At 45.2% G+C, this 72,089-nt stretch overlaps 1 protein-coding gene across 2 annotated transcripts; it reads right to left on the bottom strand.

Moving 5' to 3' along the window:
- Positions 1-13,934: 13,934 nt before the first annotated feature.
- On the bottom strand, positions 13,935-60,576 carry SLC29A3 (solute carrier family 29 member 3). 2 transcript variants are annotated; one of them, XM_066600482.1, is made up of 6 exons: positions 60,483-60,576; positions 57,428-57,714; positions 49,557-49,639; positions 42,688-42,914; positions 20,247-20,409; positions 13,935-15,301 (listed from the first exon to the last, which is right to left on the bottom strand). In XM_066600482.1, coding segments are annotated over exons 1-6 (1,395 nt in total). In that variant the 5' UTR covers positions 60,484-60,576; the 3' UTR covers positions 13,935-14,667. The 2 variants fall into 2 exon arrangements, with proteins under 2 accessions (XP_066456579.1, XP_066456578.1); XM_066600481.1 differs by lacking the exon at positions 60,483-60,576 and adding an exon at positions 58,845-59,097.
- Positions 60,577-72,089: the final 11,513 nt, after the last annotated feature.

Below are 72,089 nucleotides of genomic sequence, written 5' to 3'. Positions count from 1 at the left end.
ACGGTGCGGTAAATACAAAAAAAAAGGTGTACTGTGCATGACTGCCTGTGCGAGTACGGAGTTAATTGCAGTACATTGTGCAGCCGTACACAGGGCCAGGACTGGGCTCACAGCTGGGATCTGCTGCGGGCCTCCACAAGCGGATTCCACATATGGCCGTGTGAGTCTGGCATTATTCAGATCGCTACCTGTAAGAAGCCCCAGGAACGCTCGCCTTCCTGCAGTTCCAGGACAGCTTGTTGAGCGCCTTCTGTGTGAGACCGCCGCACCTCAGCAAGCATATGAAGCCTCACAGAGCGCCACTTTTTACACCCCATCCATGCCACTGGGGTCAAGAAATACCCCCCCAAAAAAGTATGAGATTTTTTTCTGCATAAGTGAGCAATGGGGCCTGGAATTTATTCAGTTGTACTCTGAAATCCAACGGGTGTTCCCTCCATTATAGGCCTAGCCATTAGAGATGAGCGAGCATGCTCAGTAAGGTCAGTTACTCGAGCGAGCCTCGCTCATCTCAAGTAACTCTCTTCTTGTCCAAGTGTGCTCGGGAGGGCAGCGGGGGAGAGCGGGGGAGAGCGGTTATAATCAAAACGCGTTCTCCATCTACCATGATTTGTAAGCACATTCTTCAATAAAAGCAGGAAAAAATACTCTGCGTGCTTTAAGTGACCTTTCAATTGCAGATCTCTGGGCTCAACGCACATTGAAGAGAGAGCAACTCTTGGAGAGATTGTTCCCGAGGTAGCAGCCCCCTCGTTAGACCCCTTGCAAAAAATGCATCTGTGTAAAATCCTGGATAGATTCAACACTAAGTTCCTATCCTCCCGTCCACTCACAGAGCTTTAGCGTACTATAGTAGCACAATGTAGCACCAGTAGGAAGATTGCACTCCTCAAAAGAAAATTTATTATACCACAAGTCGACACCAAACTGATTTTCATTATATCCTGTGAAAAGGAGCTCGGTGTTGAGTCGTCGGATGAGGGGGTTGTGTCTATTCTAAGCAGCTCACATGGCCATTCTAAATGCATTAGGTTACAAGAAAACCGCCACAAGCTGCTGACAGGATGGTACAAGTCACCCGAGTGGCTTTTCGCTCATAATCTATCTAAATCTAATCTTTGCTGGCGGTGCAATGAACAAGTTGGCTCTTTAACACCTATATGGTGGTCCTGCTCAGTTTTAAAAGCAGATAGAAAAAACCATATGCGACATAAATGGAAGCTCTTTCAGACTTACCCCTGAAAATGTGATTCTTTCCAAACCCTCCATTGACTATAAACCTCCCAGGGGCAATCTCACCACACATTTAATTATGGCAGCTAAGTCTTTAATTCCATTCCTATGGCGTCAACCCATAGCTCCCTGTTTCAACCAATGGCTAGCAAAAGTCAATGAAATTCGCAGGTTTGAGGAACTGTCAAGTTGGGCTAATAGATGCCATAACACATTTGAATCTATCTATCTGCCATGGAAGCTACGTTTTTAATCTCTTAAACTATTAAAACAGCTGAGGAAAATACTTGTGCTATGTTTTGGGGGGGCCTATGACTGTTGAAAATCTTATTGCTCTCACGTTTACTTTGGTAGCTGATACTCCTAGCTAAAGCATGAGTCTTAGCCGTTGGGCTATGGGCCTACCTTATTTGGTCTCTCCGTTTCCAACCTCTAGCCTATTTGGTTAAGCCAGAAGTATCACTGCATTCTATATAATGCAACTCTCACTGTCCTTTACCCCCCCCCACTCCGCCCCACATATCCCTCCTTACAAACTCTCCCCCTTTTACCTATACCTCCTCAACACCTGTTAGGGCTCATGTCCACGGGCAAAATATGATTTAAGATCCGCAGCGGATCTCCCGCATGCGGATCCGCATCCCATAGGGATGCATTGACCACCCGCGGGTAGATAAATACCCGCGGATCGTCAATAAAAGGGATTTTAAAAAAAATGGAGCATGGAAAAATCTGGACCATGCTCCATTTTCGTGCGGGTCTCCCGCGGGGACGGCTCCCGCGGGCTTCTATTGAAGCCTATGGAAGCCGTCCGGATCCGCGGGAGACCTAAAATAGGAATTTAAAGTATTTACCATCCGTAGCGGACCGGGAAGGTCTCCTCTTCCTCACGGCCGCATCTTCCTTGCTTCGGCTCGGCGGATGTGCCCGGCGCATGCGCGCGGCACGTCGACGACGTGCCGGCGACGTGCCGCCGGCGTGAGGAATTCATCCGCCGGCCGAAAAAAAAGATCCGGCCGTGAGGAACAGCTGACCTTCCCCGCCCGCGCCGGATAGGTAAATGCTTTTAAATTGCTATTTTCGGCGCTCATGTCCGCGGGGCAGGAGGGACCCGCTGCAGATTCTCCATTGAGAATCTGCAGCGGATCTGATTTTCCCCGTGGACATGAGGCCTTATTCTTTTTTTTTTCTTTCATCTAATCTTTAATTGCATTTATTGTATATTTATGTAATAAAAATGTTGAAAGTAGAATTCCATCTGCATAGCAGCAGTGCAGTGATCGCAATGCTACATAACAACATGTACATTTGTGTTTTTCGCTGTATTGTACTTGCAATCGATTTCAATAAAAAAAGAATTTACAAAAAAAAATACTCTGCATGCGTGCACATTCCCGTAATTTCATTTACAAGTTGTCCTGTAAGTAGATTGGGGCTACAATGGGTATGTTTCTGAACATGGGACAAATTAATACGTGTCTTCATTCATATGTGTGCTGTACGGTTTTTAAATTGACACAATTTGCAAAAAAAATGAAAATCGTAATTTATTTCCTTCTGCTTTGCTGAGATTCATTCAAAAAATGTGATGTCAAAATATTCAGTACACCCTAGATGAATTTGCTAAGGGGACTAGTTTTCAAAATGTGGTCACTTGTGGGGGTTCTCTATAGTTGTGGCTGCTCAAGGGCTCTACTATTGTGCAATGGGGTCTAAAACGCCTTCAAGCAAAATTTCTGTTCTGAAAGCCACCAGCTGCTCCATTCAGTTTGGGCCCTGTTGTGCTTAGAGACACAACATTAGGGCCACAATGGGTATGTTTCTGAACACAGGACAAACAGGGGTATCCATTTTGGGGTGAATGTCTTCATTCATAGGTGTGCTGTACAAAAAATGTTTTTTAAAATTACACAATTGGCAAAAAAACAAAAATTGTAATTTTTTCCTTCTGCTTTGCTTAGATTCATTCAAAAACTGTGGGGTCAAAATACACAGTACACGCCTAGATTAATTTGTTAACGGGTCTAGTTTTCAAAATGGGGTCACATTTGTGGGGGTTCTCTATCGTTTGGCCGCTTAAGGGCTCTACAAGTGTGCTATGGGGCCTAAAACACCTTCAAACAAAATTTCTGTTTTGAAAGCCACTGGCTGCTCCTTTCATTTTGTGCCCCGTTGTGCATACAGACATGATATTAGGGCCACAATGGGTATGTTTCTGAACACAGAACAAACAGGGGTATCCATTTTGGGGTGTAAATCCTCATTTTCAGGTGTATTATAAAAAAAAACTGACTTGGTCACTAAGGGGTAAAAAAAAAAAAACACCGTGAGGGTGATCAATGAGTGGAACAGGTTGCCATGGGAGGTGATGAGTTCTCCCTCAATGAAAGTCTTCAAACAGAGGCTGTCTCGGATAATTTATTGATCCTGCACTGACCAGGGGGTTGGACCAGATGACCCGCAGGTCCCTTCCAACTCTATCATTCTATGTTTGCTATTCTTGCTGTCCAAAGGTATTTGTAGCAGCACAAAACCTAAAAAAGTTACTAATTTGTTTCCAATGCTTATTTTTTTCTAAAGTTTCATTATGTCACATGCATTTGCAAATAAGGAAGATGGAACAATACCTCTGCAGAGCCACCTATTGGATGGCAGCATTGCTGTAAATCAATGTATGACTCTTTAACAAGTCTGTAAAACAATGTTTGGGAATAGGAAACCAAGCCCAGAATACCATACACAGCTATTTCGGGGTGTTTGCCCCTCATCAGTGTGCGGTAGGTTTCTGGCTTGGCTGGTGAGAGGCCTGTGATGTGGGTCAAGAGGGCTGCAGTCTCTCTCCTTAAGGAAAGCACCCAAAAAGTGTATGGAGACACGTAGGGGGTGAGTGGGTCGGGGGGGATCTACTCTCCCCAAGGAGAGCACCCAGAAGGCGTGTGAGAAGACACCTGAAATCATTGCTTTAAAGACTTGTTAAAGAGTCATACATTAATTTGAAGGAATGATGCCATCCAATAGGTGGCGCTGCAGAGGTATTGTTCCATCTTCCTCATCTGCATAAATTACCCAGAGGAGCATGCATGGCCTAAGAAGTCTCCTCATTTGCCTTTCAGGTGTCTTCTCACACCCCTTCTGGGTGCTCTCCTTGGTGAGAGATAATGCCCCCCCCCCCACCCCCCCCCCCCCCGAACCACTCACCCACTAGGTTTATCCCCACATTCCTAATGTGAACACACATGGCAGCTAATTCTGAACAGTCTTCTGCAAAGTTAGGTAGCTTTAAATAATTTACTGTCTTTTTATCTTGTCTTTAGTCTATACAGGTAATAGTAGATTAATGATAGAGAGGAGAGTGCTCTGCAGACATTCCTGTACTTGAGGTGTTCTCTCCATAACATGTTACCTAGCATGTGATGTCATCACGAAAAGACTATATATAAGGTATGCTGGATAGCTATTACCACTATATATGTGATTACTAGAGATTTTGTGGTAGTCACAATCAACATGACATGAAGGTCATAACAAGAAGTAGGAGAAAAATAGCTGCTGCAGTGCAGACAATACAATCCCCCACATCCATAAACACTCATTGTGGAAAAAAATGAAGCACCTAGGAGTTGATGGAAGCAAATAACACTTTCTATGTGCCACTGCAATAAAGGAGAATTTATAGCAGAAAATTGACACCCTTGAAGGGAGGTTCTAGTACCCTGTTGTACCACCTCTACCTTGGATACAAGATGTGATATGGGCAGGCATGGAGGCTCTAGTACCCTGTTGTACTGCCTCTAGCTTGGATACAAGATGTGATACGGCAGGCATGGAGGCTCTAGTACCCTGTTGTACTGCCTCTAGCTTGGATACAAGATGTTGATACTGGTGGGCATGGAGGCTCTAGTACCCTGTTGTACCACCTCTAGCTTGGATACAAGATATGATACGGGCATGCATGTAGGCTCTAGTACCCTGTCGGGCAGCCTCTAGCTTGGATGCAAGATGTGATACGGGTGGGTGTGGAGGCATATAGGTTCCATATAGTACCTTGCAGGATATCGCTCCATATTCGGTGTAACTGAACCTCTTGATCGTGCAAACTCATAGGCTGTCAAAATTGGCATCTCAGATGATCCCATATGCGTTCTATTGGCGATAAATCTGGCAATCAGGCAGGCCATGGTAGTGTGACAATGTTGTGGAGGCTTTCCTGTGATACCCTTGTCTGTGCAGCCGAGCATTATCCTGCTGGAAAATGTCTCTTGGAGTCTCCATGAGAGACGAAACATGCGGCTGCAAAATGTCCTGAACACATCACTGAGCTATCATTGTTCCTCATGCCATTCCTAGGGGTGACCGACTGTTGTATGTGATGGCCCTCCGAGACCATCGCACGAGCAGTGGAGGCAGGATGCGGCTCCAAAGCAAAGGCAGGATTGCGTAGCTCACCCCGAGGTCTCCACGGGTACACGGCCGTCATCAGTGCCCAAAGCAAACCTGGATTCATCACTAAAGACAACCTGGTTCCACTCCATAGCAATCCAGTTTAGTTGTTCACGACAACACTGCATATGGAGGCACTGGCAGTACACATCATGGACACCGTGAGACCAAATGTCCTTTGCCAAGCTCCTGGAAATGATGGCAATAGATACAGGGCCTGTAACGATGGTGCCACCGGTCTCTGGCTGGTGGACAATGAAAGAGTTAGAGCTGCTTGTACTTTGCCAGTAGAGAGGACGGTCTAATCATCTGAAGTCAGTTGAGGGTGTTTCCTTACAATATAGAGTATAATGTCTAACCCTTGTACACTGCGTTATAGATCATCAGATAGTGTAAGTGGCTGTATTCAGCCATAGTCTTCTCGAAGCATACTTAATCTGCTGCCGATTTTGGTACAAATATTAAATGTGGATTTGACTCTATACATTACAATGAGGCCGCTTTCACAGAGCCAACAAAATCACGCAATTTTCTTGTGATGTGACAGTGCTACAAGTCGAATGTATGTAAAGCTCATGGTTTTCAATGGGTTACTTCACATTAGCAATGTTTTCACTAATGCTATAAAAAATTGTAGTATGCTGTATACTGACGCGATTTGGGATGTTTTGTAGGCTATGTTTTCCTGTGGAGCTTCCTTGGTAATCGCATTGCATCTCAAAAAGTAGCGATTTTTAGGAGATGAGATTCCCTACCCCTAAAATAAGCCCTAGCTGCATTCCTAGAAAAAAAAGTAATGCTTACCTAGCAGGTGCAGTCCGGGCCCTCCTGTTGATCTCCGAGCTTTGTCGGGTATCGTGCAGTCCTCGTTTGCTCACAGATTACTTGCTGGTTGCGGGATTCAAAAATTTTGCTTCCAGGAAGCGATAGCTCTGATTGGCTGAGTAGCGCTGGATGAACCAATCAATGCAGCGCTCGATGAACAAATGTGAGGTCTGAGATTGGTTCACCCAGCTCTGTATTGATTAACTGTCACAAGTTTGAAGTACCAATCAATGCCGCGGCTCAGCCAATTCATAAATCCCGCCTTTACAATGTGATTGGTTCATCCAGCTCTGCATTGATTGGCTGAGTAGAGTTTGAAGAACCAATCACAGCCCTTTCATAAGTTCATCAAGGCCTGCATCAATTGGCTGAGAGGCGTTGGATGAACCAATCAGAGCCATCGCATCCAGGAGACAAAATTTTTGAATCCCGCAACTAGGAAGTTATCCTCTGTGAGCGAACGAGGATTGCAGGACACCCAGCGGAGCTCCAGAGAGCAGCTGGAGTATCCGGACCAAGCCTTCTGGGAAAGTATTCACTCCCCCCCCCCCCATGGAATTTCGATAGGGCTTAACTTTCACACAATAAAATCACCCGATTTAATCGCTGGCAGAAAAAGTAATGCTCAATTTTTCGCAAGAAAAATGCATAGCTGACGCTGCAAAATCGCAGGAACACAGCTGCGATTTTGCTGCAATTGGGTGGCGCTGATAGGTTGTCATCTGTGTGAAAGTGGCCTGAGGAAAATGCCTTGTGCAAATCTTCAAGAATTTCACATGCTGAGGCTTTATTTCCACGAGCGCATATACAACGCGTTTTCGCACCTGGGCGTATATTCACTACCCATATGAAGCATAGGTTCGCAATGCATTCATTCACATGGGCGATTATACGGCACGTAAATATGCCGCCAGGATGAAAAAAAGAACATATACGCGGCTGGCGCGTATAAGCTCAGCCAAAAGATAGTTCTGGAACTGTGTTTTGGCCAATATACGCCGGCGGTTCCTATAGACTCCTATGGGAGCAGGGTAAGAGAAGCGAGGGGAGGCATTTTTCCAGCGTCCAACACTGGGAAAGGCTTAAAGGTGCCTCTATAAGTACTGGAAGGGATCCTGAGGATTTGGGCAGAGTGAAGGTCTTCCGGGGTGTGGCGTATATCTCTGCTAAAAACTATGCTCGCGGTCGTGTGAATGGACAAGAAAACGCTGGTCATGATCACGGAAAAACGCCCATTCAGGCGCTTATAAGGAGCAGACATGAAAACGTAAAAATGCCATCGCTGGGAAAGAGCTCTCAGGATTAGAAAATCAGCAGCATTCTCTTTTTTACCTTATTTTTCCATTATATGGAAATTATCTTTTTTTCTTTGACCAGTAAAATTCTGCAGCGTGTGAAATCGCCCCAATAGTCATAGGGAGAGCATGTATTAAATGTTATCAACAGAACATTACTTGGTCCTAAAACACCATGTGCCCTTAATTCATTAAGCAATGAATCCTCTATGGAAGCTACTCAGCAGGTGAAGAGCCACCTTTATTAATTAAATCTGTGCAGTGTTAACTGTTCTAAACTTGCATTCCAGATGCCCAAGTTTCTCTTAAGGTCAGCAGAAGACTAGGTCATCCTTCTGCTGTGGCAGCAGTTCTAGTTAGTGATCTCTATGTTCCGTACTTATCTAAACTGTTTTTGAATCGTTTTAATGCTGCCAGAGTGTCTGCTACATCTCACCGCAGCCTATTTCACAATCCAATTACCTTCTGTCTAAAGTAATACTTTATCTGACCCAACCAAGCTGAAGAGAACTTGCTACTCTTCAACACACATTGCAGCAATGAGCAGTGAAATTAAATTCTGGGGTCCAGCATTTTGATGCATCTGCTGCTCACCTTGGTCCGAATACAAAAAAAAAGGGAAAGTCTTGCTCTGTGTGATGTATTTTAGGAACACTACAGTTTTTGACTTGACTTACCTCCTGTGAACAGATCTATGGAGACCTGTAAATATTTTCAGACCGTCCACTATGCATTTTTATTGCAGTAGGTTGTAACACTGGACCATAACCTCGACACAATAATAGTATTTATAGATCAGATGTTCAAACATGAGGAGTTTCCTGCAAACATATTCCTTTACATCAGTTTTTTCTGGCAGAATTAACTGAATGCCTGATGTGCAGTGATACATGGGTCTCTAATCAGTCATTTACATGGAGCCCCAAGATGAAAGCAGCCAGTAAAAGCCATACTGCAACGCATATTACTACAAAAACAAATATGACCGAGTGGTTCAAGTTACAAAATAAGAAGCAGAAACTTTTAGCAAGGCCATAAGCTTTGTATTACTTCTATTGTATAGACGAAAAACCGAAACATGATACAATAGATTATATCAATGGAAAAAGTTGATCAACATGGTCTCGCAGAGAAAAAAATAAACTCGAGGGCAGCTTAGAAAATGAGAACTGAACTCTAATTGGCATAGGCAGAAAGTTCCACTTTTTATTAGGAAATGTTGACTCAGCCAATATTTTTGTATCTTGACGCCACCGGAAGCTAGGCGTGTGACAGGGCTTGATGAGGAACACCCCGTCACACCCCTAGTTTCTGAATGGCTCAAGAGCTGAAGGTCCTGCTACTATGCTTTTCTTCCAGAAGCGGACGGCGCTCAGCTCCAGCGCTGTAACTGCAGGTACCTGCCTGTCCTCCCCCTGGCGCTCTGCCCTCCTGCTGCCGTCTGTAACCGCTGCCTATGAGTGACAGTCCCCCGCCACACTTGGCTCCCAGGTGTGCTATAGCTGTGTGCGGTGGAGTCATGTCAGCAACTGTCCTGCGCCACTGTGCTCTCCCCACAGTCACAGCCTGCAGTCTGGGGTCGGTGGCTGTGACTGCCTCTCTCCCCATGCTGCCGCCGGCGATTTCTCCCTTACATGTGTTGGGAGGCGCGCTTGTCAGCCGCCACTGGCAGGAAAAAATGCTTCACGATGGTCTGCCCTCCCTGCTGCCGACCCCGCTCTGCGAGTAAACACTGAGGGGGTGCCGCATTCTGTGGCATCGCCGGCGGGGAGTGCGTTTGCAGCGGCGAATGCGAAAATAGAGCCGGGGCCGCTGACTCAATTTCAAAGAAATTCTGCAGTATGCTGTATGCTACTGGGCTGTCAGGACCTGCAGCCCATCCAATCACGTACAGGGGGCGTCACCCCCCCCTGTCAATCTTGACTCCACCAGGACTTCCAGGTGGCGTCAAGATACAATAATACCAACTCAGCCTTCCATCCTACCATGGTCGGTAAAATGAGTATTCAGTTTGCTAGGGGGGAGGGTGAAAGGGTAAAAGATGACTGGGGAAGGCAATGGCAACACCAGCAAACGTGTGACGTCAACCTAAGAGTCAGTCATGACTCGGTGCTTGCACCATGGGACTTTACCTTACCTTTTTGTGGTATCACACCATATAGGAAAGGGCAGTGTGTGGCGTGAATAGGTTTCTATTGATACATTCAGCGATTGTGCAAGAAATATCCTGGCTCATACGCCAAGTGTGAATGCAAAATGAACACAGCTATAATGACTCAACAGAAGTACAGTAGTCGTCTAGAACTGCTAAGTGACAACTTGTATCTGATATTTTCCTCTGGACAAGTGCTCCACTATTTATCTACCCAAGAAAAGCTGCTCGCCATGAGTCCAGCCCCTCGAACAGCTGCTCATTAGCTGGTATTGCTTGGGAATGCCATGTCTGGCCATGCTCTTCACAGTCGCTGAAGGGAAACTATAGTATTACATGGTGGCAAATCAAATGGCCATGTAATGCATGGATAGCTGTGTCTGCCAGAGTGGGAACCACTTTAGCCGACTGACATCAATCTGGGTCATAAAAGTCTGCGCTGCGCTGTTCCTATGCCATTTTTCCTGCAAGTGTAGAGAAAAAAAATATGATTCTTGGCAACAGGACACATCCCTACACTCACTGAGCAGTGTTAGACTGTAGATGCACACCATAATAATGGGAATAGCAGTAGCCAGTTATAAACCTATTAATACACTTTCAGGAGCAACAACAGAGGAACGACACAAGAAAGTTCTAATAAAAGAGGTTACAGAATTGTTATATCATGGGGAATACATGTATTTATTTAGACATATAAGGGGAGCAGACAGACCCCATTTAATCACCAATGACTTATCAAAAAGCATTTTACCCTCTCTGTACTCTTGAAAACATGTAAGCTTAACCCTTTCCAATTCAATTTCCCTGCCCCCCACACGCTCCTCAGCTCTTATTTTTGGGTGGGAAAGTGCGTTGTGGATTCCTTGGAATTACTCAACAGAAACACATAAAAACAACCCATCCTGATAATTTTATTAGCAATTTTTTAAAAATAAAACGTGAGTTCTGAGTGTTTTACATTGGGAAGATCATTTGTAATAACCCTGTATATGCATGTATATTGATATTACATACATTTATATAATACTCCATTTCTAATTTCTCTAAGGATATCTATCTATCTCTGCAGTACAGGTCTATACAGAGGCATCCTATAACTGCATACAATGTGTATAGCATGTGTTTCTAACATTATGCAGGACAGCGCTCCGATATCCGAATCCTCTTCTGCATATATATATTACAGTATGCAGAGAGCAGCGACATCAGACCTCTCCTGCATACTGTAATATACATGTGCAGAAGAGGACTCCGATATCGAAGCTCTGTCCTGAAGTGTTAGAAACATGTGTCAGACCTCGCCCGACATGGGAGCCATACAGGAAAATCTCAATGTCCGACACTGGATTGGAATGGCCTAAAGGGGCCCATTCCTTTCAAACAACGCATGGTCATCTAATAGTCTTCATGTGTCTCATCATTCTTGTAATATACTTCATTAAAAGTTTAGATGTTTTACCACTGTAAATCAAGTTTGAAGTGGCTGCAAATGTTAACTAACCATTTGCTTAGAATGTCTCTAAATGTCTAAATCATGCTGGGAATGCAGATATTGCCTCCCTGCTGATTAGCCATAGACAGAGCAATGAAGCATGAGAAACGAGGGAAAGGAAATACAGGACAGTGAACTGCTGGCAAAATGGTAGGCTTACAACACTACTCCTGTCTAAAAGTGTATCGCAAACAGCAGAAAAATGAAGACCACCTGAAAATCAGAACTTAACCACACGAAACAGGGTGCACACAGTGGCAAATGAGAGGGGAAGGAGAACCGGTTACATTTTAGAGAACTTGTTGAAAACTCAGGTACTCTTTAAATATATTAACATTTTATTAACGTATTCATGTGAAATACACTTGATCAAAAACGGCAGAATATATATCATCAGCCATTGGTAACATGCTTATTCACGTCTACACTTTTAATTTTCTGTATAGCTGTTCAACCTGAGGAGAAGGCAAACAGAAAACAATGGTTCCATTTGGGTTCCCATTGATTTCAATAGGAGCTGAAGTGCTTCAGTTCAGCTCAGTTTGATTTCTGCTTTTCAAATGGATATAATAGCGCAGATTGCTATGCTACTGTTTCCATTAAAAGCGGAAATCAAACTGAAAGGAGACTTCCATTTTTAGTTTTTTTCTTTTAAATCGTAGTCAATGGGTGACCGAACTACGTGGAAAGGTTTCTGTTTAGTTCAGTTTATCAGTTTTTGTTATCCGTTATTAAGTGACCATGAGCAAGTGGTTAGAAAGACTAAAGGAATACAATACGGATTCATTAAAAAACAGATGTAAATGAAACAAAACGGAAAGAAACACAGAAGTGGTCCTTTTTTGACAGCGGTCTACCAGATCCATTAAAAATAAAGAAAACAAAACTATGGTTTCTAGTTTGATTCAGTTTGCTATAATTTCATTTCTTTTTAAATGAATCAGTTAAGAATGGAAAACAAAAAGCTGCAGTGATGGAGCCTTTTACGGGGAGCGGACATTTCATTATGCAATCTAAATCTCATCTTGATGAGCTCCAAATCTACAATAAATATAGTGTAACCCTAATTCAGAGATCTGTTTCCAGCAGATCTGCTAACACCACATCCAGTGATGTCACTGTAGAACGTCCAAAAACATGACTATACTGAAGTAGCATCAGTACTAATAGTAGTAACGATAACACTTATCCCAAATACCCATTGTGGCAAACCCCCGACTATATTTACCGTTCCGTGTAGGCACATATTAATGGAGTAACACTATACTTACATAAACAGATTTTCCACCTGAAGCAGTATAAATATGAACAGTAAGAACGATGCAGTAGAACAGTTGTAGAAAATTGTAAAGACTATGCTACCCTGTTTAAGGTTAGTCCACATGGCACAGAAAATATAGGCACCACAAAAGAGTACAGCCGACTCATGAAGCGGTATTCCAATCTGGGACTTATGGCATACCCATGGGATACACAATAAAAAGTCCAATAGATTCGTACATAATCCCCTTTTGGATTCACATGTATCGCTAGTTCTAGCCCCCACCAAGCCCGGCTCAGCTGAATACAGTGGCTGGGAATGGTTGGGATTTACAGAAAAAGCCGAGTGGGCGTCACAACAACATTTCCATAACTCCCATAAATGTCAATAATAGTTATGCAAACCATGGAGAACAGCAAGCTACATTGCTTCAATAACTCAGGAGCTGCTGAAACAACAAAGTTCCATAAGTCCCAGTTAAGTCATGGAGGTTTGGGGTTTGAATGGAGCTGTCTTTTACAGCTGACACGCTCACAACAGCCAAGATCAGGGTTCACACGGATCGTGGCGGATAACCCTTTAAATGCCCCCCCAACCCCATTTCTGTGACGATATCACAGGGTGCTGTTCAGTTGCCTTGGCAGTCAGGCACCTTCTCAGGGCTGTCCTTGCAGATTACCTATGAAGTCATGCCTGTGGTATGGCTTAATAGACTGCCTGTCAGATTGCGGTATAATGTAGTACTATGTAATACCATTATACTGTATGAGTAATCAAGTGATCACTAGTTCAAAGTCCCCTATGGAGACTAAGAAAAAACATTAAAAGCCTTTTTTGCATATTTATAATTAAAAAAAGCAAAAAACAAAAAGAAAAAATAAACATTTTGTATTGTTGAGTCTGTTAAATCCGATCTATCAATGTAACACACTATTTATTCCATACGGTTACCTAATCAACAAAAAAAATACATGGAATAGTCGTGCTTTTGTGGTCACCTGTCTCCAAAAAAAAAAAAAAAAATCGTATGTACCCCACAATGGTACCAATAGAAACTATGGGACACCCCATGAAAAATGAGCCCTTGCACAAGTATATCAAAGGAAAAATAAAAATGCTTTGGCTGCCAGAAGATGGCAGCAAAAAACTAATATTTTTCTTTTAAAAAGTAATACTGCAAAAAAAAAAAAAAAAATTTATATATATATATATATAAATATAAAACTTAGCATCATCACACTGACCCATCGAATAAAGTGGTCATGGCATTTTTGCTGCAGTGTGTACACTGCAGAAGCAAGACCTCCCCCTCCAAAGATGGCAGAATTGTGTTTTTTTCCCATTTCACTTCACTGAATTTTTTAAAACGTTTTTCAGTACATTATACAGTACATTAAATAGTACCATTAAAAAAATACAACTCGTCCCACAAACAAGCCCTCAGACAGCGACGTTGATGGATAAATAAGAGTTAGGATTTTTGAAAGTGGAAAGGGAAAAAAAAAATAAATTGAAAAAGAAAAAAAAATAGGCCGTGTCCTTAAGGGGTTAAACAGAGCAGCATAGTCTGAGGGAAGATCTGCTTCAAAAGGAAAAATGGCAATAATCTGGTTTCATGCATACAAGTACAGGACTTGGGTAAAACAAACAACTGAACACATGAATCAATATAAAAATTTTTTTAAAAGTTAGTTCATTTTCTAAGGAAACCGCCATTTATGGTGCATCCCGAAGTCTCTGGAGAAAATTTGTTGCTAATGTTAAAAAAAAATTCTGGTCCAAGTTAAGGCTTATTCACACGTTAGTAGTATTCATCAGTATCAGCCAAAACCAGGAGTGGGTCCAAAATCCCCCCAAAAATGCAAATCTTCCCATTCTACCTTCTCTCCGTACGTTCCAGCCCTGGTTTTGGCTTACAAAAACATGATGAATAATCCTGCCATGTGAATAAGCCCTTAGTGCTACATCAAATTAAGTGAACGAGCGAGGAGAAAGCCGCTCCTATTGCTAACCCCAACCCTAGGAAGAACGACATGACTATTGCAGTGCCCTCGCTCAACTCCTTGGGGACCACCTTGGGACCGTACACCATGGAGAGTGTCCCCAAGTAACCATTGCTAAGTCCCATCAGAGTGATGAAGATGATGGGATAGACATCGCTCTGGAAGATGACCAGGTAGATGTGTTTTCTGGGCTGGTAGTTGCAGAACATAAATAGGGGGATAAATAATGTCCGGAGGAAAACCAAGGTGGGCAGGATTTTGCTGTTCGGCCCGGGGCTCTGTATCCACGTTGTGATCTGCCGGCCACTCCAGTCAGCAAAGTTATACACCAGGAAACAGGTGATGGGAGTGAAGAACTTATTGGTCCATACGCTACCGGAAGACTTGTCTACAGACTCGATGCTGGCAGCGATGGTCGGGAAGATGATGATGCTAATGAAAAATGTGTAAAACAAGCAGGCGGCCAGCACTTTGACTCGCTTCAGGATAGGAAGTATTGGCGGAGAGTTGGTCTTTGATGAAGAAGTGTCCACTTTCTCCTCAGAACCTTCATCATCGGAAGAGTCTGGTCTTGCTTCAATTAAATTCAAGTAGTAGCTTAAGAGAAACACAAAAGGGTTAATCGCATACTGTATGTATAAACCGATAAAAGTAGAAACAGATCGCTCATTGCAGCACATTTAGCTGCTAAAACCACAGTTCGCTTGCAAGAGCTTGCCTATGTGAAAATTGCGCAGATTTGCAGTAAAACCACATGTTGGTGCAATTTTTGGCCCCATCGTGACCGCCAGGTGTGAACTCGACCTTCACTGTTGAACATTGCATGTAAGGAGTCTATGACATTGCATGATTAGCGTTTACTAGGGCCGAGCCACTAATTGTTATATGGTAGACTACTGCAGCGAGACACCGAGTGTGAACCTGCCGAAAACTGCAGAAGGTAACGAGACTGAATTCCCAGACGTCTGACACGGCACATTCTCCCAAGAGAAGTAGTGCAGCGCCACCTGCTGACAACAAACAGGAGTACAGCGGGTCTCTTCCTGTTCTCCACAGAAAAGCTACAGATTTTTAACAGAAGGCTGGAGGATAAATAATACCCTATGGCTCACACGGACGTATTTGCGCACGCAATATTTAGAACCCATTGATTTCAATGGGTTCCCTCTCATGTGCGCATTTCGTGTGCACATCTACAGCCGTGAAAAAAAAAAAAAAAAGATAGAGCATGCTCTATCTTTTTTCCAATGGAGTGCGCAAATGTGTGTGGAATATGTAGAGATGCGAGAAACACTACATAATTCAGCTGGAAAACAACATCTGGAAATAATAAGCCATACAATCGAGAAGTTTGTTTGCTGTACGGAAATGAACATGTCCTGTGGGTGGAAAAAGTACAGAAAAACATGCTGATACGTGCAGAAAAGAGCCTTATTTATGCTAAGGCATGCGTAATTGTGTGTACGCCAGTGTGAAGCCAGCCTTAATGAATCTGTTTAAAGCGTTTCCTCTGAGGGCTCAATCACACGGATGGAAAAATAATAAAACTAAAACAATGCGGTTGCATAAGTGTTCACACCCTCTTATATTGGGGATGTGGTTGTGTTCAGAATCAGCCAATCACATTTATACTCATGATAACTAGTAGTCAGCACTCCACTGCCAGTATTTACAGGGATTCTGATTTCCCCCATATAAAGTTCGGCTCTTCTAGGAGGATTTTCCTGGCATTTTCTTAGTTGATCCATAAAAATCTTACAGCAAATCAAAGGGATCTGATTGTTGGAAGGTATCAGTCAGGAGAAGAGGGCCAAAACAATACAGTAAAGACGGTCATCAAGAAGGGGATTAATGGCCCAACAGTGACATTACCAAGAACTGGACGTCCCTCAAAAATTGAGGAAAAACTAGAACATTGGTCTGGAAGCTGTCAGGAGGCCAACAGCAACATTAAAAGAGCTGCAGGAGTTTCTGGTAAGTACTGGTTGTGTAGAGCATGTGACAATCATCTCCTGTATTCTTCATATGTCTGGGCTGTGAAATGGGAAGGGGGGTGGGGGGGGGGGGGAAGCCTGTTCTAACAATAATAAAAACATCCAAGGTGGCTATGTTTTACTAAAACCTCCATCAAGTCTGCCAGAAGTCTCTGGGAGAACGTGTTATGTCTGATGAGGCTGAGGTTCAAGCTGTTGGCACTAATTCCTAAAGGTATGTTCGGCACAAAAGGACACACTGTGCATCACCAGAAGATGATCAGACCAGCAGTGAAGATGGTGGAGGAAGCATTATGTGGGGGGGATGTTCTGATGCTGGAACTGGAGCTTTAGTCAAGGGGAGGGAATTATGAACCATTTCAAAAATCAGTCCCTTTTGGCACACAACCTTCCTCGACTAAAAAGCTAAAGAGGAATTTCAACTTTCAGCACAACGACCCAAAGCATACTGCCAAATCGCTAAGAGAACGGCTTCACCAGAAGATCATCAGAGTTTTGCAATGGTTCAGCCCTGAATCACACTGCAGACCTGTGGGCTGACCTGAAGAGGGCGCTACACACAAGATGCCCTCACAATCTGACAGATTTGGAGCACTTTTGCAAGGAAGAGTGGGCAAAGCTTGCCAAGTCAAGATGTGCCATGATAGTCACCGACCCCAAAACACTGAATGCTGTCAGAGAATCAAAGCATACATTAACAAAGTATTAGTTTTAGGGTGTGCATATTTATGCAACCACATTATTCAGATTTTTTTCCCACCCTAACAGATTTCAGTTTGCTTTCCAATGGAATTGCATAGATAGCGGGTCTCGGAGGTGGGAATACATCTGAAATGATTCATCTTGGTTGGATTTTTTAACATGACAAAAACCCAACATTTTAACGGGGTGTGCAGACTTTTTATATCCACCGTATACTAAATGATGACAGCAAACTATTCTGAAAAGAAGGTTTTGCACTTCTTTCTGTTTTAGTTGTGTAATGGGACCAGACACAAGACAGTTGTTCTTTTTGCTGAAGTTGTACTTAAGTTTCCTATTAGTGCCAACAGCAGTAAGAAAGCTGCAGCAGATGCTACTTATTGAGGAAGAACCCTTAGTCATCTGCCCATTAGGACGCTCATGTGTTCTTGTCTGACAATTACACTTCTCTTTTGGTTTCTGAGGCATGATCTAACTGTGTCATAAGTGATCTGAGGGCGAAACTCTCAAGTTTCATTCTGTGGTTTCTTTATTTGATGATCACTCTAAATGCAGCACTGCAGTCAAATGGCTAAATATCATAAGGCAAAAAAGATGAATTACAAGGGGATTCCGCATCGTATTTAGTTCATTTAGTATCAAATAAGGAACTGTGCAATCCCCTTGTATCCAAGTCTACAATGCTGCTTCTTATCCGTTGTAGTAGGAGACACAATGTATGTCACTGGTATGTGTCCAGTGCACCGTATGGCGCCAGCCAGGTGATCCGCACATACCTGAACGCCAACATGCAGTTGGACATACGAAGCCATATACGCTGAATGGCCAAGCTGTTTGCCCTAAAAGAAGGAAAACTGGATTCTACCTAATGTTTTTTATTTACTCTCCTCTAGATCAATATTGTGGGATAGGAAACCAACAGCAAAAAAAGTGCACAAAAATGCTGTAATAAAATATTTTATTGTAAATCACATTAAACAAAACAATATCTTAAAAAGATGAGTCACCATAGGAAAAACACGGAGTCACAGGGGAAGAATCCCAAGGCAAATACATTAATATTACCCACAGAATGTCAAAGTGCAAACTAATAAACATATAGAAAAAAATATATAGATGCGTTTACACGAAGGGAGAAATACACCACTCCATTGTCTGGGGTCCTGCACAGCATGGCGAAGGCCCCAATGTATGTTTTGGCGTACATGCCTTCGTCTGGGGGATTTATATATAACCCGCTCATGACTCGGGCCTCTGTGACAGATGGGTCAGTGACATATAAATCATGTGACCCCACATATGGTCAGAGACGTCACCTGAAGCTCCAAGACACTGAACAGGGAGAGCGGGTTTCTGTGACTTGAGACGTGTCTTATATTACGCCTCGGGCCCAGTATGTATTAGTGATTGTAGTGGCGTTTCTGCCATTTCATTGGTTGGGGTTTATATAAATTAACGAGGTTAACGCCATGCCCCCACTATCAGACAAAGGTAAATACGCCAAAAGGCAAGTGTGTGCAGGACCCCAGACAATTGAGAGAAGTCTTTCTCCCCTATATTTTTGCCCATACCTTTATACTATTTTATTCTTTATTAGTTTGCGCTGTGCCTGACATGCTGTGGGTAATACTGATCTACGTGTCTTGGGATTCTTCCCCCGTGGCTCTGTGTTTTTCCTATGGCGACTCATCTTTTTAAGATACTATATGTTTTAATATGTTTACAATAAAATAGTTTTAATAGGATAGATTTGTGGACTTATTTTGTTGCTGGTTTACGATATTTGTGCGGCCAATTACACTGGATTGATACTTTTACTGTATTGTTACCATATTCTTGATATGGAGGTTCAGTGTCCCACTACATTTTCTAGAGTTCTTATTTATTGTGGGGATAATAGGCTGCAATGGATGGACATTATATGTCTTTTTCCAGTCTTAGGCCTCATGCACATGGCAGGTCCAGATTCCAGCTGCGGAATCCTACATGGAATCCAGCCCTGACCGCGGCGGGTAACTCTGCATACCTGTGTGTGCAGGCGGCTGTCTTTGCAGACGTCCGCGCAGACCTATCTTCCTTCCAGCTTCTCCGTACTGCGGATGGTCCACACGGCTCACCGTCGGATATGTGCAGTACAAATTTTTCTTTTTTTAAACTCCTGCTTTTCTCCGGCCCGCGGGTAGGCCAGCTTTCATTGACTTGGAAGCCGTCCACACGGGAACCACACGAAGATGGAGAATGCTGCAATTTTTCATCCACAAACGGAAACTGCAATTGGTTACCGCTCATGTGCACAAAGAATCATTTTTGCATAGCATGCTATGGAGGGTTATTGCTGTGGACCCCGGAGGCGGACGCCCACTCTGGATTCCGCAGCATAAATCTGCCCGTGTGCATGCGGCCTTTAGTACCAGGTTACTCTATAACACTGCCTCCTTAGCTGTGTCTGACCAATCACCACCAACCTGCAGGGACTACATGGCTCTGCGGCTTTCTACCTGCGCCACATATAACCAACTCTACTTGTGCCAAGCAGTCCACAGGTGAGGAAGACTTTATATGTTGAGAGAAGGAGCTTATTCAGATTCCTGTAAAGTGTTTCAGCAGCTTCCGCGGCGCTTTCGGACAGAGAACTATATTTTTTTGGTTTTTATTTTTCTTTGATGTGTACATTTTTCTTCTCCTTACTTTCACAACTCATTTTCCAAAATCAGAGTTCCAATAGATGTGGCCTTCGCTGTAGGTAACCCTTAGTTACAGTACGGTAATCAGTATCTGGAGTCAATATAACCCTTTAATTTCCCTACATCCTACATTCTGGATACAGCACAGCACTGAAGTCTTACCTGGCATACTCCATCCTGGGAAGGATTAGATACACACCAATGCATAGAAGAAGGAAGATATCAGCAGTAAGGAAATAAGCAAGTGCACTATCTGTAACGTTGGATGCTATGGACAGGTCCAAAATTGCTGCCAAAGCACTGACGGTGCCCCCCATCGCCTGACCTGAAAATAAAGGAATACAGATGAAGCATTTGTACTCTGTAGAGCGACACATGCAGGGTGTAATCAGCTGGTCATAGTAGAAAAGTATAAATTACTGTGCTTACAAGAGTAGCTTCCCTGTCTTCATCTAAATACATGCCCTAAAGATTGTCATGTGACCGTTGATTGTCAAAATTGAATTGGAGACGCGTATAAAGTTTCGAATCTTCCTCGCAATCCCCTGGGGGGGGGGCTGAGCTGTAAATGCCATCTTTTAAACAAAGTTTAACTATTGTAATCCTGTTTGGCTTTAAGAACACAAACACGTCATTAGTGGAAGCTGTCCATTCGTAGAAGAATTGCTTAGTGAGGGAAGGTTCTCTTCTTGGCCCCATCACTGAGAAGATCTTACTATTCTGTAACTTAACCTTACTCATGTATATTGGCTGGTTTTCTGTGGATGGATCAGTTCTGATGAGAATTTTATATCTATATCTATCCATCTATCTATCTATCTATCTATCTATCTATAGTATGTTGAGCAGAAAAAAAAAAAAGATATATATCCATCCAGTTCAGCTTATTTTCCCCCAAAGAGTTGATCAAGGGGAAGGCGAGAAAGACAAAACACCTAATGAGGTCGAAGCCAATTTTCCTCATTTAAGGGGAACCAAATTAATTCCAGACTTCAATCTGGCAATCAGAATAATCCCCAGATTAACAACTCTTCTGAAGTAATAGAACATTTAATATTGTAACACTCAAGAAATGCGTCCAGGCCCTCTTATACTCTTATCGAGTTTCCCCATCACCACATCCTCAGGCAGAGAGTTCCATAGTTTCACTACTCTTACAGCAAAGAACCCCCTTCTATGTCAGAAACCTTCCTCTAGACAAAGAGGATGCCCCCTTGTGACAGTCACAAATACTATAAGGTGTGAGATAGTGATGGGGAGAGTACTGGAAGATTGCTGTTTCTCCCAGAATGCTGTCCTTTATGTATTAGGCCCAAAAAGTATATCACATATAGGAAAAGCTGGATGGGATAAAAAGAATCCAGGAACCATGCTGTCCTAAAAAGAACCATCTGCTTAGGACTTCTAGCAAGTCTGTTCCCTTCTAGAGCCACACAGTGCACTGGGGGGCTGAAAGACAGAACCCCCACTCCTCTCTGGAAAAGAAGAGACCACATGGGGTATTTTAGCGTACTGTATTGAGGTCTGGTCTGGACGGGTGGCTGGTAGGAAGCCACCTGTATTGTCAGGGTGACAAGTGTTCATTTAGTGCTGGACAAGCAGGATTTTATTTTCTGTATGAGCCGCAATGTAAATAGATGTTTTCGTCAGTTTTAATGGACAACAATAAGGCCCTGTAGGAACTGTATCCTGGTGTGAAAGTATTGAATTGTACTTTACGCAGTAGTGTCACTGAATTTCAATTGAAAATGTGAAAGTATTGAATTATATTGCATGCAGTGGTGTTTTGTGCTTAGCAAGAACTGTGTACACAGAAGACACATATTATAGTTTTACTAGCAGGATCTCAGATGCTGAGCATGCAGCTTTATCAAAATTAACCTTTGTTATGTTTTACTAAGAGAGAAGTATCACACATGCTGTAGACTTTGAATTGTTTACTTTGTGGGGGTTGTTATACTAGAAGACCTCTTGCACTGGAACAATAACACAGAAGATCTTGGAAACATCACTTAAGTGTTTCTCACCATTTTCTTTTTCAATTCATCGAATAATAAATTAGGCTTACCTGATTGCTAAGGCTATGATACACTAGTGTTACTGTCTGTAACCACAACTAGCTAACCGCATTGAGCTACATCTTTCACAATGGTCAGCATTAGACAATGGTGTTAAAATAGAATTGTATTGAGCATGCCGCCTGCTACAGTATAAGTTATATCACATATCTCCAAGCCAGACTGAAACGTCCGCCTTCCAAGCACCTTGCAAATAACATGGTCTCACAATAATATGAATACATAAATACCACCAGTCACCAACTAACATACCTGTCTTTTTCCTTGATTCTGTTCCATAACAAAGGTCCTATTCACACAGGCATTGGTGATTTCGGTACAACCGAACAAAAAAAATCTGATATCACACAAACGCTGTCCGAGTGCGGTTCAATTTTCTCTGCCGACAATATGCAGTATGCCCTGCTATTGTCCATGAAAATGGACAAGAAGAGAACATGCAGCAATTTTTATTTTCATATGGACCATAGGCCCGCATGAAAAGACAGCCATGTGGACAGTCTAAATAGCCATTATGGGTCCGTGTGCTGCCCGTGAAATACAAGAAAAAAAAGTCACTAAAAAGAAAGAATTTCCTATGTACCATAGGAACCATCCATTTGGTCTATACTTCATTCTCTTGAGAGCAAACACTTACTGTGGGATAAGCGCACAGCTCATGCTACTTGAGCTGTGGAGACGCATCACCAGAAACCTTTCTTTAACTGCAATTAAAGAACAGGAGCTACTTCTTCATCCGTCCCCCAAATTAAAATAGAGATTACCAAAAATAGAAGACCCACTACTCGGCTTAATGTCCGTAAGGCTCTGGTTATACCTTCATTCTTGTGTTCTGTTATGGCAGAAAAGAACGAGGAGAAACAACATTGTGACGGATCCATCAAAATGGCGGAACCGAGCGGCAACTGATGCAATCTATTGACTATAATAGATTCAATCTGGTTTCCGTAATTTTACTAGGAAAACCATGGTTGGCAGTGTGAACAGAGCCTTAGACTGCTTTTATCCTGCATTTACAAAAGCTATATTCACATGGGCAAGTGCCATATCGGGCTGTGAAACTCTGTCCAATATAACAGTCATGTGATGCTCCTGTGGATGTGAGGAGTTTTTGTTTTTCCCCATTGTTCCAATGGGAAACCTGGCATGGCATCACATTCGTATGCACCTCGCTCATTGTGCAATGTTTTTGCCGACCCCATTGAAAACAATGGCCAAGGCCTTCCAAAGGAACATCCAAAAATAGGACATGCCAGAAAATATGCAGGAAAAAATAAATTGTTCAAAAGAATGTGGTTGATATTCGTGCGTCTCGCAATGCACAAATCTCGCGTCATTTTCTCGGCAGTGTTAAAGCAGCCTAAAAGGGAAGTGTACAAAAACTGCTCTGTTCTCCTATAAATGTGGCGGATCAGGACAGGCCGCACTATAATCAATGGCTAAATGTAAATAAATAGAAGGCCTAGAGAGGAGATGGAATACAAAAGAACAGTGGGACGAAGGAGAAGCTACCGCACCACGGAACAGGCTAATAAGTATCACACCCCGATCTCTTATACTGTCCTACAACCCCCATATATCTCTCCTTAACCCTAACAGGCAAGGAGGTATTAGGAATATTTAATAATTCATCTAGCTCTATAACATTTCTGCGAGTCAGGCCCAATTTGTTTTTACGTTAGCGTTTTGCTTTTGGAATAATGGTCTATATTGTGAACCAAGACAAGTAGAGGGGTGTGGACAGGCAATTGTCCTTTTATACAGAAGGAGCTTTAGGGCAAACGAGGCCAAACACTAGTCCCAGTGATACTCACTTCTATGATGTTACACAGGAGTGAGTATCGTCAGCATTTCTCACAGCGCTGTCGGCATGGAGGTGGAGCAGCCGGGAAGCGCTCTTCCCCACCCGCCTTCATTCAATGTAAGCAGACAGTCGTTCAAAAGTGAACGACTGCCATTTACACTGAACAGCATGATTCTCAGGTTTCTGCATAAAGAAACTGAACAATAACCCACGCCTAAACCCAATGTTTGAACACAGCCTATAATTAGCACTGAAACATAGGCACATTGTGGTTGTCTTAAAAACAACCTGTCAAGGGATAAAGTCAGTAGGGTTGGCGGCATTACTCTACATCCACATCCCCGTTGAATCCATTCCCTTCTTTTTCCCCCAAATTCACCTCCCTTTGTCCGGAACGGCTCTTCTTAGGTTCAGCTCCCAGCACACTCCATGAGTCAAGTGGGCTGTACCAACTGCTCACCATCTGTGGGCAACGTTACACTTTATTGATAGTGCGACGTCACCCATTCAATTTATCTTACAACAGGTCCTCTTTACACTGAGCTTAGGAGGACAGGCAGTACCACGGGCCGAGGACACAGATTTTAAATGCTGCATTTTGTGCTTAGTTTTTAGTCCTTTTTTAATTCGAAGTATAAATCCAATTAGCTATTAAAATTCTTCTGCGCTCTCCGCATCATGACAGGTCATAAACTGTGAAAATGGCAACCACAATTTCTGGCCCATTATGAGGAGTGTAAAGCGTGAAATTAGGCATTTTTAAAATACAAGTCTTTTTGTTTACTGTACCGGAGATGTTAAGTGGTGATCCCAAAGTCTAAAGCTAGGGGATAATTTTATGATTTGCGGGAGTCTTATTGCTAAGACCCCCATCAAGTATGACTTTGGGGGTCCCATGTTTCCTCACCTCCCCACTGCAGGTTTACTATACTCCCTGCAATAAGGGGGATATTGAATGGAGTGGCAGTCATGCATGTGCGGTGCCGCTACAAATCACTTTCATTGGGACTGCCAGAGGTAGCAGAGTACAAGCACTTGGCAATTTCCATCAATCCTATTAAAATGAATGGAGCGGCGTCCGTGCATGCCCGGTGGGAGAAGCACCTTTCTAAGGGTCAATGTCGGGGGCTCAGCAGTGAGACCCCCACCGATTATAATGTTATTAGCCATTTCTGGACAGGGGATAGCTTTACATTCTGGCATTCAAGGCATGTTATTATAAATTAAAGGGGTTTTCCGTGGAAATACTGTTGATGACCTATCCTCAGGCTAGGTCATCAACAGTTGATCAGCTGGGGTCCGTCACTCGGGACCCCGACCGATCAACTGTGCAAAATCAATAGGAGCCGTGCCTGCAGTTACAAGCGCTGGCCACTACATGGGAGGTCGGCCCAGAGGCTTCTGCTCGGACCTCTGTTATTGCAGCGCTGACCGCATGCACCCTCTCAGCTGATTGGTCTGGGTCCCAAGCGACCTAGGTCATCAATAGCATTTCCATGGAAAACCCCTGTAATCCTTTCATAATAAAAAAAATTGTGCAACTTTTCAACATACTTCTGTGTTGCAATCCCTCACAATTTTTGAGTGGTTTGCTTCCAGTAAACTGGAACATTCATAGTTATTTAGAAGCTGAAATCTGTACAGGCTTAATGCTGAGATATACAATTGATGAGAGTTGTGGTGTGATTAGATGAACGGTCTTGTAACCGCAGGGCCTAATAGTGGTTCCCCCCATGGCCTATAAAAAGGCTCTCAAGAGTTTGAGAGGGGGGGGCATTATTGAAATACAAGAGGTTGGATGGTCGTATTGCCGAATTGTCCGCCACCTAGCCTGTTCTAATCAAACTGTTAAGAGGAATTGGATTTAATGGATGCATGATGACACACGCAAAAGGTGACCGGGCTCAGGATGCCCTCAACAGACCAACACTAGAAGGGATCTTCTGACAAGCAGGAGAAGCTCCAACTGTTTCGTTGTCCATCATCCAGAGACAACTGGTGCCATTGTTATACCCCTGTGTCTGTCAGAACCATTTCCAGGTGCTTGACTGAAGGACATTTGGTCTCATGGGGCCCATTACACGTGCTGCCTTTGACATCCACCCACGGTCACCTCCGTTTGCAGTAGTGTTGTGAACGACGAAACTGAATTGCTACGGAGTGAAACCGGGTTGTCTTCAGAGACAATTCCAAGTTTAGTTTGGGCACTGATGATAGCCGTGTTCATGTTTGGCGACCCAGGGGTGAGCGCCTCAGGCCTGCCTTTACTGTGGAGTGGCACACTGCCCCCCCCCGTTGGTGTGATGGTCTGGCGGCCATCGCATATGACAGCCGGTCATCAATGACAGCTCAGCAATATGTTCAGGACATCCTGCAGCCACATATGTTCCCTCTCCTGGCGGCTTCCAAGAGGCAGCAGGATAATGCTCGGCCGCACACACAAAGAGTTCACAGGAATGTCTCCACAACATTGCCACACTATAGTGGCCTGTCCGGTTTCCAGATTTATCACCAATAGAACATGTATGGGACCATCTGGGACACCAACTTTAACAGCCTACGAGTTTGCATGATCTAGAGGCTCATTTTACAGCAAATGTGAAGCGATATGTGGCAGGATACCATCCGGAACCTGTATGTCTCCATACCCACCCGTATTACATCTTACATCCAAGCTAGAGGCGGTACAACATGGTACTAAAGCCACCATGCCCTCCCATATCACATCATGTATCCAAGCTAGAAGTGATACATTAGAATACTAGAGCCTCCATGCCTCCCGCATCACATCTTGTATATAAGCTAGAGGTGGTACAACAGTCTATTGGGGCCTCCCTTCAAGGGGTCAGTTCTCCACAATAAATGATCCTTTTGCTCTGATATTGTAATTACTTATATTAACATTACAATCACACAGAGAAAGTTTCATTCCATTCTGACAACTTCTAGGGGAGGGATTGGTTCTGACCATGAGAATTGGAAAGGTAAAATTTGCATTGAAAGGCTGCAACAAAAATCGGCATACTGCGAATCTGAAGATCTACGGCTTACTATCCGACCCGTGTGTCCACATGAACCTTACTGTAGGGGTCCACAAATCTGCAGCATTTCAAGCCAGCCTAAATCAGCGGCACAGATCTCTCTCTCCGGCTCAGAACGCTTGGAGTTAAAGCCCTAAGTATATTAAAGTCTTGCACAACTTTCCACTCTACAATGAATATTCTTTATTTACATGAAGCTGGAAAAAACCCGTTCACGTCTTGTGACCAGAGCCGCGACCGAATGAATGGCTGAGGATACAAAGTCATTCTGTAGTTAGATTTATTAAGCCATCTCCGTGACGCGGAGGCCTGAAGAGCAGTCATGACAGCTCTCCGCCCTTCAGGACATCATTACTAGGGATGTGACCTGCACTTCAGTTATTGGAAGTGTTCGGAGCCCGCACAGCATTCCTACAACACAGAGATTCTTAATAAGCCCGGGCTTTTTAACCCATGAAATGCCTTTATACCTTGAGTAATGGCTGTTTCTAAGGTTTGAAGCGCATCTTATTACACGCAGAAGCAGGTCTACCATTAGATGCACATAGATATTCATATGACTGTCAACATAGAAATGATTCTGTTTTCCAGGGATTTTTTTTTTGTAGTCATTAAAAAATATATAAATATTCATGATATGGGGCAAACGTGAAGCGTTCAAAAAAAAAAAAAAAAAATTGAAAGCAAATGCATTAAAAACGTCTCATTTCTTTCCTGCGGGAGACGTTTACAAATAATAAATAACGTAAGTGTCTGTTAACTTGATAAATGTAGAGCGAAAACGGAAGCACGGAACAAAACACCACCATATAAAATCCTGCAGGGGACTCATCATTCATAGAAATGTATTAGCAACTTATCAAACATGCAAATTAGGCCGATCCCAGAGAAGTCTATGTCGTTACAAAAGCACACAGATGACTGCGAGGACACACGTGCCGCCGGCTGCTCGGCGCCATCCCCAGACAGAACGTACATCCCACAGCTATTAACTACTGGCTTAGTGCAGGTTTATCACTGCTGTACCTACGTGAACATTCAGTGAAACCTCTCCAAAAAGCCATTACCGTCATCTGGATTAGGTTTCCTGTGACAGGTTTTTAGTTCCATCATTTATTTTGCACACTTGTCCGTCTAGAAGATCATTTTTAATGCAATTTTGGGTAATCGTCCTAAAAAGAAAAGAGGTTTAAGGGAATTCCTTAAAGGAGTATTCTGCAGCTTTGTTAACTTTTTCTATTGATGACCAGCAGGGACCGGTGTTGCACCATGGTCAGTGGAGGAAGTCGGAAGTGCTGACCATAGTGCAGCAGCCTGAGTTGGTATTGCAGGCACAGCTCTCATTGAATTCAGTGGGAACAGGGCTGCAACAGCAAGCGGGGCCGCTGCACTATGGTCAGCACTTTCCGCTTCCTGAGCTGACCATAGTGACAGCGACACTTGGAATCAGCTGATCGTCAGGGACCTGAGGACAGGTCCCTGTCGGTCATTAATAGTAAAAGTCCCATCATACCCCTTTATAGGGAAGGCCCACCCTTGCATCTAATTTAAAAAAATTTACAATGCATCTAAAATAAAAATTTAAGTAACTTTTTAAAAGGTTGTGCAGACATACTGTCCACCCGATGTCATGTCCGATTAGTCCCCTAAAGGATAACACAAAAATCATAATGTCAACAAATCAGAGTAACGTTTACTGAATTTCCAGTCCAATTTCCCTGCACACTCCACGGCTCTTATTTATTTTGGGTGGAAATTCCTTGGAATTACTCAACAGAAACACACACACACACAAAAAAAAAAGTCAGGATGATTTTATTAGCATATATATTTCTCTTTAAATTAACACTTTCCAATCCAGTGTCGACCCTCTACCAACATCTACATATCTCTGCATATATCCGACGGCCGACACAAGTTTCTAACAGTATGCAGGACAGCGCTCCGATGTCGGAGGCTGTTGTGCCTATGTATGTTACACTATGACAGACAAAGCTCTATCCTGTAGCAAGTATTATTGTATTTTGACGCCACCGGAAGCTAGGGGTTTGACAGGAGAAACGTCCGTGTCACACCCCTAGCTCCCGATTGGCAGAATTATTAAAGGTCCTTGAAGGTGCTAGTAGTGTCGTTAGTGATGTAACTTATAAAAGCGCCACAGAAAAAATTGTATACCCCACCTGGCCAGCCTAAAATTACTACCAACCGTGTCCTCCCGCATTGTGTACCGCTGATTGGGAGAAGCGGAGGAGCTGAGCACTTCAGCGGGATGAAGAGGAGCACGCTGCTCGGAACCTAGGACCAAAGAAGCGCTGCAAGACATTGCCTATTGCAGAGTGGGTGACTGTCAGCAGCGGGGTGAAGTGCAGTAGCGGCGGCGCTTACTGTGAGCAGTGGAGGTCAGCGTGTGGAACATCAGCATGCTCCTAGGACCAGAGGACTGCTGCAACAGGTAGCCGATTGCTGGGTGGGTGAGTTTGATCAGTGGCGTGAAGTGCAGCAGGCTGCTGAGACCAGAGGGGGTTGGGGACACTTACTCTGAGCAGCGGAGGTCAGCGTCTGGAACATCAGCATGCTCTGCACACAGAGGGAAAGAGCGCTGCAAGAGATGGCCAGTTGCTGGGTGGTTGAATGTCTGCAGTGCCCTGAACTGCAGCATGCTGCTGGGAGCGGAGGAACGCAGCTACACTATCCACTCCTACCACCAGCAGCGGGGACCTTACATCAGGGACGACAGCATTCTGAGCTGGCAGAACCAGCAGGTGAGGCATCTCTGCAGCCAATCACGTACAGGGGGCGTCACCCCGTCAGTCTCGACTTCACCAGTATTTCCTTGTGGCGTCAAGATACAATAATACCCCTGTAGCATACGTAGGCAGAATAGCCTCCAACATCGGAGTGCTGTCCTGCATACTGTTAGAAACTTGTGTCGGTCCTCATCAGACATCAGGAAATTTTAATGTCGGGCGAGGGCCAACGCTGGATTGGAAATGGTTACACGAGACTATAGCTAGGGCCGATTTGAGTGTTTAGCCTTCAATCATTGCACAAAACTGTATGAAGTGACATTTCATCTACACACCACAATACACCAGTAAACGTTTTATACAAAACACATCATGTTCCACATTACTTTGTTCTTTATGGTAGGTTGATTGTTACAATTAAACTACGCAGGCAACAAAAGGTCACGATAAACTCCGCCACGGCCGCTCCAAACAACGTAATACAGCGGTAACAAAAGTCATGCCGAACTTATTGTTTTAATAATATTATAGCCATTCCAGCTGGTCTGTGCTCCGAAGGAGAAGTCATACCAATGTCTCATGCCCTAGTAGTACTCCGTTGACTCGTAGGGTTAATACGAGGCTATGACCAGGATGAGAGGTCGGTGCCGCTGTGTTACGTAACACATTAAAATGTGTTTTATTTACAAGTTTTGCTTCACCACTACAATTATTTGCTGAATAACTAAAAAAAATGCACAAAGGCCAAAACTAAGAGTGACTAACAACATCGTGCCAAAGCTCTGAGTAACATGAGCATGACATAGATGAACATTCAGATGATAAAACACATTATACAGAAATTAACGCGACTCTCCGAGTCTGATGAAACTAAGGTGGCCGCACTGCTTCTCTGACTACACTGCATAGCAGGCATTGGTAGTCAAGACATTACCTGCTGCTCTGATTGGCCGGCGCTGCTCATGTGGACGGCATTGGTTAATCAAGGCAGATGTAGTGTCGTAGACTAATGATACATACTAAGGCACAGGATGCATCAGGTAGTCCAAGAAGCTGTATGGCCATCTTTGTTTCACCAGGCCCGGATGATTGCTTTAAAGGAAACAATATGCAAATGTTTAGGGATTTTTGTAACGCTTTTGTAGAAAATTGACAATTAAAAAAAAAAATCTGATATGGAAACTCTGGTAAAATATGGAATGTTAACACAGCATTTTACTTATTTGCAAATGTGATAATTGTTTTGTGAAGAAATAAGATTACAGAAGAAGCCAAACTTGCTCATGATAACACGGGGTCAGTAGGATTTAATAAAGATACTACCATGTGTTTAAAGGGTCCCACCTTAAAGAGAATCTCTTGCATCTCCCAACGTATCTTTTGTTAGTCAATACTTGCATTCCTATTAGCCCCTCACCAACCTTTATATATACACATATATCAGTCATTGGTTCTAAGGTGGGTATGCAGTGGGCGAGAGAGCCACAGGAATGGAGCGACCTCAGCCATCTGTTGGCAGCTGACAGCCGCTAGCAACGACTGCGATCAGAGCTAACACTTATCGCAGCCATATGGCTTAAAGGGGTTGTCTCGCGGCAGCAAGTGGGGTTAAGCACTTCTGTATGGCCATATTAATGCACTTTGTAATATACATCGTGCATTAAATATGAGCCATACAGAAGTTATTCACTTACCTGCTCCGTTGCTGGCGTCCACGTCTCCATGGCTCCGACTAATTTCGCTGGCTTCTTGCTTTTTTTAGACGTGCTTGCGCTGTGCGGTCTTCTGCCTGGTGAATGGGACCGCTCGTGCCGGAGAGCTGGTCACCGCGTCGTCATCGTAGCTCCGCCCCGTCACGTGTGCCGATTCCAGCCAATCAGGAGGCTGGAATCGGCAATGGAACGCACAGAGCCCATGGTGCACCATGGGAGAAGACCCGCGGTGCACCATGGGAGAAAACCGCAGTGCATCCCTGGGAAAGGACCGGCGGCCATCTTAGGGAGAAGATTTTTTAAACTCCTTATTTCGTCAGATCGGTGAGTAGCAAGCGGTTTAAAATCCGCTTTAATTTGCTATTTTATGCCAGGGGGGTGACAGGGGTAATATTAAATTTTGATGCTTGCCGCGAGACAACCCCTTTAAATGTCACAGTCAATGCTGACTAAGCAACTACGGTAGCGTGAGGGGGCGGGGGAGGGACTCCTCCTCTGAAGCCGAATTTGGCCCCCTGAGATGCTACTGCAGGGTGCTAATGTGTTCTTATGTAAGATTGGGGCCTTGTGAAGGCTGCCAAACTTGCCATGGATGTCACCATATTAACTCCTACCTGTGGCAGGGCTTAAAAGGCTGCCGGTAAAAGTACTACACACTGCACTACGTACATACATAATAAAGTATTCCCGCATAGTATACTGACAATCAAATCATCACAACTTCAAATCTCAACTGTAAAATTTCACGAAATTCTGTTCTAATCAAAGTCCAAAACATAAAAGTCTTTTCCTTTCCATACAGGGCAATTATTGACTACCTGGACTTTTTGTGCCCATATGAGTAGCATGACCGGCTTCTACACTTAAAAGTATTTAACCCCTTAGTGACCAAGTCTGTTTGTGCCTTAATGTCCAAGCCAAATTTGGGTAATCTGACGTGTCACTTTAACATAGAATAACTCAGTTAAGATTTTGCATATCCCAGTGATTCTGACATTGTTTTTTTCGCCACGTATTGTACTTCATTTAGGCAGTAAAAATAGACTGATAGAATTTATGTATATTTATTAAAAGCGCCAAAATTAGGAAAATGCTGAAGAAAATTGTCATTTTTTCACATTTTCAATTGCAATATCTCAAATATGTGCAAACATACTGGACAAATTTTCGATAAGATATATATTTCCATCTGTTTACTTTATTCTGGATGCACATTTGAAAACTTTCTTTTTTTTAATTTAACTATTTAGGAGACTTAAAAAATGTAACATTAATTATTAATAGAGATGAGCGAGCATCATCGTTCTTCTCGAGTAACTGTTTACTGGTCCGAGGGGTGGGCGGAGTGAGAGATCTGTTTATTCCCCCCCCGCTACCACCCGAGCCTGCTCGGACCAGTAAGCAGTTACTCGAGAAGAGCGATGCTCACTGGAGTAACTGCTTTATCCAACCGTGCTTGCTCATCTCTAATTATTAACATTTTGAGAAACACTTTTCTTTCCTACACCAAGCCAGGTTTGCAAAGGCTCATAGGAGTCAGAATGATAGATACCCCCACAAATGACCCCATTTTAAAAACTACGCCCCTTAATGTATTCACTGAGGAGTGTCAGGAGTATTTTGACCCCACAGGTTGTTTTTCAGAAGTTAATGCAATTAAGAGGAGAAAAAATAAAGTTTCATATTTCTGCAAATACCGTATATACCGGCGTATAAGACGACTTTTGAACCCCGAAAAATCTGCTCTGCAGTCGGGGGTCGTCTTATGCGCCGGTAATACAAAAAAAAAAAAGTGTAAAAAAAAAAAATTTATTACTCACCTCCCACGGCGTTCTGTCGCGCTCCGGCAGGATGTCGCTCGCCCCGGCAGGCTGTCGCTCGCTCCTCGTCCCCGGCGCAGCATAGCTTTCTGAATGCGGGCTTGAAATCCCCGCTTCCAGAAAGCTAATACACACGCCGGCAGCCATGACAGCATTGAATGGCTGTGATTGGCTAAAGCACACGTGGCTTCAGCCAATCACACTATTCAATGACATCATTGAATGGCTGTGATTGGCTGAAGGCGCACGTGTTAGCAATCACACCCATTCAATGATGTCATTGAATAGTGTGATTGGCTGAAGCCACGTGTGCTTTAGCCAATCACAGCCATTCAATGATGTCATGGCTGCCGGCGTGTGTATTAGCTTTCTGGAAGCGGGGATTTCAAGCCCCGCATTCAGAAAGCTATGCTGCGCCGGGGACGAGGAGCGAGCGACATCCTGCCGGAGCGCGACAGAACGCCGTGGGAGGTGAGTAATGAATTTTTTTTTTTTCTCCACTGTATACCGGCGTATAAGGTGACAGTTGGGGGGTCGTCTTATACGCCCCGTCGCCTTATACGCCGGTATATACGGTATGTCATTTTGAAGGCAGGTGTTTTTTTTTCTATAGTGCACATGAAAATTGTGTGTTCAGAAAAATACCCATTGTGGCCCTAATATTATGTCTGTATGCACAACGGGCCCAAAATTAAAAGAGCAGCTGGTGCCTTTCAGAACAGAAATTTTGCTTGTAGGTGATTTAGGCCCCATTGCCCACTTGTAGAGCCCTTGAGTAGCCAAAACGATAGAGAACACCCACAAATGACCCAATTTTGAAAACTAGACCGCTTAACGAATTCATCTAGGGGTGTACTGCGTATTTTAGCCCCATAATTTTTGAATAAATGATTTTTTTTGTATGGCACACATATAAATGAAGACTTGCACCCCAAAATAGATACTAGTTTGTCCCAGAAACATACCCATTGTAGCCCAAATCTACTGTATATAGTGGGGTATTAGCCGACTCGAGTATAAGCCGAGTCAATAAGTTTTACCATAAAAAACTGGGAAAACTTATTGACTCGAGTATAAGCCGAGCTATACTTGAGTATATACTGGGTTAAAAAAAAAAATCCTCCATACTCACCTCCCAGGCAGCGTCTGCATCCCCGGCGGTGGTGTGGAAAGCTGCTTGAATCCTCCCTGCAGTCATCCCCTGCCGTCCTCTCTGCTCGGCTCTGTCACCCCCCGCCGTAAGCACTGTGATTGGATCGAGCACCGGCTGTGATTGGCCGGTGCTCGATCCAATCACAGCACTTACTTACACAGTGCTGACGGCAGGGATTTTAAAGCAGAGCAGGAAGATGACCACGAGAAAAATTCTAAAGCAGCTTGCCGCACTGATCCCATGACCGGGGGAGGGGCTTTCTGCACCCCCCCCCCCCCCCCCATGACAGCTCCAGGTTGCCGACAACTTGGAGCTGTCACATCCTCAGCCCGTGTGGCTTTAATCCCCAAAGCGAGCATGTTTTTACGACCCTGGCGAATAAAGCCCACTAAAGTAGGACTTTAAAAGTATATGGTGTGGTCACTAAAGTAAAAGAACAACCAGCTTAAGATTCCAGAGAGATTTTTTCTACAAAACAGAAAAATCAAAAAAAAAATTCTGCAAAAATATAAAAATACTGAGTAAATATAGTCACAATATACCACACAGCATATATGTACCATTAAAGGGGTTGTCTCGCGGCAAACATCAAAATTTTACATTAGCCCATTCCCCCTGTCACCCCCCTGGCATAAAATAGCATTTTAAAGCAGTTTTTAAACCGCTTGCTACTCACCGATGTGATGAAAGATGAACTTATAAAATTCTTCTCCCAAGATGGCCGCCGGTCCTTTCCCAGGGATGCACTGCGGTTTTCTCCCATGGTGCACCGTGGGTCTTCTCCCATGGTGCACCATGGGCTCTGTGCGTTCCATTGCTGATTCCAGCCTCCTGATTGGCTGGAATCGGCACACGTGACGGGGCGGAGCTACGCGATGATGCGTGGAAGGGGGCGGAGCCAGAACGCCGCTCGTGCCCGGACCGACCAGAAGGAGAAGACCCTTCTGCGCAAGCGCGTCTAAAAAAGCAAGACGACCCCGAAATTAGATGGAGCCATGGAGACGGGGACGCCAGCAACGGAGCAGGTAAGTGAATAACTTCTGTATGGCTCATATTTAATGCACGATGTATATTACAAAGTGCATTAATATGGCCATACAGAAGTGTATAACCCCACTTGCTTTCGTGAGGCAACCCCTTTAAGTCCCATTCACACGACTCTTTCTAATGAGTAAGCGGACATGGAATCTGCACTCTTTCAGCATTGACTTGAAGGCTAGGGAATTCTGATATTGAAATCCGCATTGTGGAAAAAAAAGAAAAAAAAGAGAACTGACAATTCTTGGCGCGTCTTCTGTTTGGATGACTGGAAGTGGATTTGTCCCATTGACTGGGGCTAAATCTGTGTGCAGATCTGCAATCCGTGGCAGAGATAAAGGGCTCAGAGTCCCAAGTGTCAAATCCACATAGGAAAAAAAATACCAACATGGATCTGTCAGATTTTAACTCACATGATCAGGCCGTTACCATTGGAGTTTTTGACTGCAAGAATATTGTATTCTTCCTAGAAATCACTTTTTTGGGGGAAGTGAAAGAGAAAAAGAGAAATAGGGAAAAGGAGATTGGGTAAGACAGTCTACCAAGCTAGGTCATTTATATGTGGATGTGTCATTCAGCAGTGTGTCACTTCCTGCACCCCAAGCATACATTGCATTCTCGGCATACTTTCATCGTGAAGGTGTGTTATACACACACATCACATTGATTTTGTATGCCGTTTCTATAGTGATTCAACTCCTCATATGAGGCGCTGTTTAAGTAACGCCCCATGATATATGTAGTTTCCAAGAATTTATGTAATAGTATTATACAGCCGACACCCCATTCTAATGGCTAAGAGCAAAGAGAACGCTGATCCTGTTCGCCATGGCATCCAAGCAATTAGACAGAGGAAGGGGACTTCTAATTCTTCCCCCTTAATGAGAACATGGGGTGCAAACAGACCCCTATGGCAACTGGGGGTCTAATAAATGGCTCCCCATCTGCCATCTTACTACACCTATTAGGTCCTGCTAGAGGCAGAGCCTAATAGTATGCCTACCAGTATTATACTGCAAGGCATAATAAACTGCCATAACAAGGTACTGCAGTGTATTATGGGAGTGATCAAGCTCACAGAAGCTCAGAAGTAAATAAAAACTTTAATAAATTAAATGTTTAGAGAGTAAATACACATTTGACATGTCAGAAGCTTTGTTTGGTAGGGGCCAGGGGGCCAAAATTCCCCAAGATGACTAAAACGAAACGGCAGCCATGTGCTGTGCCCCTTCGGCTGCGATTGTAACTTTTTAGCATGCTTTATGTCAAAAAATGTAAAAAAATAAATTAAGGCCATATAATTGATACTGCCGTGTCCGCAAGAACCCAAACTATAAAACAGTCGTGTCAATCACACGTGGTCAAGCATGGCGTGTCTTCTCTTGAATTTATGGAAACGTGTGGGAACTATATTGCCCCAAAGCTTGCATGCGGCTTGGAGTGGGTAAATACTCTCTAGTGTCTAACATGCCATTTTGAGTTCTGCACATTGGTAGTTGTAAGGTCTGCGCTGTAGTGGGACTACAGGACTGCTTATTTCCAAATTACAAATCCACTTGGCTTTTCGGGGTAGAGGGATTAGACTGGACCCCTGTGGGGGAGTCTATTTACATCATTTCATTTGCTGTATTAGATTTCAACTGTATATATAAGTATTCTTATATCTCATGGTGTAGCTTCCCTTTCAAAAAAAAGTATCTCTGTATTTTACAATGCTGTACTGTTTATGGAGGAAACATTTTTATAAAAAATAGAAAATCACTGCAGTTCACTCTTCTTCCAGTTAAAAATACTAAAAACATTGGTGAAAACCCTCAAACACAAGCGTGAACTGAAGAAAGAGAAAGCTGAGCAATAATCGTAACACCCCTAGTAAGTCTATGCAGTTACATACTGCTACCATTTTACCCAACTGCGACAAAATAAAAATTCTATAATTTAACCCTGTATATGTTTTTATGTTCCAGTGGGATCCCCATGTATCGTAGGGCAACTATGATAATTGCACTGTCCAATACAGTTACATGAAATGCGGTCTAGTGACCATATGTAAGCCACTTTTGGTGTTGCTGCAAGATGTGTTGGGAAACTGCTGAAATATCAGTTTTCTAATAATGGTTACTAGAAATGTCACTTTTTGCCTTGGGAATATTCTATTAACCGCTTAATGCCGCACATGTTTTGGTCGTTAATGACCAGGCCATTTTTAGCTATTTTCTGCTCCCACAGCAGCCCCGCTACAGGGGAAAACAGCCCTGACGACAGTTGTCACAATCAGTGCTGTGTCTAGTTAGAGCCAGCAGCACCGTCACTTGACAGTTGTCCCCATGATCACTTACTCACCGGGACCGTCAGACAGCGGAGATGCCACTGCTTCTATTGTATAAACTCTGCACATTGCACACTCTTTATATAGAGCTTGAGGGGGCAGAAAACAGTAACCGTTATAGTAGGAACAAGTAAAACTCTTATTGTTGCCCTGATCTAGGGCTGGGTGATTTGGCCTAAAATTAAAGTCTTCCAAAAACTTAACACTAGCAACTCTATACTAGTCAGCTCAATGGCGAAGTGTTGAGAGTAGAGTTGCTAAAGGGAGCACCTACCAGGGGCCACTCCATTCTAGATGCTGCCCCTGCCGCAGGATGCACAACCTACGCCCCCCGGCCAAATATCAATCCCGCTAATATGAATTATGTGGCATTAAAGGTGCAAATTAATAGAAATTGATTAATCGCTCAGCCCTACCCTGACACATCCTTGGCTTAATTACTGCAACTACTTACCAATCAGTCTTCTCTTTACTAAACTCTCCCCTCTCCAATTCACCGTGAATGAATCAGCCTTATCTTTTTGTCTAACCGCTGCACCCATGCCTCCAGCCTGTGCCGAACGCTGCACCCCGATGCCCCCACACAGTGCCCGACGCTGCACCCCGATGCCCCCACACAGTGCCTGATGATGCCCCCACAGTGCCCAACGAGACACCCTGATGCCTCCAGCCTGTGCCCAACACTACACCCCGATGCTACACCTCGATGCCTCCAGTCTGCGCCCGACGCTACACCTCGATGCCTCCAGTCTGCGCCCGACACTACAGCCCGATGGCTCCAGCCTGTTCCCGACACTACACTGGTGCCTCCAGCCTGTGCCCGACACTACACTGGTGCCTCCAGCCTGTGCCCGACACTACACTGGTGCCTCCAGCCTGTGCCCGACACTACACTGGTGCCTCCAGCCTGTGCCCGACACTACACTGGTGCCTCCAGCCTGTGCCCGACACTACATTGGTGCCTCCAGCCTGTGCCCGACACTACCCCCCAATGCCTCCAGCCTGTGCCCGTCACTACCCCCCGATGCCTGCAGCCTGTGCCCGTCACTACCCCCCGATGCCTGCAGCCTGTGCCCGTCACTACCCCCCGATGCCTGCAGCCTGTGCCCATCACTACCCCCCCGATGCCTGCAGCCTGTGCCCATCACTACCCCCCGATGCCTCCAGCCTGAGCCCGTCACTACCCCCCGATGCCTCCAGCCTGTGCCCGTCACTACCCCGCGATGCCTCCAGCCTGTGCTAGTCACTACACTGGTGGCCCATCCACTATAGAATACAATATAAACTCATCACTTTCTATATCACTCCATCATCCCAGTCTATCTGCTATAATCTGAAACTCACATTCCCCTCTTCAAGACTTTGCCCTATCAATTCCAGTTCTCTGTAATTTACTAACCCAGACAGGTTAATCCCCAACATCCAGTTTTAATGTGCCCACAAACATCTTCTATCCCCTAGTCCCACATATTTTTCAGGTGCAGAGGTAGCTTTCCTTTTCTGAGTCTGCCGAGGTGGTTGTATTTGTGGGCTAACAGTTGCAGAGACACTTGTAATTGAAGTGGTCGCCGACATCTCTTCCACAACTTCTGCAGGCTGCGACTCTACAGGCACGCTGAGCATCTGGGCTTCCTCCTCGACCTCTTCAGCCACAGCCTCAGTGCTGGGTAGCAGCGTGTCACAGTTTTGTCGCAATTTCATGCTCAGCCTGATATACATAAGCTATGTTTTTTGGGGGGTTTTTTGCGCCAGTTCCACTTTTGATTTTATCCAGATATTCTCTGCAAAAAAAATTGTCCCGGTCGCTCCTCCACCGCATCTTCAATTAACATATATAACAACTGTAACACTGCATGGGCAACTAATCAGAAGGAATGACAGCCGGGCACTATACAGCGACAAAGTATTGTGTGTCAAGTACAAGGAGAGGAATGGCCTTATATTCAGCACAATACTTGGCCATAGCAATACCCTCTTCCCAGTATGAGGTACCAGCACAGAGACCCCAAGCCAAACTGCATAATTGGCTACAACAGGTTCATGGGAGGGATTGACCTGTTTGATGATGTACTCGGGCCATACAATGCCATGCGGAAAACAAGAGAGCGTGGTATAAAAAACTGGCTGTGCACAGCATCTACGATCTTCCGTGCAGATGGTAATCGCGGAATCTACATTTCAAATCCATATATGTGAGCCCAGCCTTAGGGAGACAAATTTGGATTTAAAGGTGAACTTGCTTTTGACCTTTGAGGACTTGTTGGGGCCTGAGAAACTTATTGGAAGCACTGACTCTAGAACACCTTCATAGACTAGACTAAACATGCCTTGAAGGAGTGTGCTGAAATGCTATGGTGGCATACAATTAACTGGTTGTTTTTAATGATCTATAAAGGACAACAAGATGGCCCCTAGATGCCTGAAAATATGTTTTAAGTCTGCTTTTCCCTCTGATGCTTCATTTTTAGGTGAATGGAATCTAATGTTGGACACTTTCTCAAATAAGGACTAAGAAAATAAGCCCAAATGAATGTGCTTGACAGCTGCCGTTACGTTCGTCCTGGACAGATAATAAACTCTGATGACTTGGTACTGGAGCAGTCAGGACTTGTGTCTACTTGCTATACAAGTGGCTAGATGCAGGAGTAGACAGACACAAGAGGTAGTGATAAGTGCAGGGCACTCTGAACCCCTCTGACAGAACCCACCTCGCAGCGGAGCACTGTCCCAAAAGTGACGACTCCAGTACTGCCATGAGGACAGGTCCAATGTCTGAGGAGTACCAGAGTACAGAAAACCATACTACTGGGGCTACTGTGGGGTTAAATATTAATACTGGGGCTACTGTGGGTTAACATTACTATTTGGGCTACTCTACACGTGGCAGCATACCTCAAGCTGACTTAGGGTATGTTTATACGTTGCAGAAATGCTGTTGAATGCCCGCAGCAGAAATTTCTGTGGCAAATTCTGCAGCATTTCCGCAGCCAAAAAAACAGTCAAAATCCGTACCATTGGTGCAAATTTTGACTGGAAATCAACCACAGAGCTGTAGCTGATTACATACTATGTGACGCTCACCTGCTCTGAAGGCTTCCTGCTTCCAGTGGCCCCGGATTCTGCTTCCCAGCAGCCTAGTCAGGTGCAGCGCTGCTGGTCTGGTGAGGCAACTACAGGCAGCTGAGAACCAGAAACCAGGGAGTGCTGACGGAGGGGAGCCTTCAGAGGAGCTGAGGGGAAGCGCTGCATAGTATGAAATCAGCTGCGGGTAAGCTGCGTTAGCTCTCAGCAGGGAGGCTGCAGGAGATTTCACTGATCGCCAGAGCCACAGCTCTGCTAAACTCCCTCCCCCCTCCGCCCCTTGCCAGCTGCTGGCAAAGGCAGGGACAGGAACTAGTATGTTAAATTCCTGCCCCTCACCCCCGCCGCCCATTGCTGGCTGCAACAGGGGGAGGGTGCAGGAGTTAATGTGCTAATCTCCCGCTCCGTCCTACCCACTCCCTTTTGCTGGCAGCCAGCAAGGGGTGGAGAGGGGGAGGGAGTTCAGCAGAGCCGCTGCTAAACTCCCTTCCTCCTCCTTTTTCTGGCAGCACCCATATAAGTCTATGGGACCAATCGACATACTCTGGCCAAACAGTGGTCTGGACCTATCTTTTCTGGTTGTCTGATTTTACGCCCGATTTCATACCTTTCCTGTGAGTCAGTGTGTGCCTGAGCGCAAAATGACACTTCATTTGCACGCCCCCCAAAAATCGCCCATCTGAACATATGCATTAAAATTCAATACATCAGACAGTCGCGATTTTCGGCCAGCGTTGAAACTGCAAAACGTATTAGAATAGTAGCAGTACCGTTCATTGATCATTTCCGAATATAAAAGATATGCATTTCAGTATGGATCTAACCCATTCTTCAAAATTCTTGAAAAACGTAGGGTCCTTGTAGACAATCAGATTCTCATTTGAACGAGTGAGTAACATGTCCGCTGAAGGGACAGCAAGGCAAGTAGATGGTCCAACTTTGCGATCTGCCTTGCATGCGATTATTGGCATACTCCACTATGCCAATAAATGGAGATAGTACTAATTATCTATGCCTTTCCTGTAGGCCATCGGTGCTGCTATCAAACTCTGCAGTAAGTACAGTACACTTGCTTTTCTTGGAGAGGGTGGAAATATAGTAGTAATTCCTTGTTTTTCTTTAAAGAAACAATTGTTCTCTTGGTCTTACAGGTCTCTCAGCTCGGAATAATCAGACTTAGGCCTCCTTCCCACGAGCGTGACGGGGTCCGCCGCGTAATATTACGCAGTGAAGCCCGTCACGGCGCCCCCCAGAGCCCCTATACTTACCTGCGGGAGATAGCGTGAAATCGCTTCCCCGCCCACCACCGCCGCGTCACCGCCCGTCACCGCCCACCACCGCCGCGTCACCGAGCGTGTCACGTGACGCGGCCGGCCGCGTCATTTGGCGTCAGATGACGCGCGGCGGTGGGCGGGAAAGCGTTTTTTCACGCTATCTCCCGCTGGTTACAGCGGGAGATAGCGTGAACGGACGGCTTCCATTGACTGCAATGGAAGCCGTCAGTGCGTACAGCCCGTCCTCACCCGCAGAAAATAGAGCATGCTGCGGGTGAGGACGGGAGAAATCGCGGTGCGTAATTCCGTGCTGGAATTACGCATCGTGAGCATTGTGCTATTAGGTTCAATAGAACCTAATAGCTGCGGGCAACGCAGCGGATTTTCGCCGCGAATTACGCGGCGGAAATCCGTTCGTGGGAAGGAGGCCTTAAAACTCCAAGAGGCAGTGAGATGGTTTGTAGTTTTTGTTTTTTTTTACTTTTGCTGCTAAAAAACACACTTCTGCATATCAAAACATCCTTACCTGATATTAACGACTGGGAGTGTTTCATTGGGAAACGTCCAGTTACACCAAAAACACTGGCCATGAGGATGTTTGATGCTCCACTGAGAATGGCCACACATATCAAAGTTAGGGCAAAGAATTCCGTAGTCCAGAATGAAGTATCTACTTTCACCAGAATGGTGATGAAGATGAAGATGAGCAGCATGATAGCTAACGACCACAGCACTCTGGCCTGGGATGAAATCCTGAAAACAGAGGACGATCTATTTAATCGTATGGCGGTAACAACCTTTTGAAAGCACAGTCATACTCATAGTGACAATCTACTCAAAGACATACATGGAAGCCTAAACACTCTTCTCTATGAGAAAAGGAGACACCACATATAAATATGGCTGTAGATATGTAGGGTGTCGCAAAAAAGTATACACACCTCGAAATCAAAAAATCTGCATAAAAGCTTTATTACTAGATGTATATAGACATTACAGGATAGCTGGACGTCAGGTTGGACTTCTGCAATCACATTAGGAGCTTAAAGAGGTCACCATTAAAAGGGGTTTTCCCAAATTAAATTTTTTAATATAGTTTTGGGCTCTATGTGCCCAAAACTATATAGAATCAATATACTTACTATGGCGCTGGACCACTGCTTCAGCGCCAAGGAATTTGACAGGTGAGGTCACTGGGCACAAGACCCAGTAATGTCCTGTACATGGGACATGGGCTTCCTGGCAGGTTTGCGGGATGTCATTGATGACGTCCCTGCCGGGCCTTCTATTGGCTGCAGCGGTCACGAGGGTAAACAGAAGACTGAAGCGGGCAATGTAAACTTTCTTATGTGCTCTCTTAGCCCATGTTCACATCTGTATCCGGAGGTTCTGTTGCAGATCTGGCATGAAATACCGGGCAACAGAGTCCTGCATAAAGGACTTTTTTATCCACTAAAATGCCAGATGACTGAATTGAAACCAGAAACTGTATGGACCCCATCAGTTACCATTCAGCTCCATCACAAACAGAGTCTGTTCAGCCATAAGATTCATCTTTCCTGCTTCCATAACGGAATCCCTGAATGCAGATGTGAAGATGCCCTAAGGCCTCATGTCCACGGGGAAAATCAGATCCGCTGCAGATTCTACATGGAGAATCTGCAGCGGGTCCCTCCTGCCCCGCGGACATGAGCGCCGAAAATAGCAATTTAAAAGCATTTACCTATCCGGCGCGGGCGGGGAATGTCAGCTGTTCCTCACGGCCGGATCTTCATTTTCGGCCGGCGGATGAATTCCTGACGCCGGCGGCACGTCGCCGGCACGTCGTCGACGTGCCGCGAGCATGCGCCGGGCACATCCGCCGAGCCGAAGCAAGGGAGATGCGGCCGTGAGGAACAGCTGACATTCCCCGCCCGCGCCGGATAGGTAAATACTTTAAATTCCTATTTTAGGTCTCCCGCGGATCCGGACGGCTTCCATAGGCTTCAATAGAAGCCCGCGGGAGCCGTCCCCGCGGGAGACCCGCACGAAAATGGAGCATGGTCCAGATTTTTCCATGCTCCATTTTTTGTAAAATCCCTTTTATTGACGATCCGCGGGTATTTATCTACCCGCGGGTGGTCAATGCATCCCTATGGGATGCGGATCCGCACGCGGGAGATCCGCTGCGGATCCTAAATCATATTTTGCCCGTGGACATGAGCCCTAAGTCCTCATGTCCACGGGGAAAATCAGATCCGCTGCGGATTTGTAACGCGGATTTGGGCTGCGGATGCACTGTAATTGTCTTTTATTTTTCATCCAGGAGATCAATTGAGCTATGTGCTCTATGAGCTCCCGCACGCGTGATCCGCACTAAAATGGAGCATGTCCATTTTTTTTCAAGCTCCAGAAATGTGTAAATTTACTTTTATTGACCATCCGCGGGTATTTATCTACCCGCGGGTGGTCAATGCATTCCTATGGGGCGCGGATCCGCGTGTGGGAAAAACGCTCCAGATTTTATTTCTTAATTTGCCCGTGGACATTCGGCCTTAGGCCTCATGTCCACTAGAAAAATACAATCCGCACAGAATCTGTCGCGGATTTGCTTTAAATGGTATTTTTTTTGCATGCAGATATCTGCACACATTGCTATCAATGTGATAGCAATGTTGCCGATCCGCGGCAGAATGAAGCATGCCGCGTTTTTTCTCCTGCGTGTGAAAAACGCAATTCTTTTAAAATGCCATCCGCGGGTGCAAAAATCAATTAAATGGACCGCGGAGGGCCAATGATTTCCTATGGGCAAAATCCGCAATTACATTTAGCTAGTGGACATGAGGCCTTAAGAATGTGTTACATGCTTGATCTGCTAACTCCTGTCTCACGGGCACATTGTTAGATGGACTTCTACGCTGAGCATGTAAACTCTACCAGCACCATAACCGATGAAGCAGGACCTGTTGCGCAACACCTCCCAGATCTTTGCTTGTGCAATCACACATGGTGACATAGGTTTCCAACTCATCATGAATACATGCGATTGTCAGGCGTGTTGGTGGTTCTTCGTTCCAGACTCACATCACCATTGTCATTGCGCGCTACACGCATTCTCAAAATTTGCAATACCACATTAAAATAATCTTGTGTTGCTGAAAAGTCAAGCGTGCCTCCACCATTTTATGTGACTCTATTGAAGACCCCATGGTGGCTTTAGCAAATCTTGCGACTATTGCCTTCATAATTCAATTCCGATTTTGGAAAAGGGTATAGATAACCACTACTGAAGTGTATATATCTAGTGCATATTCTACATTACTTAGGGTGAGATGATACAAGGTAATCAAATGAAATCTAGATGTCTTAATTTGTATCTCCACCGGCAAAGTTCACAACAATAATTCTGGTCTTACCCGTCTGCCAATAAGTGAAGAGTTAAATGGTAATGCAATTTTCATACCTTTCCTGTGAGTCAGTGTGTGCCTGAGCGCAAAATGACACTTCCATCATTTTAATGACAGCCAATTATAGCTAGTAAATAAGTACAATTCTTTCTTGTAATGCTGTTTATATTGCAGGGTGAAGAAAAACTTTGGGCCAAATTGTGATTTGCAGCTTTGCCACAATGCCATTGTTAGCGTGTGTTATTTTTAAACCCCCTCCTTCCACTTCTGGGTTAGACACCTATTTTAAACCGTTTATTCCTGTGACTGCAGCGGGATGTTAATAACCTCGGCTCAGGGAATGCAGATCCAGGTCCAAGTTCACTGCCATGTCTACCGTCAGTGGCAGATAATTAGCTGTCTAGGAGCCTATCAGACGCTGCGAGGAAAGATAGGGTACTTACCCAAAAGGCAAAAGCAGGGAAATAAGACACATAAATAAAACTAAATTAAACTTTTCTTCTACTTTATAATTTTGCGATAAACATCTCACTTATTTTCTCTACTTTGTGCCGAAAATGTATCACTGCCAAAGCCCCGGTAGTACAGCGGTACTTGCACTCCTTTAGAAGAGATTAAGGCCCTCTATCAGGACGCATCTACCTCCCAGAAGCCCCTTCTCTAACAAATGCTCGTTTTCTCTTCTCCAATGTTATCTATAAGAGCGTACTAAACAATACCTTCACATATAGCCCATGGGAGGGCTGGAAAGTAGCAGATACGCCCGACTCCTTTTAACAGATCACCACTTGTTGGACGTGGTTATTTCTTCACTGCTACACATTTAGAAAGTGGGTAAACCCATCATTCACAGTTATGTACCTACAGATCTCCTTTTGGAATAGCCTATTATTAAAGGGGTTATACGGGTTTATAAAATTGATGGCCTACTTTTAGGTCAGGCCATCAATATCTGATCACTGCGGGTCTGACTCATCTTACCCCTCATTGTTTACATCACAGTGTAGTATGAATCATACTCTGATAGCCATACATCTCCTAGTGGCTGTTCTGAGTATTGCAGCATTGTCCCACTCATGTGCTGTTCGTGCACATGTGACTGATGAAGCCAGTGATTGGCTGCAGTGTCAGTGAGGGGCTTTCCGGCACTGGAATTGTTGTTCTAAACCAGCAAGACATAACTGGCGAGTACTGCGTAGTTTGTTATTTTGTCCCATTTCTATCCGTTAGGCACTTAAGAAGTTTTGGAAAACCTCTTAACCCCTTAGTGACGGCCAATACGCCTTTTTACTGATATCACTAATGGACTTTAAATCTGTACATACATCTTTTTAAAGTGGTGGCTTGGCTGTCTATTGACAGCCAGGCTCCTGCTCTAACAGCCAGGGACAGAAAGACCTCAGATCCTGGCAGTTTAACCCCTTACATGCCACACTCAATAGCAACTGCAGCATGTAAGCAGATGATAGGGAGTGGGAGCTTCTTCTGTAACCCATTAGCACCTAGAAACATGATTGCAAGGTACTAATTGGTTCCTTTGGCAGCTGTAAGCCTGACAAAAGCCGCCAAGTCTGACATATAATGTAGCATATTAGGCCTTGCCTACCTAATAGTCTAATAGGCTGCTGTTATAGGCTTAGTAGAATGCACTACCTAAGTAATGCACTGTACTATCCTAGCAATCAAACAATCACATATTCAATTCCCCTTAAGAGACTAAAAAATAAAAGTGTAAAAAAAGTCCAATAAAGTTTAATTGAAAGAAAGAAATCCAGTTTAAAAATATGTATATATATTTTTTCTCCACAAAACCCCTTTTTAAATGACTGAAATACCCTCTAAAATTTCAAAGACATAACACATAATAGGTATTGTAATGACCCAGACAATGAAAAAAATTGTTATTTATGGCACATAGTAAAAGTTGAAAAAATAATCTTTTACACAAGAGTTGCTTTTACACAAAACAATTGTCGCTCAAAATTCGTTCAAACAATGACAAAATGAGTGATAATTATTGCGTGTAAACACTGCCGTTGTTCACTCCTTGGCTAACCGATGATTTTAAGGTGAGTTTAAAAATACATCGTCCAGGCAGAGTGAAATAACCGGGACTGCACAGTGTGCTCCACACGGGAGTCGGAGATTACATCGTATTCAGTGGACAGCCTGAGCGAGAACAAAGGGGCAGGGTGCAGAGCTCAGACCACATACTGTGCTCTGCAAACAGCTCCTGGAGGCCCTTTTACATGCAAATGAAGCTGATGAAGTGTTAATAGACATTAGTGTCCATTAACACTTTATGCCAAACGATTGCTAAAACTGTCAATCTTTCAATCATTTGAAAGATTGTCTTTGCGTGTAAATGGGCCTTTAAGAAGTAACACCGGAATTGCTATTTTTCTTTGTCTCCCAAACAACCCAATAAAAAGCAATGCAAAAGTCACATGTACATCAAACTGGAACCAATAAAAACTACAACTCTTCCCACAAAAATACAAGACTTCACAGAGCTCATTTCAAGGAAAAATAAAAATGTTGTGGGTCTTACAATGCAGCGATGTAGATACAATTTCTTTACTCTAAAAACATGCTTTTATTGTTTAAAAGTAGTAACAAAAAAAAACACAACTAGATAAACTTCGTATTGCAGTAATCATGGTGCCAATAAAAAAAAATACAACTTGTCCCACAATAAGGCCTCCTTCCCACGAACGGATTTCCGCCGCGTAATTCGCGGCGAAAATCCGCTGCGTTGCCCGCAGCTATTAGGTTCTATTGAACCTAATAGCACAATGCTCACGATGCGTAATTCCACCGCGGAATTACGCACCGCGATTTCTCCCGTCCTCACCCGCAGCATGCTCTATTTTCTGCGGGTGAGGACGGGCTGTACGCACTGACGGCTTCCATTGCAGTCAATGGAAGCCGTCCATTCACGCTATCTCCCGCTGTAACCAGCGGGAGATAGCGTGAAAAAACGCTTTCCCGCCCACCGCCGAGCGTCATATGACGCCAAATGACGCGGTCCGGCCGCGTCACGTGACACGGCCGGCCGTGCACGTGACACGGCTGGTGACGCGAGGGCGGTGGGCGGTGACGGGCGGTGACGCGCGGCGGTGGGCGGGGAAGCGATTTCACGCTATCTCCCGCAGGTAAGTATAGGGGCTCTGGGGGGCGCCGTGACGGGCTTCACAGCGGAATATTACGCTGCGGAGCCCGTCACGCTCGTGGGAAGGAGGCCTAAGACAAAACACACACACAAAAAAAATGCCCTTATATGTCTATGTCAACGAGTTATAACTCTTGTAATGCAACAGCTAAAAAAAAACTTGGTCCTTAGGGCGCCCACCCACTGGCGTTTGCGATTTTTGTGCGTGAAAAACGCCGCGTTTTCCGCGGCGTTTTTTGCCGCGTTTTCGCGGCTTCTCCATTAATTTCCATTGACTTTCATGGGTGCATTAGGAGAAAAATAAGGACACATATGCAACTGACAGTTCCTATGTTAAAAAACGCAACGCAACGCAAAAAAAAAAACGCCAGTGGACAGGAGTACATTCAATTCTAATTGCTCTTGAGAAAAAACGCAAAGAAAAAAAAAAAAATCGCCAGTGGGTGGGCGCCCTTAAGGGAAAAAATAGGCTTGTTACTAAGGAGTTAAGGGCATGTTCACACGTCAAGGACCTGATGTGGGTTTTCTGCAGCAGACTTCACCCCTTTAATTAAAAAGGGTGAAATCTGTTGTGTCAAAATCTGCATGAAATTATGCGGATTTTGACGAGGATCTGCACAGAATCCATAGTGCAAAATATGTTGCAGATCCACACCAAGATCCGCCCTGTGTGAACGACGTACAATTGAAAGGAACACATTTTTAGAAGTCCCTAAATGGACATTTTTATACAAGTCCTTTAGGATGAGTTCTATCTTCCAGTCGCTTTCAGGATAAGAACCTTAGACATAACCAACACAAAGTATTAAATGCCGAATCCTCCCCTCAGGACATTACCTGTTTACAAGGTAGAAGTTCAGTATAAGGCATGGCACTGCTGGCACTGCTGAGGCAATGGAAATGTAGCTTTCAAAGTAGTCCTGGAAGAAAAGGGTTAAGAACAGTCATGTTAGACATAGGCATCTTAGATTACTAGGCGAGATTCAGCTATTCTTATTAGTGGGACTTTGTATCACATAAAAGAGGCAGAAATATCAAACTGAGCAATTTCCACATTTCACATCTAACCTTGATACATCTGTAGTTATGTGGTTGTTTCCCCCAAAATTAACAAAATGGTAACACTGACACAACTGTAATATAAACAGCCGGGATGAGAAGGGAAAAGGCTTTAATAATAGGGATCCGCCAACCTTCACTCATGAGTGCTGAATGACTCATTAGGACAGTCAGCCTATTAAGGACATGCTTCTTAAAAGGAATCGGTCATCTACTTCCATCCCTATGAGCTAAGTGTATGGGTTAAAAGTAGGTGACCTGCTGAGTCCGGGGATGTAAGTGTTATACTTACCTCCCCTATTGTTGCCCTAGTGTCAGCACTGGAAGCCGCTATTCAGTGCATTGAGCAATGCTGTTAAGTAGTTTGCCCGTCCTAATTCTATAACGAGCGATCTACTTCACTGCAGCGGTGATACCGGAGAATGTCAGGGAGGTAAGTATAACACTTACAACCTCGGGCTCAGCGGGTCACCTACTTTCAGCCCATAAGCTTAGCTCATAGGAATAAAAGTAGATAACAGTCTCTTTAAAGCTTCGTTCAAGTATCTCCAAAGCAAGAGGCCTTGTGGGCTTAATGCACGTAGTCATTAGTACCCATCAAAAGTGGTCCAAGGAAGGACAACTGGTGAAGGAGCATGGTCACCCGTGTCTTACTGACACATGGGAACAAAAGAAAGATTGTCTGGTCTGACCCCACAGAAGAACTACTCTAGCATAAATTACTGACAAAGTTAATGTTGGCTATGGCATATAGGTGGCAAAACACACAGCACAGCTTGCTGCAGATCAGTCGGAGTTCTCTAGCTGACTCCTGTTCACAAGTACCTACAATTGGCTTGACAGAACTGTACCATGGAGAAATGGAAGAAGATGGCCTGGTCTGGCCAGGTATGTGAGCGTTCTGGGTAAGAGATGGCATCAAAATACACTATGAAAAAAAACAAGCGGGCAGAAGCAGTGGGATGGTCTGGGCAATGTTCTGCTGGGAAGCCTTGGGTTCTAGCCGCGGTTCAGCCAATTCATAAGTGATAGCTGTGATTGGTTCTTTAAGCGCTGCTCTGCCAATCAATGCAGTGCTCGATGAACCAATGCGATGGCTGTGAATGGATCTTCAAGCGGTGCTCAGCCAAGCAATACAGCACTCAATGAATCAATCGGAGCCATCGCTTTGTGGAGGTGGGATTTATGAATCCCATAACCAGGAAGTGATCCTGTGCGGGCGGCCAAGGACTGCGGGAAACACGCCGGGGCTCTGTAGAACAGCGGGAGGGACCTGGACTGAGCCTTCTAGGTAATTTATTCTTATTTATATGTAATGCCGCTATAGGCTTATATTTCAAGCCTCCCTGAAAATCAGGCTAGGGCTCATTTCTTGGGGTAGGTCTTATTTTCGGGGAAGCATGGTAGCAGCAGCCTATTTCGGCAGAATAAAGTGTCCTGAGATACTGCAAAAACTGTTCAGGAATGGTCCTAATAACATGACGTAGGGTTCAAGGCAATGACTTGTCTTCCAAAGTCCCCAGATCTATATCTGAATGAGCATCTGTGGGAAAGAAGTCTGATCCCTGATGGCCGTACCTCACAAGACTTGCCAGATAGATACCACAGACTCCTGTAGAGTCCATGCTTCGATAAGTCAGAGGAGTTTTGGTTGCCTGAGGGTGACCTACATATTGGTCCTAATGTTATAGTTGACTAGTGTATATACCGTATTACAGTTTGGACAGGACCCCATTCTATGTGCCTGGATGGAGAGCTACCGTACTAGAAAGAGCAACTCTAGCCCGGTAGGATTCATAGTGGCCATGTACACAATTGGACGGACACCACCTTTCTTCTTAGTGAGGTGAAGATGAATTACTGTTGGATCAACTCCAACTTCTAGACCAAATACAATTATAACGGCGCGTTCACTTTATTTCATGTTTATGTAGCATTTTATTTTACTGCAGCACGTTCGGTCCCAGCAGCGGAGTTCTGGGCTGCTCTTGTGGAAAATACAAATGGTCCGAAGTTTTGCTCTACCGGAGCGTTCACTTCCCTTCACCAGTTGATATAGCTAGTCATGGGAAATAAGATATACTTCTCAAGGTTACCTTTAACATTCTTCACTGTAGATGTACTGAGCCAACTGTATACAAAGATATTATATGATGGAGCAAAGGAAAGATTAGAAATAAATCTAAAAAAATATATATTATTAGCCACAGTGATAATTACAGCGGCTCCTATACGGTCACTACAAAGCAGACAAACGCCGACTATTTTCATCCTTGGTCACATTACTTTTTTGTCTCAATTTAATGCCGAGTTAAACAGAGATTGCAAAGGATACCCAACAACATATTGCTCACCCATAGGTTATAGCGGCACCCTTTTAATATATAACCAACTTTTCAATAGCTTTTATTGAGGTATCTGTTAAATGGATACCACTGTAGCCTATGGGTAACAGATGTAAATGTTAGACATCCATTCAATGTATCCATCACCCATAGCCTATAATAGGATCCATTTAATAATGCATTGTGAAACGCTATTGATTAGATCATGGCACATCCTTTAAACTGAAGTCTGTGCTGAATGTCATACGGTGGCATCGCTCACCCATAAGCTACAATATTAAAAAAATGCATTTATGTGCAACATTCTAGACGACGAATGGTCCCAGATTTGGAGATCAACCGATTGTGGTGCCCGCAATACACTGATGTTAGAAACCTTGTATTAAATACTATTACGCTGCTACTTAGCCCCTACAAGAATTGCTCACGTGGTTCCAGGTCGCTCTAAAGACTGTTTCCAGGGATGCTCCTCCCCAGGAGATATGTTCCACATATGTTAGTCATGTCCTCGAGTCAAAAGACTCTGGATTATGGTATGCTTCCTCATATAAACAGTAACTAATCATAACCTGCGTAAAAACTAATGGGAAGCCCTACTAAACAAACGGATTACAAATATATCACCAAACTCTAGAAAGCTGATTGCGTTCTTTTTTCCTAGCCACAAAACCAACTATCGCTCGATCGTGGCAAAAAACCTCACTGGACTTCTGAGGTTAAACGCCGAATGAATTGGTATCTGATTAATGAGAAATTAACATCAATATCAGAGGATGGGTATGACAGATTTCTAAATATTTGGACCCCATAGATAGATTACGCCCTCCCTACAGTGGAGGCTGGCACCTCAACTGCACTATGAATACAAAGCTCGAAAGCTAACCTTGGGGATCCCTCCCCCCTTGAGTTGCTGCCCCATGAAAGAACCCCCCCCCCCACGAATACCTGCCTACCTCCCTTCTTTTCCCCTTCTGCAAGTTGGCCCTGGCCAGGCCACTGAGGTTTTTGAATCATTTCTATGACAAAAACAACAATGAAAGGCGGAGAAGAATCTGGCTATAAGGGATTAGAATTATACTACTACCACTAACCCAGCCAGCCTTGTAAGCCTAAATTCATTATCTCAATGTTATATTCCTTTGTAAAATTGAACATTTTCAATAAAAATTATTGCTTAAAAAAAAAAAATGCATTTACGTCTAATGTATACAATATTTTTAGTGGGTACCAAAAAGATGGAGTAGCATAGTAGGCACCTGTGTCCCCAGAGGCCCCTCTTTATGGGAGAGGTACTGTTAAGGTTGTGCTGGCTGGGAGCTGTGTGTGCCACAGTGTTTCTAGCAGCAAAGCTCCACAGGTGATGTTAATTGAGCTGGCTGAGTGCATGTCTCCAGTCAGCCAATCACTCTAGGTCAGTACACATAAAGCGGTGTTCTCAGGTGTGGGTATGGTCATCTTTCTCATTCTCTCTCTCTTTCTGTGTGGTGTGAGCAGGGTCTATGTGTGGGGGCTGCAAGAAAGGTTTGTGTCTTGTGGTTTTATTTGGTTGTGTCATTGGACTCCTGGTTAGTGTAGGGACTAGCGGTATAGCCAGGAGCTGTGATGTGGCCTGCTAGTTACCATATTTTGGCCAAAATCTCAATTAATACCTGGCATCTGCTACTAGTATTTCCATAGTAGCTGCTGCATGGTGTCATTCTGGCTCTGTGTGTCTTCTTATCCTGTCTGGTGGCCCCGTCATTAGTGGTATGTGTATGCATCCTAGCCTGGATGCGTGAGTTCCTAGGAGCGGCAAGGGCGATGTTCCCGCTCAGGTAGGTCAGTGTCACTTACCCTAATAGAAGTTTCACCTGATGTTCCTTACCAATTCTGGGTCACCTATGCCGGTGCCCGATGCACACTAGCCAACATGAACATAACAGTTAGTAGTATTGAGTAACCCAAAGCCAATAAATAAAACTTGTTCTGCAAAGTTGCTGCATTCTTAAGGAGGTTGTCTCATAAAAACAACTCATGATCTATCCAGAGAATAAGTGACAAACCTCTGTTTAGTGGTGGTCCAACTACTGAACCCCTACCAAGGACAAGAACAGAGGTCACTTGTGCACACTCCTATGGGACTACCGGAGACAATCGAGTACAAGCACTTATCTGTCTCCGGCAGTCTCAGAGAGTTGAATGGAGCGGAAGTGCACACATGTGACCAAGGCTCCAAATCATTCATGACCCTACTCCCCTCTTCCTCCACTCTCAAGGTTAGATCAGTAGTACTCCATGGATCAGATTGCCATCTCCAAGCCTGTAAAAAGGTGTAAGTTCCTTTTGTGGGACAACACCTTAAGACCAAACTGGCTGCATCCTTAAAGCGGTTTCTTAGGACTAAGAAATCGATTACCCATCCTCAGGTCCTCAGGATAGGGCATCAAATTGTTGGGAGTATGCCACTCAGGACCCAAGCGATCAGTTTTTTTAAGTGGCCACGGCACTTGGTGAGAGCTCACCAGGCATAGTGCTGTATGTTATATAGTCGCTGTGCTTGGTATAGCAGTTCAATCCCATTCACCTGAGTGGAACTAAGCGGCTCTCAGGCCATGTGACCGATGAGCCCGAAGGGAGGCTGTGACTGGTGCCCACATGACAGCTGCGACCTCTTCAAACGGCTGGTTGAGGGGGCCTCAAGCAGCAGACCCCCAAATATCTAATATTAATGACCTATCCTGAGGAACAACAAATTCATAGTCCCAGAAAACCCCTTTAGTAGTCATCAGGCATATCAGAGGATATACATGCAGCTACCTAAACGACTGGAAATATTTTTGCAAAAATTGAAACTCTATAAAATAGGTTACCCCCCCCAAGTCATTTGAGCCCCCATCTTCTCCCCCCCCCAGTCATTTGAGCCCCCATCTTCTCCCCCCCCAGTCATTTGAGCCCCCATCTTCTCCCCCCCCCAGTCATTTGAGCCCCCATCTTCTCCCCCCCCCAGTCATTTGAGCCCCCATCTTCTCCCCCCCCCAGTCATTTGAGCCCCCATCTTCTCCCCCCCCCCAGTCATTTGAGCCCCCATCTTCTCCCCCCCCCCAGTCATTTGAGCCCCCATCTTCTCCCCCCCCAGTCATTTGAGCCCCCATCTTCTCCCCCCCCCAGTCATTTGAGCCCCCATCTTCTCCCCCCCCCAGTCATTTGAGCCCCCATCTTCTCCCCCCCCCAGTCATTTGAGCCCCCATCTTCTCCCCCCCCCAGTCATTTGAGCCCCCATCTTCTCCCCCCCCCCAGTCATTTGAGCCCCCATCTTCTCCCCCCCAGTCATTTGAGCCCCCATCTTCTCCCCCCCCAGTCATTTGAGCCCCCATCTTCTCCCCCCCCCAGTCATTTGAGCCCCCATCTTCTCCCCCCCCCAGTCATTTGAGCCCCCATCTTCTCCCCCCCCAGTCATTTGAGCCCCCATCTTCTCCCCCCCCCCAGTCATTTGAGCCCCCATCTTCTCCCCCCCCCAGTCATTTGAGCCCCCATCTTCTCCCCCCCCCAGTCATTTGAGCCCCCATCTTCTCCCCCCCCCAGTCATTTGAGCCCCCAACTTCTCCCCCCCAGTCATTTGAGCCCCCATCTTCTCCCCCCCCAGTCATTTGAGCCCCCATCTTCTCCCACCCCCAGTCATTTGAGCCCCCATCTTCTCCCACCCCCAGTCATTTGAGCCCCCATCTTCTCCCACCCCCAGTCAATGCAGCTTCTGTCTCCCCCAGTCAATGCAGCTTCTGTCTCCCCCACCCCCAGTCAATGCAGCTTCTGCCTCCCCCACCCCCAGTCAATGCAGCTTCTGCCTCCCCCCCCCAGTCTATGCAGCTTCTGCCTCCCCCCCCCCCAGTCTATGCAGCTTCTGCCTCCCCCCCCCCAGTCTATGCAGCTTCTGCCTCCCCCCCCCCCCCAGTCTATGCAGCTTCTGCCTCCCCCCCCCCCAGTCTATGCAGCTTCTGCCTCCCCCCCCCCAGTCTATGCAGCTTCTGCCTCCCCCCCCCCCAGTCTATGCAGCTTCTGCCTCCCCCCCCCCAGTCTATGCAGCTTCTGCCTCCCCCCCCCCCAGTCTATGCAGCTTCTGTCTCCCCGCCCACAGTCAATGCAGCTTCTGTCTCCCCCCCAGTCAATGCAGCTTCTGTCTCCCCCCCCCACAGTCAATGCAGCTTCTGTCTCCCCCCCCACAGTCAATGCAGCTTCTGTCTCCCCCCCCACAGTCAATGCAGCTTCTGTCTCCCCCCCCCCCACAGTCAATGCAGCTTCCGTCTCCCCCCCCCCAGTCAATGCAGCTTCCATCTCTCCCCCCCCCCAGTCAATGCAGCTTCCATCCCCCCCCCCCCCCAGTCAATGCAGCTTCCATCTCTCCCCCCCCCCAGTCAATGCAGCTTCCATCCCCCCCCCCCAGTCAATGCAGCTTCCATCCCCCCCCCCCAGTCAATGCAGCTTCCATCCCCCCCCCCCCCCAGTCAATGCAGCTTCCATCTCTCCCCCCCCAGTCAATGCAGCTTCCATCTCTCCCCCCCCCCCCAGTCAATGCAGCTTCCATCTCTCCCCCCCCCAGTCAATGCAGCTTCCATTTACTCTGCCTCCCCCAGTCAATGCAGCTTCCATTTACTCTGCCTCCCCCAGTCAATGCAGCTTCCATTTACTCTCCCTCCCCCAGTCAATGCAGCTTCCATTTACTCTCCCTCCCCCAGTCAATGCAGCTTCCATTTACTCTCCCTCCCCCAGCCAATGCAGCTTCCATTTACTCTCCCTCCCCCAGCCAATGCAGCTTCCATTTACTCTCCCTCCCCCAGCCAATGCAGCTTCCATTTACTCTCCCTCCCCCAGCCAATGCAGCTTCCATTTACTCTTCCTCCCCCAGTCATTACTGCTGGAGTCGCTTGTTGGTTTGCACAGACAACACTAGCCAGCCACCAGTCATGATCAATAAGTACTCATGGCTGGCCACTACTTTGGCCCTTGTGGGTGGTAGTGCCTTCCATGATGTATTCCTGGTACACACGTGTGGATGAAGGAATATTAAATGACGCACAACTTCAGAAATTGAAAGTCTCATCCGTCTGACATCCACTATCACACATTGCTCAAACTCAATTCCTATCGCCTTACCACAAGAACGCTGGCTGGTGTTCAACTTCATTCACAAGATAACCCCTCACAACTTCGAGAGGTGTGAGCATCCCTAAGCCGCCGAGGTAATGCCACTTCATCATCAACTTACATATTGCTGTCCCATGACCTTTGGTATGTCAATGTATCACCCCAGAAATCTTACGTAATACTCACACTAGTGTCTGAAACGTCAGGCTCCTCGATGATTGGGAGATCTGAACAGTTCCTGAGCTTGTAGATCCAATAGTGTTTTGCTGTGCAAATAAAATTCCAGGGAAGTGTGGAGCCCACTCCCAGTATAAAGAATATAATATACGCCCCATTATAATGGTCCACAGGTTTATGAGCACAGTAATTGTTTATTTGATGCTCCCCTAGTAGAGCGTCTTCTTCGTCTGAACGGCTGGTGTCTGGTGGTCCATAATGAGAGTTTGTGCTGCTGCATAAAGGGTCCTCGGACACTGTAAGATCAACATAAAAAAAAAAAAACACAATTTACCCATCACACCAAATACTCTTTCAAATTAGGCAAGACGTACATCCCATCAAAACCCATCCAAAGTATATTAACCTCTCGATAAAGGGGTATTCTGACCAGATCCTGACCAGACCAAGGGAAAATGCTTCAATGAGTAGGATGTATGGGGGCGGCCGGCGCAGCTAGTTGCAGGGATCATCCGCGTGCTGTGAAAAGCGAAGGAGCTGCAACAATTAACCCCTTAGTGACCAGCCCATAGCGTTTCTACATCCTGCCCAAGTGGGCTTCAATCCCAAAATAGTGGCCGCATGTGCAAAAGCCGCGGATTGCCCAGATAATATAAAATCTACCCGCTCTAGGCTACCGAACGTAGCCGACAGCCTGGATGTCTCACGGGGGGTCCACAGTATGCGGTTCTTGGTCACGTGATCACCGCTATGCATTGGATAACGACGATCACGTAAAAGTAAAAAAAAGTTAAAGTTTCACCTCCCGTCACGAATCCGATTCACAAGGGGAGGTAAAATTAAATACCTAAGGCCTGCGGCGATGTCGCCCCATGGGATCTTTATCCATGGGCCTTTCCCCAGCTTCGGCGCATGCGCCCCTCGCCAAAATGGTGGACGCAAGCACAGAAGCTGGCGAGGGCCCGAGGAATTTAAAATCTCCTTGCTCCTGGCTATTGAAGATAGCCAAGAGCCTGGAGCAGTGACCAAGGGTCGCAGTGAGCGGTCCCCGGTCACGTGATCTCCATTATCCAACAGATAATAGCGATTACGTAAAATTTAAAAGGCAGTTGAAAATAATATTTTCAAAAAGTTCACAATTTTGGCGCTTTTAATAAATATACACAAATTCTATCGGTCTATTTTTACAACCTAACTGAAGTACAACATGTGGCGAAAAAACAATATCAGAATCACTTGGATATGCAAAACCTTTATGGAGTTATTCTGTGTTAAAGTGACACGTCAGATTTCCAATATGTGGCCTGGTCATTAAGGAGCAAACAGGCTTGGTCACTAAGGGGTTAATGATCGGTGGTGATCCCGGCAGACAGATCTCCACTGGTCAACGAGTAATAGCCTATCACTAGAATATGCTGTCACTTACAATAGTGAGACAACCCCACATTGGACATGGAGTTTGCACGACCTCTAGGCTATGTCCATCATCGATATATTCACTATGGAGGAAGTTTGCGAGGCCCAAGACAAATTCCCATGACGAAAAGCAGGCATCTTCATGCATATCCTCGGCACCTCCATGAGCCTTCTCAGAAATGTACACCAGGTCTGACCTGGTATACACCTTGGTAGGATTCATGTCAGTTTCTGTTGTACATTATACATAAATCTGTTGGTCCGAGTGGCCCCATGTCAACATTTATGGCCCCGCCAGCCCTTCCGCTCCGGCCCCGCGTAGCCGACACAGCCAGCCCTTCCGCTCCGGCCCCGCGTAGCCGACACAGCCAGCCCTTCCGCTCCGGCCCCGCGTAGCCGACACAGCCAGCCCTTCCGCTCCGGCCCCGCGTAGCCGACACAGCCAGCCCTTCCGCTCCGGCCCCGCGTAGCCGACACAGCCAGCCCTTCCGCTCCGGCCCCGCGTAGCCGACACAGCCAGCCCTTCCGCTCCGGCCCCGCGTAGCCGACACAGCCAGCCCTTCCGCTCCGGCCCCGCGTAGCCGACACAGCCAGCCCTTCCGCTCCGGCCCCGCGTAGCCGACACAGCCAGCCCTTCCGCTCCGGCCCCGCGTAGCCGACACAGCCAGCCCTTCCGCTCCGGCCCCGCGTAGCCGACACAGCCAGCCCTTCCGCTCCGGCCCCGCGTAGCCGACACAGCCAGCCCTTCCGCTCCGGCCCCGCGTAGCCGACACAGCCAGCCCTTCCGCTCCGGCCCCTGTATATCTTGCACTGACAGCCACACCGCTTGGAAAACCCCGTAAATATCTGAACACAACTATTATAACAAGTGGTTTCTCCAAATGATACACAACAAGGCAAGGACTCCAGCAGTCGCACACTACTGCCCCCTAGCAGACCTCCTCAGCTACTGCTAGTAGCAGCATCCATAGTAGTGATCACGTGACGGCAGCGTCCTGCCCCGGCCGCATATTAGCTTTGTGAGCACACAAATATGTGCCATATTCACACAACACACGTACTGCATAAACAGGAGCACACACACTTGTACACCACATACACAGCCTACACATGCTTCACCGTACTGAATACACACAAGCACATGCTAGTACACCACACATACACAGAGAACCACACGCTTATATGCTCTGGCTACACCACACACAGCCTACACACCCTAATATGTACATCACATCACATGTACTGTATACCAACACAACACATACATGCAAACTACATACAGCCATGACCACATGCTAGCACACCACCACGCAGTAATACCTGCATACACACATATACACACACTAATACATGCTAATATGCACCATATCCACACAACACACCCTATGTACTACATAAACATGAGCTCCGCTGACTGCCACTGACGGCTCACATCTCTGTAACTCTATCCTCGTGCACATCCAGCCAACCTAATGAACCAATCAGGGTGCTGGAATTGCTGATTACGGCAGAAGTGGGGAAGAAAAAGTTAATATGCCCCCCGGCCGCCGGTCAGGAGGCTCTGCGTCCAACTGAAGCCGGGGCCATTTCAACCAGTGCCGCCCGGACGCTGCCATCTGTCCGTGTGCTGTGTGCCCGCCGTACTCACTCGTTCTGCGGACTCATATATCTGCGGGCTGGTCTCCGTGTTGTTATGGCGGCGGCTATAGTGGAGTGGCTGCTGGTAGGTACGGTCACGTGAGGGGCGGGGCCTCTACGACTGCAGGATGTGGCTGGTACCAGGAAGCTGCAGCACAGAGCTGGTCTACACCTGTGCTTACATGGGACTGAGGGGAAAAGGGATACGCTTACATAGGACTGAGGGGAGGAAAAGGGATGCGCTTACTTGGGACTGAGGGGAGAAGGGGTCTGCTTAAATGGGACTGAGGGGGGGAAAAGTGATGTGCTTACATGGAACTGAGGAGAGAAGGGGTGTGCTTACATGGGATTGAGGGGAGAAGGGATGTGCTTACATGGGACTGAGGGCAGGAGAAAGAATGTGCTTACATAGGATTGCGGGGAGGAGAAGGGATGTGCTTACATGGGACTGAGGGAAGGAGAAAGGGATTCACTTACATGGGACTGAGAGGAGAAAGGGTCTGCTTACATGGGACTGAGGGGGGGAGTTATATGCTTACATGGGACAGAGGGAAGGAGAAAGGGATGCGCTTACATGGGACTGAGGGAAGAAGGGGTCTGCTTACATGGGACTGAGGCAGGGGGGAAGTAATGTGCCTATATGGGACTGAGGGAAGGTGAAAGGGATGCGCTTACATGGGACTGAATGGAGAAGGGGTTTGCTTACATGGGACTGGGGGGAAGTTATGCGCTTACATGGGACAGAGGGAAGCAGAAAGGGATGCGCTTACATGGGACTGAGGGAAGAAGGGGTCTGATTACATGGGACTGAGGCGGGGGGGGGAGTAATGTGCTTATATGGGACTGAGGGAAGGTGAAAGGGATGTGCTTACATGGGATTATGTGAAGGGATGCGCTTACATGAGATTGAGAGGAGGAGAAGGGATCTGCCTACTTGGGACTGAGGGAAGAAAGGGTCTGCTTACATGGGACTGAGGGGAGGAGAAGGGGTGTGCTTACTTGGGACTGAGGGGAAAAGGTGTCTGCTTACATGGGACTGAGGGGAAGAGAAGGGATGCGCTTACTTGGGACTGAGGGGAGAAGGGGTCTGCTTAAATGTGACTGAGGGGGTGAAAAGTGATGTGCTTACATGGGACTGAGGGAAGGAGAAAGGGATGCGTTTACATGAGACTGAGGGGAGAAGTGATGTGCTTACATGGGACTGAGGGCAGAAGGGGTGTGCTTACATAGAACTGAGGGGAGAATGGGTGTGCTTACATGGAACTGGGGGGGAGAAGGAATGTTCTTACATGGGACTGAGGGGAGAAGAAGTGATCTGCTTTCGAGGGACTGAGGGGAGAAGGGGTGTGCTTACGTGGGACTGAGGGGAGAAGGGGTGTGCTTACGTGGGACTGAGGGGAGAAGGGGTGTGCTTACATGGGACTGATGGGGAGAAGGGATGTGCTTACATGGGACTGAGGGGAGAAGGGGTGTGCTTACATAGAACTGAGGGGAGAATGGGTGTGCTTACATGGAACTGGGGGGGAGAAGGAATGTTCTTACATGGGACTGAGGGGAGGAGAAGTGATCTGCTTACGTGGGACTGAGGGGAGAAGGGGTGTGCTTACGTGTGACTGAGGGGAGAAGGGGTGTGCTTACATGGGACTGATGGGGAGAAGGGATGCGCTTACATGGGACTGAGGGGAGAAGGGGTGTGCTTACGTGGGACTGAGGGGAGAAGGGGTGTGCTTACGTGGGACTGAGGGGAGAAGGAGTGTGCTTACATAGGACTGAGGGGAGAAGGAGTGTGCTTACGTGGGACTGAGGGGAGAGGGGGTGTGCTTACATGTGTTACGGGAATAATATATTCCAGAAGATTTCATCAGTCTGCTCCAAATTGGTTATAATGAGAAGCTTCATGCATGTTGACCTAGTATGTAATGACGCTGATGATTAACATATCTTTACGCCCCAGGTGTATGTCGCTATGTGAACACGTAATTCCTGTATACTCAAGTAGCATAGAATTATTAATGTGCCTGCCTGAACCAAAGGAATGCAGTAAGAGATAAGAAGTTACCCTCCTAGTGAGCTAAAACTGGAAGCCATGTGTAGGGTCTACCGCAGAGTCTAAAACACACACCAGTGTACTATACTGGGGCTGCCAGGGGGAGAAGGGATGCACTTTGATGGGTTTGAGAGGAGGAGAAGGGATATGCTTACATGGGACTGAGAGAAGAAGGTATGTGCTTACATGGGACTAAGGGGAGAAGGGGTGTGCTTACATGGGACTGAATGAAGGGATGTTCTTACATGGGACTAAGGGGTTTGTGCTTACATGTGACTGAGGGGAGGAGAAGGGGATGTGCTTACATGGGACTGATGGGGGAAGGGGTGTGCTTACATAGGACTGAGGGGAGAAGGGGTGTGCTTACATAGGACTGAGGGAAGAAGGTGTGTGCTTACATGGGACTGAGGGGAGAAGGGGTGTGTTTACATGGAACTTAGGGGATATGAAAGGATGTGCTTACATGGGACTGAGGGGAGAGGGGATGTGCTTACATAGGACTGAAGGGAGAAGGCATTTGCTTAAATGGGAATGAGGGGAGAAGGGATGTGCTTTCATGGGACTGAGGGGAGGAGAGGAATGCGCTTACATGGGACTGAGGGAAGGAGAAGAGATGCGCTTACATTGGACTGAGAGGAGAAGGGATGCCCTTACATGGGACTGAGGGGAGGAGAAAGGATGCGCTTACATTGGACTGAGGGAAGAAGAAGAGATGCACTTACATGGGACGGAGAGAAGGAGAAGGAATGCACTTACATGGGACTTAGGGGCAGAGAAGGGATTTGCTTACATGGGACTGAGGGGAGAAGGGGCGTGCTTACATAGAACTGAGTGGAGGAGAAGGGATGTGTTCACATAGGGCTGCCAGGGGGAGAAGGGATGCGCTTTGATAGGTGTGAGGGGAGGAGAAGGGATGTGCTTACATGGGACTGAGAGAAGACGGGGTGTGCTTACATGGGGCTGAGGGGAGGATAAGGGATGTGCTTACATGGGACTGAGGGGAGAAGGCGTGTGCTTACATGGACTGATGGGAAAAGGGGTGTGCTTACATGGGACTGATGGGAGAAGGGGTGTGCTTACATGGAACTGAGGGGAGGAGAGGGGTGTGCTTACATGGGACTGAGGGGAGAAGGGATGTGCTTATATGGGACTGAGGGGAGAAGGGGTGTGCTTACATGGGACTGAAGGAAGAAGAGATGTGCTTACATGGGACTGAGGGAAGAAGGGAGGCGCTTACATGTGACTGAGAGGAGAAGAAGGGATGCACTTGCATTGGACTCAGAGGAGAAGGGATGTGCTTACATGGGACTAAGGGGAGAAAGGATGCACTTACATGGGACTGAGGGGAGAAGGGGTGTGCTTACACGGAACTGAGGGGGGAGAAGGGGTGTGCTTACACGGAACTGAAGGGAGGAATAGGGTTGTGCTTACATGGGACTGAGGGGAGCAGAAGGGATGTGCTTACATGGAACTGAAGGGAGGAGAAGGGATGTGCTTACATGGAACCGTATGTTGGAGAGGCTGAAGATAGAGGGAGTGTTGTTGTTTTTACATGGGACTGTAGGAGAAAATAATGGGAGGGAGAGTGTGGTATTTGCATTGGGACTGAAGGGAGGGGATGATGTTTTTCTTTGCATTGGAATCTATGTTGGAGGGGAGTGATTTTTACATGGGACTGTATGTTGGAGGGAAAGGGACAAGAGAGAAGTTTTTACATGCGACTGTATATTAAGGGAAATTAAGGTAGTGTAGTTTTTTTTACGTGGGGCTGAATGTTTCGGGGGGGGGGGGTGTTATGCATGGTATGTTGAGCAGATGGAAGTAGTGAGATTTTTTTTACATGGGACATTATGTTTAGGGGTGCTGAAGGCAGGGGGACCGTTGTGCTTTACATTAGACTGTATATTGGAGAGACTAAAGAGAGGAGCCAGGGGGAACAGTCTGTTAGAGAGGCAGAAGCCAGGGGGAGCAGACTGTGTTAGAGAGGGAGAGGCCAGGGGGGAGCAGTCTGTATTAGTCAAGGAGAGGCCAGGGGGGAGCAGTCTGTATTAGTCAAGGAGAGGCCAGGGGGGAGCAGTCTGTATTAGTCAAGGAGAGGCCAGGGGGGAGCAGTCTGTATTAGACAGGGAGAGGCCAGGGGGGGCATTCTGTGTTAGAGAGGGAAAGGCCAGGGGAGAGCATTCTGTATTAGAGAGGGAGAGGCCAGGGGGAAGCAGTCTGTGTTAGAGAGGAGGAGCAGTCTGTGTTAGAGAGGGAGAGGCCGGGAATCGGGAGAGGTGGAGCATTCTATGTTAGACAGAGGGAGAAATCTGTGTTAGAGAGGGAGAGGCCAGGGGGGGTGCCATCTGTGTTAGAGAGGGAGAGGCCAGGGGGGGTGCCATCTGTGTTAGAGAGGGAGAGGCCAGGGGGAGGAGTCTGCGTTAGGGGGAGGCAGCTGCTTTATGAAAACTGACCAAATTATTGTATATGATTACACATCCCGGCTGCCACCTGCCGTTATCTTATGGCCAATTCCACTCTGATCACATCTCTTCTCTATTGTGTTTACTCTGAGCCTACACTAAAGTATCTCTGCATGCTTTCATATATTGATTTTCTACTATATATTTGGATGATTAGATATTTCTACCGGTGAGTAAATCCATACAGTAAGTGTTCAACCACTGAGGGTGTAGACAATATTAACCCTTTCCAGTCCAATTTCCCTGCCCCACCCCCCACATGCTCCCCAGCTCCTATTTATTGTGGGTGGGAAACCACATTGTGGATTCCTTGGAATTACTCTACAGAAACACATAAAAATGACTTGTAATGATGATTTTATTAGCAATTTTATGAAAAATAAACGTGAGTTATGAGTGTTTAACATCAAGAAGATGTATATTGAACATACATTTATATAAGAGTCTAATTTCTCTAATGATAGATTGATATCACTAGAGAAATTAGAAATGAATAGAGTATGCAGGACAGAGCTCCAATATCAGAGGCTGTTCTGTATATGTATGTTACACTATGTAGGACAAGCTCCGATCTCAGAAGCTGTTCGGCATATGTATATTACAGTAGGCAGTATGCAAAGTGTAGTCCTGTATACTGTTACATACGTATGCTGAACAGCCTCTGACATCGAAGCTCTGTCATGCATAGTGTAACATACATATACAGAACAGCCTCTGACATCAGAGCTCTGTCCTGCAGTGTTAGAAACGTGTCAGACCTCGCCTGACATCAGAGCTATGCAAGGAAATCTGAATGTTGGACTGATACTGGATTGGAAAGGGTCAAAGTCTTATCATTCAACATTAAATTTTATCTTTAACCCTTTGCAATCCAATTTTAGATTCAGGGTTACCTAGGGGGTTTTCCTCTTTCTTTCATTATACAATGGTGCAATCTGCTGGCTAGAGCCAGTACTGCGGTATAGGACATGCTGGAGAGGCTTCCGACAACAGAGTGGCCAGTAATATACAGTTAGAATACCCCACCAGACGTCTTCCGACTTTGGAGCTGTACAGCCTACAATCAGAATGCCTTCAGACGTCAGACAATGGATTGGAAAGGGTTAATGTTAGCCAAGTAATTATAGATGACACCCTTCTGCATCCTTGTACACTGTACTAAAAATTCACAGAGGGCAAATGTTGGGTTCAAAGAAGTTTTGAAAATCTCAGTTATGATCCTAAAATACAACTTTTATTCATATGAACACCAAAAATATTTAGGACTTGAGTTCTAGAGTATTCTGTATCCTCTCCTGTATCACACATCCGAGGGATTAGCGTCAAAGCAAAAAAGAACCAATCTAGATGGGGAAAAGTTTGGAATTTTTTTTTTCTTTCTTGACACACCCCAAAAGAATATTGACATTGGTCACGCAACCAAAAAGTTAGCTTGAACAACCTGTTGCTGGTGCAAAGTTTTTCCAACCTCAGTGAAACATGAGTTCCGCAGCAAATACCGTCCATAACATGCTATGGAAAAGAGCTTTTTCCTGCACACAACCAGAAATCAATTGCGATTTTCCACTTGCGGAGGAAAAATCACAGCATGTTCTATTTTGAGGTCAATCGACCTGCGGCCCTTTCAGAGTTAACATTGCGGAATGGTCACGGGAACTACGTTATCGCCTAGCGACAGCCTGGGAAAATCTGTACTGCGAATGTCCGACGGCGAATCGTCTGGGCAATCTGCATCTATACTAACTTTCGCTAGATGCCGGCTCAACGCGTTTCTATATCTAGAGCTGAAATATTTCATCAGGAGCTTAAAGCTATCAAGAAAAAGAAAATAAAAAGGTTCTGTATGGCCATGATGGTCGACCGGCAGCTTCTCTGACTTTATTAGCAATTTTTTTTAAAATTAGACGTGAGTTATGAGTGTTTTATATTGGGAAGAGCATTTATATTAATCCTGCAAATATATATATATATATTTCACATACATTTATATAATAAGACTATTAAGTTCTAGTTTCTCTAACGATAGATAGATGGATATCATTAGAGAAATTAGAAATTAATAGAATATGCGGGACAGAGCTCCGATGTCGGGGGGTGTTCTGCATATGTATGCAGCAGTATAACAGCATGCAGGACAGAGATCTGATGTCAGAGACTGTTCTGCATATGTATATCATAGTATGCGCAGCTCTATCCTTCATGCTGTTATACTGTTAAATACATATGCAGAACAGCCTCCAAGATCGGAGCACTGTCCTGCATGATGTTATACTGTAATATACATATGCAGAACAGCCTTCAACATCGGAGCACTGTCCTGCATGCTGTTATGCTGTAATATACATATGCAGAACAGCCTCTAACATTGGAGCTCTGTCCTGCATGCTTTTATACTGTTACATATTCATAACAGCCTCCAACATTGGAGCTCTGTCCTGCATGCTGTTACACTGTTAAATACACATGCAGAACAGCCTCCAATATCGGAGCTCTGTTCTGCATACCTTTATACAGTTACATACATATGCAGAACAGCCTCCAACATCAGAACTTTGTCCTGCATGCTTTTATACTGTTACATGCATATGCAGAACCGCCTCCAACATCGGGGCTCTGTTCTGCATGCCTTTGTACTGTTATATACATATGCAGAACAGCCACCAACATCGCAGCTCTGTCCTGCATAGTGTAGCATACATATGCAGAACAGCCTCCAACATCGGAGCGCTGTCCTGCAAGCTGTTATACTGTTACATACATATGCAGAAAAGCCTCCAACATCTGAGCTCTGTTCTGCATACTTTTATACTGTTATATACATGTGCAGAAAAGCCTCCAAAATCGCAGCTCTGTCCTGCATAGTGTAGCATACATATGCAGAACAGCCTTCAACATCGGAGCGCTGTCCTGCATAGTGTTAGAAACGTGGTGTACATCGCTTGACATAAGAGCTAATCTGAATGTTGGATGAGGTTTGATACTGGATTGGAAAAGGGTTAAAATCTTATCATCCAACATTAAATTTCATCTTTAATGTTAGCTAAGTAATAGTAGTTGACACCCTCCTGCATCCTTGTACACAGTGCAACACTCCTGCTCTGACCTTTACTTGTGCAGGAAACGTTAAACCTTAACAAACCTGTGAACTTATAAACTCACTGACCTTCTTTTTTCTTTAATGTATTAGCTCTCATCATGGGAAATACTTGAAAGTAAATGTTATTCTGGTTGGACTCACCTGTTCTGGTCTACAGCCTGAAATGAACCTTAATGTTTTGGATCAGGGACCCTTGGAATGAAAGTTTTCCTCCACTAAGCATGCTAAATGTTTGGATCATTGAGTCTGATGAGAAGGAAGTCAGTTGCATAACAGCCTTGGAACGACCCTGGGTGTTAAAGGAGAAATGTCAGTAACTGCATTATTTGTAGGTGATATTTTAGAGCGATTACACAGGATTAGAGAGACAGCTGCTTTTCTTCTTATACAGCGCCTGCCACAGACTGTGTGGGCTATTGCATGTTAGCCACATTCACTTTAAGGGTGCCTTCACACTTGCAATCGCGATATCGCTGCATTTTTTTAATGCGAATGTCAATAGGCCTTTCTAATGTTAAAAAAGCATCGCACAAAAATCGCAAGTTTGCGTTTTTTAACATTAGAAAGTCCTATTGACATTTGTGTTTTAAAAAAGGCAGCAATATCGCGAACGCAAGTGTGAAGGCACCCTAACCCTTTCCAATCCAATTTCTCTTCTACCCACACACTCTCCAACTCTTATATGGATGGGAAAACACATTTTGCATTTTTTGGAATTACTCAACAGAAACACCTAAAAATGACCTGTCATGATGATTTTATTAGCAATTTTTTTGAAAATTAACCATTTTCAATCCAGTGTTTGCCTTTGTCTGACATTAAGATTTCCCTGCATAGCTCGTGTTTCCAACAGTACACAGGACAGCTCTCACATACTCTAACATACATATGACATCGGAGCACTGTCCTGTATACTGTAACATACATATGTAGAATAGCCTCCGACATCGGAGCTCTGTCCTGCATACTGTAAGATATTAGGTTTGTTCACTAATTATTTGGTTTAAATTCCGATTTGTTCAGTCATTCTCATTCACTAATACTGTCAACTGAACGATCCTGTAAAAAAAGAATAAACGATTTATTTGTGTGTTTAAACTGACCGCCCGAGCAAATTGTGTCATCGTGTGCTCATTCTTTCGGACAAACTATTATCACTACATGTAAAACTACCCTTAGCTGTGACTCTGGCTGCTTAACCCCTTAGATGCATCTAAGGTATTGTGACACCTAAGATGGTGACAGAGTAAGGGGCTCCCTCTGTCCCCCACTGAACCCCCGACAACATGATGGCAGGTTTTTTATAGCACCTTAAGGTGTATGGCAAGGCTGCATTCTATCACCAGTCCTTTTCAATCTGTATGTAGAAACGATCATGAGGTAATGTAATCTAGACAAATTAGAAATTGGAGTCAAAAATCAGTGGCAGAAATGTCAAAAACCTCCCATATGCAGATGACACCACCCTGCTTGTGGAAAGTGAAAGGGACCTGGAATACCTTATCCAACGAGTGCAAAAGGAAAGTGAACACATGGGACTGTATCTCAATAGCAAGAAAAGTAAAGTCATGACCGTGGTGGCCAACGGTAGAGTGAACATAAAAATGAACAACGAAGAAGTCGAGTCGGTCCAAGATTTCATCTTCCTTGGATCTAAAATCGATTGCAACGGGCAATCTGGACATGAGCTCAAGAGATGGATTACACTTGGTAGGAATGCAAAACTCTGGAAAAGCAAGGATATTAGCATTGCAACAAAAACCAGACTGGTCAATGCAGTCGTCTTTTCCATAATGACGTATGGTTGCGAAAGTTGGACGCTCAGGAAAACAGACAAAAGGAAAATTGATGCTCTTGAACTCTGGTGCTGGAGGAGAATGCTACGAATACCTTGGACTGCCATGATAATGAACAAGATAGTGTTAGATCGCGTCAAATCAAAAAATCACTGGAAACGCTAACTCACTGGAAACAGTACTGATGCTTGGCAAGGTCAGTGGAAAGAGAAGATCAGGACAACAAAGAACAAGATGGCTAGATACAATCAAGACAACCACCAGCATGTCAATCGACGAACTGTAAGAAGCCGTAAAAAGCAGGCATGCGTGGAGAACATTGATCCATGAAGTGACTGAAGGTTGGATGCGACTGAACGGATAATTATCATCATTGCACCTTAAAGACTAAGGCTGCCTGTCCACGGGCGTAGCGATATTCCGCGGCAGATCGCCGCCACCAGGGAGCAGGAGACAGAGGAGGGTTCTCCGTCATCTTCTCATTGTGGAGATAGGCTCAGTGTCACCCTGGCAAACGCGGCATGCTGCGTTTTGAATCCCGCGAGCGGAGAATCACTATGATTCTCCGCTCGTGGACGCCGCGGCTGCACTTTCCATAGCAATGCTATAGAAAGCTTTATACAGCGAATCACTCCCATGGACATGCAGCCTAAAGGTGGTCCCCAAGTCTACCCTTATTAAGACCAAGTATGCTAGGGTTGTAGAGTACATGATCAATCTGAGTGAAGTTTAAGTCCCCTAGTGGGAAAAAGTAATAAGTGAAAAAAGATCAATACAAATGTATAAAATAAAAAAAAACAAGCCTTTCCCCTCTTTGTTAAAACAAAAAAAGGCAGCATAAATTGATACAACTAAATTCGTAAAAACCAAACTAAAATTTGCATGTAATTTAACAGACGCAGTGAACAGCATGTAAAGAATATAAAAAAAACTATGCAAATTTTACATATTCTCCTTCCCAAAAAACAATAAAAAGCGATCAAAAAGCTGTATGAACCACAATACGGTACCATTAAAAAACTACAGCTTGTTCTGAAAAACATAAGCTATCACACACCTTCACCAACAGAGAGATAAAAATGTTATGTGTTTGAAGGCAAGGATTCAAATTTTTAAAAAAGCATTCTTTTATGCAAAATTATGGAAACATACTAGAAACTGTATAAATTTAATTTCTCACTAATTGTATCGACCTGCAGAATTAAAATTAACATATCATTTATTTACTAAAGTGAATGTCTTTTTTTCTTGCTTATTGTGTAAAAGCAGCAAAATCGAAAAAAGAAACTATATAAATTAAAATATCTCTACAATTGTGCTGACCCAGATATTAAGGTCATCATGGACCGCTTGGTGAATGCTATAAAAACATAACAAAAAATGATGGAATTATTTCCTCCCCCCCCCCCCCTAAAAAAAAAATACAAAAGATGAAGTGAATGTTGTATTCCGAGGACTTTAGGGCCACCGTTCTCGGGGTCAGTAGAAGTCTCAGTGGTCAGATCCCTACCAATCAGAAAGTTGTGTAGGCGGAGGATAACTTTTAAAGTTGGCGCAAACCACTTCAACAGAAAAATTGCTTGTGTGAAAGAACCCATTCAAACAACTCGGTTCTTTTTCCATGTCAGTTCTGTCCACCTCGAACACGGACAGAACAGCCATATAATTCTCGCCCGTGTGAATACACCCTAAAATATAAGATAAGAAAATGCAGTATATATCTATGTGTGAATAGTTATTTTCTTATAAATGAAGACATAGCAATGCTTTTCGGAAGAACCTGTGATATCTTATGCTCCTCTACAGGACAGAGTACTAATGTCTGTGGCACATATAATACTTCTACAATGGCTAGAACAGTTACTGTATTCATAGCCTTCAAAGATCCAGACACAAGTGAACAAGATAAGAAATGGTCCTTTAGTATACAAATTCATGGAACAATACTGCCCCCCAGTGGCCTCTTGGTAAGATGACATTCCTGCAAAAGGAACATTGGTTTCCGTTGTGGTTAATATCTCCCATATTAACCACAATCAATACTATATTTATTAGCATCTTTACGGGGCGTTTCACACCCTGCAGATTTGGGGTTACATACTTGGCATAAACTGCACACAAAATCTACTTGCTTTGTAGGACGTGCTGCAGATTTTGTAATGGAGAGTTTTCTGATTCCACATGCATTTCACATGGGGGAGATTTTTGCATTGTG

The sequence above is a fragment of the Eleutherodactylus coqui genome, chromosome 4 (genome assembly GCF_035609145.1).
Source record: "Eleutherodactylus coqui strain aEleCoq1 chromosome 4, aEleCoq1.hap1, whole genome shotgun sequence".
In the NCBI taxonomy this organism is placed as follows: domain Eukaryota; kingdom Metazoa; phylum Chordata; class Amphibia; order Anura; family Eleutherodactylidae; genus Eleutherodactylus; species Eleutherodactylus coqui.
Note: the sequence above shows the minus strand (reverse complement) of the source record. Positions and strands in the feature narration are given on the sequence as shown.

Bases quoted from the DNA above. Each gene is read 5' to 3' on its own strand.
- SLC29A3 (XM_066600481.1), bottom strand. From the start codon at position 58,872: ATGTCCAATGTGGGGTTGTCTCACTATT. The intron at 49,640-57,427 runs GTGAGTATTACG...CTTTTCTTCCAG, and splicing joins CTGACGTTTCAGACACTAGT to GACTACTTTGAAAGCTACAT. The intron at 15,302-20,246 runs GTAAGACTTCAG...GTTTCTCTTAAG, and splicing joins CCCAGGATGGAGTATGCCAG to CTACTACTTGAATTTAATTG.